The 72,089-nt window shown below is 37.3% G+C and overlaps 3 protein-coding genes across 3 annotated transcripts; 1 reads left to right on the top strand and 2 right to left on the bottom strand.

Annotated features, from left to right (window-relative positions):
- Window positions 1-20,888: 20,888 nt before the first annotated feature.
- On the bottom strand, window positions 20,889-32,307 carry LOC115924034 (succinate--CoA ligase [ADP/GDP-forming] subunit alpha, mitochondrial-like). The gene is made up of 8 exons (XM_030985612.1): window positions 32,186-32,307; window positions 27,574-27,677; window positions 26,297-26,413; window positions 25,068-25,280; window positions 24,296-24,437; window positions 23,574-23,725; window positions 22,520-22,708; window positions 20,889-21,935 (listed from the first exon to the last, which is right to left on the bottom strand). The coding sequence occupies exons 1-8, from the start codon at window positions 32,250-32,252 to the stop codon at window positions 21,909-21,911; spliced, it is 1,011 nt and encodes a 336-aa protein (XP_030841472.1). The 5' UTR covers window positions 32,253-32,307; the 3' UTR covers window positions 20,889-21,908.
- Window positions 32,308-32,505: 198 nt separating this feature from the next.
- LOC115924035 (mediator of RNA polymerase II transcription subunit 28-like) lies at window positions 32,506-36,063 on the top strand. The gene is made up of 4 exons (XM_030985613.1): window positions 32,506-32,692; window positions 34,018-34,084; window positions 34,917-35,029; window positions 35,510-36,063. The coding sequence occupies exons 1-4, from the start codon at window positions 32,627-32,629 to the stop codon at window positions 35,897-35,899; spliced, it is 636 nt and encodes a 211-aa protein (XP_030841473.1). The 5' UTR covers window positions 32,506-32,626; the 3' UTR covers window positions 35,900-36,063.
- A 4,085-nt stretch (window positions 36,064-40,148) lies between these two features.
- LOC115924033 (cytosol aminopeptidase-like) lies at window positions 40,149-50,959 on the bottom strand. Its single transcript, XM_030985611.1, has 13 exons — window positions 50,814-50,959; window positions 50,079-50,194; window positions 49,713-49,767; window positions 48,250-48,424; window positions 47,406-47,511; window positions 46,731-46,898; window positions 45,524-45,679; window positions 44,153-44,366; window positions 43,470-43,575; window positions 42,729-42,808; window positions 42,015-42,127; window positions 40,899-41,032; window positions 40,149-40,525 (listed from the first exon to the last, which is right to left on the bottom strand). Exons 1-13 carry the CDS (start codon window positions 50,919-50,921, stop codon window positions 40,473-40,475), a joined length of 1,584 nt encoding a protein of 527 aa, XP_030841471.1. The 5' UTR covers window positions 50,922-50,959; the 3' UTR covers window positions 40,149-40,472.
- Between the last annotated feature and the right edge of the window lie 21,130 nt (window positions 50,960-72,089).

Here is a 72,089-nt window from a genome sequence, read left to right as displayed (position 1 = left end):
AGATTGGACCTTGTTCTTGAACTTCCATTAATCTCTTTAATATGTATTTTCTCTGAGCGCTAGCGGACCGATCCAAAGTTACCCCCCCCCCCCTCCTTCCATTTTCCATATGTTGTACACTAATTTCACTTAGAGTTAGGAAATGACTGTCTGCAGGAAGACTATTCCGCTATCGAAGAACCATCTAACTTTTGATAAAATAGCATTTTTTCGAAAGATTAGACCTTGTTCTTGAACTTCCATTAATCTCTTTAATACGTATTTTCTCTGAGCACTAGCGGACCGATCCAAAGTTACCCCCCCCCCCCCCCTTCCAATTTTCCATATGTTGTACACTTAGAGTTAGGAAAATGACTGTCTGCAGGAAGACTAGTCCGCTATCGAAGAACCATCTAACTTTTGATAAAATATCATTTTTTCGAAAGATAGACCTTAATCTTGAACTTCCATTAATCTCTTTATACGTATTTTCTCTGAGCACTAGCGGACCGATCCAAATTTACCCCCCCCCCCCTTCCAATTTTCCATATGTTGTACACTAATTTCACTTAAGTTAGGAAATGACTGTCTGCAGGAAGACTAGTCTGCTATCGAAGAACCATCTAACTTTTGATAAAATATCATTTTTTCGAAAGATGAGACCTTAATCTTGAACTTCCATTAATCTCTTTAATACGTATTTTCTCTGAGCGCTAGCGGACCGATCCAAAGTTACCCCCCCCCCTTCCAATTTTCCATATGTTGTACACGTAGAGTTAGGAAAATGACTGTCTGCAGGAAGACTAGTCCGCTATCGAAGAACCATCTAACTTTTGATAAAATAGCATTTTTTCGAAAGATTGACCTTGTTCTTGAACTTCCATTAATCTCTTTAATACGTATTTTCTCTGAGCGCTAGTGGACCGATCCAAAGTTACCCCCCCCTTCCAGTTTTCCATATGTTGTACACTATTTCACTTAGAGTTAGGAAAATGACTGTCTGCAGGAAGACTAGTCCGCTATCGAAGAACCATCTAACTTTTGATAAATGGCATTTTTTCGAAAGATTAGACCTTGTTCTTGAACTTCCATTAATCTCTTTAATACGTATTTTCTCTGAGCACTAGCGGACCGATCCAAAGTTACCCCCCCCCCCCCCTTCCAATTTTCCATATGTTGTACACTTAGAGTTAGGAAAATGATTGTCTGCAGGAAGACTAGTCCGCTATCGAAGAACCATCTAACTTTTGATAAAATATCATTTTTTCGAAAGATGAGACCTTGTTCTTGAACTTCCATTAATCTCTTTAATACGTATTTTCTCTGAGCGCTAGCGGACCGATCCAAAGTTACCCCCCCCCCCTTCCAGTTTTCCATATGTTGTACACTAATTTCACTTAGAGTTAAAATGACTGTCTGCAGGAAGACTAGTCCGCTATCGAAGAACCATCTAACTTTTGATAAAATGGCATTTTTTCGAAAGATGAGACCTTAATCTTGAACTTCCATTAATCTCTTTAATACGTATTTTCTCTGAGCACTAGCGGACCGATCCAAAGTTACCCCCCCCCCCTTCCAATTTTCCATATGTTGTACAATTAGAGTTAGGAAAATGACTGTCTGCAGGAAGACTAGTCCGCTATCGAAGAACCATCTACTTTTGATAAAATAGCATTTTTTCGAAAGATGAGACCTTAATCTTGAACTTCCATTAATCTCTTTAATACGTATTTTCTCTGAGCACTAGCGGACCGATCCAAAGTTACTCCCCCCCCCCCCCCTTCCAGTTTTCCATATGTTGTACACTAATTTCACTTAGAGTTAGGAAATGACTGTCTGCAGGAAGACTAGTCTGCTATCGAAGAACCATCTAACTTTTGATAAAATATCATTTTTTCGAAAGATGAGACCTTAATCTTGAACTTCCATTAATCTCTTTAATACGTATTTTCTCTGAGCGCTAGCGGACCGATCCAAAGTTACCCCCCCCCCTTCCAATTTTCCATATGTTGTACACGTAGAGTTAGGAAATGACTGTCTGCAGGAAGACTAGTCCGCTATCGAAGAACCATCTAACTTTTGATAAAATAGCATTTTTTCGAAAGATTAGACCTTGTTCTTGAACTTCCATTAATCTCTTTAATACGTATTTTCTCTGAGCGCTAGCGGACCGATCCAAAGTTACCCCCCCCCCTCCAATTTTCCATATGTTGTACACTTAGAGTTAGGAAAATGACTGTCTGCAGGAAGACTAGTCCGCTATCGAAGAACCATCTAACTTTTGATAAATATCATTTTTTCGAAAGATGAGACCTTAATCTTGAACTTCCATTAATCTCTTTAATACGTATTTTCTCTGAGCACTAGCGGACCGATCCAAAGTTACCCCCCCCCCCTTCCATTTTCCATATGTTGTACACTAATTTCACTTAGAGTTAGGAAAATGACTGTCTGCAGAAGACTAGTCCGCTATCGAAGAACCATCTAACTTTTGATAAAATATCATTTTTTCGAAAGATGAGACCTTAATCTTGAACTTCCATTAATCTCTTTAATACGTATTTTCTCTGAGCGCTAGCGGACCGATCCAAAGTTACCCCCCCCCCTTCCAATTTTCCATATGTTGTACACGTAGAGTTAGGAAAATGACTGTCTGCAGGAAGACTAGTCCGCTATCGAAGAACCATCTAACTTTTGATAAAATATCATTTTTTCGAAAGATTAGACCTTGTTCTTGAACTTCCATTAATCTCTTTAATACGTATTTTCTCTGAGCGCTAGCGGACCGATCCAAAGTTACCCCCCCCCTTCCAGTTTTCCATATGTTGTACACTAATTTCACTTAGAGTTAGGAAAATGACTGTCTGCAGGAAGACTAGTCCGCTATCGAAGAACCATCTAACTTTTGATAAAATGGCATTTTTTCGAAAGATTAGACCTTGTTCTTGAACTTCCATTAATCTCTTTAATACGTATTTTCTCTGAGCACTAGCGGACCGATCCAAAGTTACTCCCCCCCCCCCCCCCTTCCAATTTTCCATATGTTGTACACTTAGAGTTAGGAAAATGACTGTCTGCAGGAAGACTAGTCCGCTATCGAAGAACCATCTAACTTTTGATAAAATATCATTTTTTCGAAAGATGAGACCTTAATCTTGAACTTCCATTAATCTCTTTAATACGTATTTTCTCTGAGCGCTAGCGGACCGATCCAAAGTTACCCCCCCCCCAGTTTTCCATATGTTGTACACTAATTTCACTTAGAGTTAGGAAAATGACTGTCTGCAGGAAGACTAGTCTGCTATCGAAGAACCATCTAACTTTTGATAAAATATCATTTTTTCGAAAGATGAGACCTTAATCTTGAACTTCCATTAATCTCTTTAATACGTATTTTCTCTGAGCGCTAGCGGACCGATCCAAAGTTACCCCCTCCCCTTCCAATTTTCCATATGTTGTACACGTAGAGTTAGGAAAATGACTGTCTGCAGAAGACTAGTCCGCTATCGAAGAACCATCTAACTTTTGATAAAATAGCATTTTTTCGAAAGATGAGACCTTAATCTTGAACTTCCATTAATCTCTTTAATACGTATTTTCTCTGAGCACTAGCGGACCGATCCAAAGTTACCCCCCCCCCTTCCAATTTTCCATATTTGTACACTAATTTCACTTAGAGTTAGGAAAATGACTGTCTGCAGGAAGACTAGTCCGCTATCGAAGAACCATCTAACTTTTGATAAAATAGCATTTTTTCGAAAGATTAGACCTTGTTCTTGAACTTCCATTAATCTCTTTAATACGTATTTTCTCTGAGCGCTAGCGGACCGATCCAAAGTTACCCCCCCCCCCTCCAATTTTCCATATGTTGTACACTTAGAGTTAGGAAAATGACTGTCTGCAGGAAGACTAGTCCGCTATCGAAGAACCATCTAACTTTTGATAAAATATCATTTTTTCGAAAGATGAGACCTTAATCTTGAACTTCCATTAATCTCTTTAATACGTATTTTCTCTGAGCGCTAGCGGACCGATCCAAAGTTACCCCCCTCCCCTTCCAATTTTCCATATGTTGTACACGTAGAGTTAGGAAAATGACTGTCTGCAGGAAGACTAGTCCGCTATCGAAGAACCATCTAACTTTTGATAAAATATCATTTTTTCGAAAGATTAGACCTTGTTCTTGAACTTCCATTAATCTCTTTAATACGTATTTTCTCTGAGCGCTAGCGGACCGATCCAAAGTTACCCCCCCCCCCTTCCAATTTTCCATATGTTGTACACTAATTTCACTTAGAGTTAGGAAAATGACTGTCTGCAGGAAGACTAGTCCGCTATCGAAGAACCATCTAACTTTTGATAAAATGCATTTTTTCGAAAGATTAGACCTTGTTCTTGAACTTCCATTAATCTCTTTAATACGTATTTTCTCTGAGCACTAGCGGACCGATCCAAAGTTACCCCCCCCCCCTTCCAATTTTCCATATGTTGTACACTTAGAGTTAGGAAAATGACTGTCTGCAGGAAGACTAGTCCGCTATCGAAGAACCATCTAACTTTTGATAAAATATCATTTTTTCGAAAGATGAGACCTTAATCTTGAACTTCCATTAATCTCTTTAATACGTATTTTCTCTGAGCGCTAGCGGACCGATCCAAAGTTACCCCCCCTTCCAGTTTTCCATATGTTGTACACTAATTTCACTTAGAGTTAGGAAAATGACTGTCTGCAGGAAGACTAGTCTGCTATCGAAGAACCATCTAACTTTTGATAAAATATCATTTTTTCGAAAGATGAGACCTTAATCTTGAACTTCCATTAATCTCTTTAATACGTATTTTCTCTGAGCGCTAGCGGACCGATCCAAAGTTACCCCCCCCCTTCCAATTTTCCATATGTTGTACACGTAGAGTTAGGAAAATGACTGTCTGCAGGAAGACTAGTCCGCTATCGAAGAACCATCTAACTTTTGATAAAATAGCATTTTTTCGAAAGATGAGACCTTAATCTTGAACTTCCATTAATCTCTTTAATACGTATTTTCTCTGAGCACTAGCGGACCGATCCAAAGTTACCCCCCCCCCCCCCTTCCAATTTTCCATATGTTGTACACTATTTCACTTAGTTAGGAAAATGACTGTCTGCAGGAAGACTAGTCCGCTATCGAAGAACCATCTAACTTTTGATAAAATAGCATTTTTTCGAAAGATGAGACCTTAATCTTGAACTTCCATTAATCTCTTTAATACGTATTTTCTCTGAGCACTAGCGGACCGATCCAAAGTTACCCCCCCCCCCTTCCAGTTTTCCATATGTTGTACACTAATTTCACTTAGAGTTAGGAAATGACTGTCTGCAGGAAGACTAGTCCGCTATCGAAGAACCATCTAACTTTTGATAAAATAGCATTTTTTCGAAAGATTAGACCTTGTTCTTGAACTTCCATTAATCTCTTTAATACGTATTTTCTCTGAGCGCTAGCGGACCGATCCAAAGTTACCCCCCCCCCCTCCAATTTTCCATAATGTTGTACACTTAGAGTTAGGAAAATGACTGTCTGCAGGAAGACTAGTTCGCTATCGAAGAACCATCTAACTTTTGATAAAATAGCATTTTTTTGAAAGATTGGACCTTGTTCTTGAATTTCCATTAATCTCTTTAATACGTATTTTCTCTGAGCGCTAGCGGACCGATCCAAAGTTACCCCCCCCCTTCCAATTTTCCATATGTTGTACACTAATTTCACTTAGAGTTAGGAAAATGACTGTCTGCAGGAAGACTAGTCCGCTATCGAAGAACCATCTAACTTTTGATAAAATAGCATTTTTTCGAAAGATTAGACCTTGTTCTTGAACTTCCATTAATCTCTTTAATACGTATTTTCTCTGAGCACTAGCGGACCGATCCAAAGTTACCCCCCCCCCCCCCCCCTTCCAATTTTCCATATGTTGTACACTTAGAGTTAGGAAAATGACTGTCTGCAGGAAGACTAGTCCGCTATCGAAGAACCATCTAACTTTTGATAAAATATCATTTTTTCGAAAGATGAGACCTTAATCTTGAACTTCCATTAATCTCTTTAATACGTATTTTCTCTGAGCGCTAGCGGACCGATCCAAAGTTACCCCCCCCCCCTTCCAATTTTCCATATGTTGTACACTAATTTCACTTAGAGTTAGGAAAATGACTGTCTGCAGGAAGACTAGTCTGCTATCGAAGAACCATCTAACTTTTGATAAAATATCATTTTTTCGAAAGATGAGACCTTAATCTTGAACTTCCATTAATCTCTTTAATACGTATTTTCTCTGAGCGCTAGCGGACCGATCCAAAGTTACCCCCCCCCCCTTCCAATTTTCCATATGTTGTACACGTAGAGTTAGGAAAATGACTGTCTGCAGGAAGACTAGTCCGCTATCGAAGAACCATCTAACTTTTGATAAAATATCATTTTTTCGAAAGATGAGACCTTAATCTTGAACTTCCATTAATCTCTTTAATACGTATTTTCTCTGAGCGCTAGCGGACCGATCCAAAGTTACCCCCCCCCCCCCCTTCCAATTTTCCATATGTTGTACACTAATTTCACTTAGAGTTAGGAAAATGACTGTCTGCAGGAAGACTAGTCCGCTATCGAAGAACCATCTAACTTTTGATAAAATATCATTTTTTCGAAAGATGAGACCTTAATCTTGAACTTCCATTAATCTCTTTAATACGTATTTTCTCTGAGCGCTAGCGGACCGATCCAAAGTTACCCCCCCCTCCAATTTTCCATATGTTGTACACTTAGAGTTAGGAAAATGACTGTCTGCAGGAAGACTAGTTCGCTATCGAAGAACCATCTAACTTTTGATAAAATAGCATTTTTTCGAAAGATTGGACCTTGTCTTGAACTTCCATTAATCTCTTTAATACGTATTTTCTCTGAGCGCTAGCGGACCGATCCAAAGTTACCCCCCCCCCCTTCCAGTTTTCCATATGTTGTACACTAATTTCACTTAGAGTTAGGAAAATGACTGTCTGCAGGAAGACTAGTCGCTATCGAAGAACCATCTAACTTTTGATAAAATGGCATTTTTTCGAAAGATTAGACCTTGTTCTTGAACTTCCATTAATCTCTTTAATACGTATTTTCTCTGAGCACTAGCGGACCGATCCAAAGTTACTCCCCCCCCCCCTTCCAATTTTCCATATGTTGTACACTTAGAGTTAGGAAAATGACTGTCTGCAGGAAGACTAGTCCGCTATCGAAGAACCATCTAACTTTTGATAAAATATCATTTTTTCGAAAGATGAGACCTTAATCTTGAACTTCCATTAATCTCTTTAATACGTATTTTCTCTGAGCGCTAGCGGACCGATCCAAAGTTACCCCCCTCCCCTTCCAATTTTCCATATGTTGTACACGTAGAGTTAGGAAAATGACTGTCTGCAGGAAGACTAGTCCGCTATCGAAGAACCATCTAACTTTTGATAAAATATCATTTTTTCGAAAGATGAGACCTTAATCTTGAACTTCCATTAATCTCTTTAATACGTATTTTCTCTGAGCGCTAGCGGACCGATCCAAAGTTACCCCCCCCCCTTCCAGTTTTCCATATGTTGTACACTATTTCACTTAGAGTTAGGAAAATGACTGTCTGCAGGAAGACTAGTCTGCTATCGAAGAACCATCTAACTTTTGATAAAATATCATTTTTTCGAAAGATGAGACCTTAATCTTGAACTTCCATTAATCTCTTTAATACGTATTTTCTCTGAGCGCTAGCGGACCGATCCAAAGTTACCCCCCCCCCCCTCCAATTTTCCACAATGTTGTACACTTAGAGTTAGGAAAATGACTGTCTGCAGGAAGACTAGTTCGCTATCGAAGAACCATCTAACTTTTGATAAAATAGCATTTTTTCGAAGGATTGGACCTTGTTCTTGAACTTCCATTAATCTCTTTAATACGTATTTTCTCTGAGCGCTAGCGGACCGATCCAAAGTTACCCCCCCCCCCCCTTCCAGTTTTCCATATGTTGTACACTAATTTCACTTAGAGTTAGGAAAATGACTGTCTGCAGGAAGACTAGTCCGCTATCGAAGAACCATCTAACTTTTGATAAAATGGCATTTTTTCGAAAGATTAGACCTTGTTCTTGAACTTCCATTAATCTCTTTAATACGTATTTTCTCTGAGCACTAGCGGACCGATCCAAAGTTACTCCCCCCCCCCCCCTTCCAATTTTCCATATGTTGTACACTTAGAGTTAGGAAAATGACTGTCTGCAGGAAGACTAGTCCGCTATCGAAGAACCATCTAACTTTTGATAAAATATCATTTTTTCGAAAGATGAGACCTTAATCTTGAACTTCCATTAATCTCTTTAATACGTATTTTCTCTGAGCGCTAGCGGACCGATCCAAAGTTACCCCCCCCCCTTCCAGTTTTCCATATGTTGTACACTAATTTCACTTAGAGTTAGGAAAATGACTGTCTGCAGGAAGACTAGTCTGCTATCGAAGAACCATCTAACTTTTGATAAAATATCATTTTTTCGAAAGATGAGACCTTAATCTTGAACTTCCATTAATCTCTTTAATACGTATTTTCTCTGAGCGCTAGCGGACCGATCCAAAGTTACCCCCCCCCCCCTCCAATTTTCCATATGTTGTACACTTAGAGTTAGGAAAATGACTGTCTGCAGGAAGACTAGTCCGCTATCGAAGAACCATCTAACTTTTGATAAAATATCATTTTTTCGAAAGATGAGACCTTAATCTTGAACTTCCATTAATCTCTTTAATACGTATTTTCTCTGAGCACTAGCGGACCGATCCAAAGTTACCCCCCCCCCCCCTTCCAGTTTTCCATATGTTGTACACTAATTTCACTTAGAGTTAGGAAAATGACTGTCTGCAGGAAGACTAGTCTGCTATCGAAGAACCATCTAACTTTTGATAAAATATCATTTTTTCGAAAGATGAGACCTTAATCTTGAACTTCCATTAATCTCTTTAATACGTATTTTCTCTGAGCGCTAGCGGACCGATCCAAAGTTACCCCCCCCCCTTCCAATTTTCCATATGTTGTACACGTAGAGTTAGGAAAATGACTGTCTGCAGGAAGACTAGTCCGCTATCGAAGAACCATCTAACTTTTGATAAAATATCATTTTTTCGAAAGATGAGACCTTAATCTTGAACTTCCATTAATCTCTTTAATACGTATTTTCTCTGAGCACTAGCGGACCGATCCAAAGTTACCCCCCCCTTCCAGTTTTCCATATGTTGTACACTAATTTCACTTAGAGTTAGGAAAATGACTGTCTGCAGGAAGACTAGTCCGCTATCGAAGAACCATCTAACTTTTGATAAAATGGCATTTTTTCGAAAGATTAGACCTTAATCTTGAACTTCCATTAATCTCTTTAATACGTATTTTCTCTGAGCGCTAGCGGACCGATCCAAAGTTACCCCCCCCCCTTCCAATTTTCCATATGTTGTACACGTAGAGTTAGGAAAATGACTGTCTGCAGGAAGACTAGTCCGCTATCGAAGAACCATCTAACTTTTGATAAAATATCATTTTTTCGAAAGATGAGACCTTAATCTTGAACTTCCATTAATCTCTTTAATACGTATTTTCTCTGAGCGCTAGCGGACCGATCCAAACTTACCCCCCTCCCCTTCCAATTTTCCATATGTTGTACACGTAGAGTTAGGAAAATGACTGTCTGCAGGAAGACTAGTCCGCTATCGAAGAACCATCTAACTTTTGATAAAATAGCATTTTTTCGAAAGATTAGACCTTGTTCTTGAACTTCCACTAATCTCTTTAATACGTATTTTCTCTGAGCGCTAGCGGACCGATCCAAAGTTACCCCCCCCCCCTCCAATTTTCCACAATGTTGTACACTTAGAGTTAGGAAAATGACTGTCTGCAGGAAGACTAGTTCGCTATCGAAGAACCATCTAACTTTTGATAAAATAGCATTTTTTCGAAGGATTGGACCTTGTTCTTGAATTTGCATTAATCTCTTTAATACGTATTTTCTCTGAGCGCTAGTGGACCGATCCAAAGTTACCCCCCCCCCCTTCCAGTTTTCCATATGTTGTACACTAATTTCACTTAGAGTTAGGAAAATGACTGTCTGCAGGAAGACTAGTCCGCTATCGAAGAACCATCTAACTTTTGATAAAATGGCATTTTGTCGAAAGATTAGACCTTGTTCTTGAACTTCCATTAATCTCTTTAATACGTATTTTCTCTGAGCACTAGCGGACCGATCTAAAGTTACTCCCCCCCCCCCTTCCAATTTTCCATATGTTGTACACTTAGAGTTAGGAAAATGATTGTCTGCAGGAAGACTAGTCCGCTATCGAAGAACCATCTAACTTTTGATAAAATATCATTTTTTCGACAGATGAGACCTTAATCTTGAACTTCCATTAATCTCTTTAATACGTATTTTCTCTGAGCGCTAGCGGACCGATCCAAAGTTACCCCCCCCCCTTCCAGTTTTCCATATGTTGTACACTAATTTCACTTAGAGTTAGGAAAATGACTGTCTGCAGGAAGACTAGTCTGCTATCGAAGAACCATCTAACTTTTGATAAAATATCATTTTTTCGAAAGATGAGACCTTAATCTTGAACTTCCATTAATCTCTTTAATACGTATTTTCTCTGAGCGCTAGCGGACCGATCCAAAGTTACCCCCTCCCCTTCCAATTTTCCATATGTTGTACACGTAGAGTTAGGAAAATAACTGTCTGCAGGAAGACTAGTCCGCTATCGAAGAACCATCTAACTTTTGATAAAATATCATTTTTTCGAAAGATGAGACCTTAATCTTGAACTTCCATTAATCTCTTTAATACGTATTTTCTCTGAGCACTAGCGGACCGATCCAAATTTACCCCCCCTTCCAGTTTTCCATATGTTGTACACTAATTTCACTTAGAGTTAGGAAAATGACTGTCTGCAGGAAGACTAGTCTGCTATCGAAGAACCATCTAACTTTTGATAAAATATCATTTTTTCGAAAGATGAGACCTTAATCTTGAACTTCCATTAATCTCTTTAATACGTATTTTCTCTGAGCGCTAGCGGACCGATCCAAAGTTACCCCCTCCCCTTCCAATTTTCCATATGTTGTACACGTAGAGTTAGGAAAATGACTGTCTGCAGGAAGACTAGTCCGCTATCGAAGAACCATCTAACTTTTGATAAAATATCATTTTTTCGAAAGATGAGACCTTAATCTTGAACTTCCATTAATCTCTTTAATACGTATTTTCTCTGAGCGCTAGCGGACCGATCCAAAGTTACCCCCCTCCCCTTCCAATTTTCCATATGTTGTACACGTAGAGTTAGGAAAATGACTGTCTGCAGGAAGACTAGTCCGCTATCGAAGAACCATCTAACTTTTGATAAAATAGCATTTTTTCGAAAGATTAGACCTTGTTCTTGAACTTCCACTAATCTCTTTAATACGTATTTTCTCTTAGCGCTAGCGGACCGATCCAAAGTTACCCCCCCCCCTCCAATTTTCCACAATGTTGTACACTTAGAGTTAGGAAAATGACTGTCTGCAGGAAGACTAGTTCGCTATCGAAGAACCATCTAACTTTTGATAAAATAGCATTTTTTCGAAGGATTGGACCTTGTTCTTGAATTTGCATTAATCTCTTTAATACGTATTTTCTCTGAGCGCTAGTGGTCCGATCCAAAGTTACCCCCCCCCCCTTCCAGTTTTCCATATGTTGTACACTAATTTCACTTAGAGTTAGGAAAATGACTGTCTGCAGGAAGACTAGTCCGCTATCGAAGAACCATCTAACTTTTGATAAAATGGCATTTTGTCGAAAGATTAGACCTTGTTCTTGAACTTCCATTAATCTCTTTAATACGTATTTTCTCTGAGCACTAGCGGACCGATCTAAAGTTACTCCCCCCCCCCCCCCTTCCAATTTTCCATATGTTGTACACTTAGAGTTAGGAAAATGATTGTCTGCAGGAAGACTAGTCCGCTATCGAAGAACCATCTAACTTTTGATAAAATATCATTTTTTCGACAGATGAGACCTTAATCTTGAACTTCCATTAATCTCTTTAATACGTATTTTCTCTGAGCGCTAGCGGACCGATCCAAAGTTACCCCCCCCCCCCCCCTTCCAGTTTTCCATATGTTGTACACTAATTTCACTTAGAGTTAGGAAAATGACTGTCTGCAGGAAGACTAGTCTGCTATCGAAGAACCATCTAACTTTTGATAAAATATCATTTTTTCGAAAGATGAGACCTTAATCTTGAACTTCCATTAATCTCTTTAATACGTATTTTCTCTGAGCGCTAGCGGACCGATCCAAAGTTACCCCCTCCCCTTCCAATTTTCCATATGTTGTACACGTAGAGTTAGGAAAATAACTGTCTGCAGGAAGACTAGTCCGCTATCGAAGAACCATCTAACTTTTGATAAAATATCATTTTTTCGAAAGATGAGACCTTAATCTTGAACTTCCATTAATCTCTTTAATACGTATTTTCTCTGAGCACTAGCGGACCGATCCAAATTTACCCCCCCTTCCAGTTTTCCATATGTTGTACACTAATTTCACTTAGAGTTAGGAAAATGACTGTCTGCAGGAAGACTAGTCTGCTATCGAAGAACCATCTAACTTTTGATAAAATATCATTTTTTCGAAAGATGAGACCTTAATCTTGAACTTCCATTAATCTCTTTAATACGTATTTTCTCTGAGCGCTAGCGGACCGATCCAAAGTTACCCCCCTCCCCTTCCAATTTTCCATATGTTGTACACGTAGAGTTAGGAAAATGACTGTCTGCAGGAAGACTAGTCCGCTATCGAAGAACCATCTAACTTTTGATAAAATAGCATTTTTTCGAAAGATTAGACCTTAATCTTGAACTTCCATTAATCTCTTTAATACGTATTTTCTCTGAGCGCTAGCGGACCGATCCAAAGTTACCCCCCTCCCCTTCCAATTTTCCATATGTTGTACACGTAGAGTTAGGAAAATGACTGTCTGCAGGAAGACTAGTCCGCTATCGAAGAACCATCTAACTTTTGATAAAATAGCATTTTTTCGAAAGATTAGACCTTGTTCTTGAACTTCCATTAATCTCTTTAATACGTATTTTCTCTGAGCGCTAGCGGACCGATCCAAAGTTACCCCCCCCCCCCCCCCTCCAATTTTCCACAATGTTGTACACTTAGAGTTAGGAAAATGACTGTCTGCAGGAAGACTAGTTCGCTATCGAAGAACCATCTAACTTTTGATAAAATAGCATTTTTTCGAAGGATTGGACCTTGTTCTTGAACTTGCATTAATCTCTTTAATACGTATTTTCTCTGAGCGCTAGCGGACCGATCCAAAGTTACCCCCCCCCCCCCTTCCAGTTTTCCATATGTTGTACACTAATTTCACTTAGAGTTAGGAAAATGACTGTCTGCAGGAAGACTAGTCCGCTATCGAAGAACCATCTAACTTTTGATAAAATGGCATTTTGTCGAAAGATTAGACCTTGTTCTTGAACTTCCATTAATCTCTTTAATACGTATTTTCTCTGAGCACTAGTGGACCGATCTAAAGTTACTCCCCCCCCCCCTTCCAATTTTCCATATGTTGTACACTTAGAGTTAGGAAAATGATTGTCTGCAGGAAGACTAGTCCGCTATCGAAGAACCATCTAACTTTTGATAAAATATCATTTTTTCGAAAGATGAGACCTTAATCTTGAACTTCCATTAATCTCTTTAATACGTATTTTCTCTGAGCGCTAGCGGACCGATCCAAAGTTACCCCCCCCCCCCTTCCAGTTTTCCATATGTTGTACACTAATTTCACTTAGAGTTAGGAAAATGACTGTCTGCAGGAAGACTAGTCTGCTATCGAAGAACCATCTAACTTTTGATAAAATATCATTTTTTCGAAAGATGAGACCTTAATCTTGAACTTCCATTAATCTCTTTAATACGTATTTTCTCTGAGCGCTAGTGGACCGATCCAAAGTTACCCCCTCCCCTTCCAATTTTCCATATGTTGTACACGTAGAGTTAGGAAAATGACTGTCTGCAGGAAGACTAGTCCGCTATCGAAGAACCATCTAACTTTTGATAAAATAGCATTTTTTCGAAAGATTAGACCTTGTTCTTGAACTTCCATTAATCTCTTTAATACGTATTTTCTCTGAGCGCTAGCGGACCGATCCAAAGTTACCCCCCCCCCCCCTCTCCAAATTTTCAATATGTATTACACATAGAGAGTAATAGGAAAATGACCGTCTATTTTAACCTTAATATTTCTAGTTTGATATAAATAATAATATCATTTATTATTTTTGCAAACTATTCGTTTTTGTTTAAAATTAGGTGAATAAATAATTTATTTGGTTGCATTAATTATTTTTTTAATTTTAGACCCTTATACTTTTTACATTCTTCAAATTGGTTTTCCGGCTGGAGTCCGGCCAACTTCCATTCAATTCGACGCTGGTACTGGTTAAATTCAATGCAATATACTGTTACAGAAATTGGATGCTCGAACGATTAAAAAGGGAGGTCTGAATTGGAGACTAGCTTTAATTTGGGTGAGGTTTTTGGGAGTGTGTAAAAGTTTGGAGCTGAGGCCGAGGTAGTTTTGAGACAGACAGTTTTTGGAGAACTTAGAGTTAGGAGCTGGGAGGATGTTGCTCGGGAGCATCATCAATTAGCCAAAGGGCAAGAACTAGTATAAATGTGAGTTGAGTGTAACTGTTATTAGGTTGTGGCAAGTAAATATATTGGATATCACCACCATGTTTCTTGTGAATAAACATCAGTTACTTAAAAATCATTGTTCGATAACTCCTTTCTCTCAGAGACTGTAATTGTATGTGTGTATGACTTGGCCCTGGCCTTGCGTGAGCATTAATTTAGGCTAGACTAAACATCTACCCCTGCAGTCTTTAAATTCCCCATTTTCTTATAAAAGAATTCCCAAAAGTTATTACACTGGTGTCAGAAGTGGGATTTGAAAGGTGGAATTTTAGAAGATTGTTAGGTCTAGTTAGGGAATAAGTCATATTTTGATTGTAAAGTTAAGATAGGTCAATGGCAGTAGCCTACGTTCATTGTCGTTGGCATCGTACACCACTGCACTGCAAAAGCTCTGTGTGTATACGGGGAGCAACGCGTTGTATTGGTGTGTGTGTGTGTGTGTGTGTGTAGTAATGTTTTAGGATCGGTGCAGTGCATGTGCTGAGCAAAGGGAAAGTTGGTAGTCCCGCAGGCTAGATACAGCTAGTCTTGCTTTGCAGACCCGATAAGCTACTTTTGTTTGGGGAAGTTAAGATATAACTTAGTAGTAAATTTAGTCACTTTAGGTAACTTATGGCAATCCTATACTTCAGTGTGTTTTATTATTTTGGGTTTCTAACTTCAGTTTAACCCTAAACCTAACCCTAACCCTAAACCTAACCCTATACCTAAACCTTAACCTAACCCTAACCCTATTAAACCTAACCCTAACCCTACCCTAACCCTAACCCTAACCCTACCCTAACCCTAACCCTACCCTAACCCTAACCCTTACCCTAACCCTAACCCTATGATATGCACGAAGAGCTGTTATTAACTGAAGTTAGAAACCCAAAATAATAAAACACACTAAAGTATAGGATTGCCTAACTTATTTTGATGGGATTGTTTTATTTGCCATTTAACTAATTAAATAATTTTAATCCCCTTTAGGATTATATTTTTCTTCATTGGATTTTATTGTGGAAAAGTTAAAACTATACTGAACCTGACGTGAAATTTGTATAGGGATTTTAAATACAGTAGCCTTATAGTTTCCATTTATAAAACTTCTAAATAAAGCAAGAGTAGGCTCATGAAAGTAACAGGGGTTTAGGGTGATACACAGTTGTTGAAGTGACTATCGACTCTCAACCATGCATCGCTCACGGATCTCGTCACGTACGCGTACAAGAGGGAGGGGTCGCCTTTCGAGTCCTCTAGGAGTTGGCGCCCTCCTACAAGCGTTTGAGAAGTTTGCGGAAAGTGCCGTCAGTAACCAGGCTGAAATTATAGCGCACCTTGACAGATCTTCCACAGCACAGCAGGGTATTGAAAGGCGTCTGCAGGTGCTGGAAGCCAGAGTTGGAGACCAGAGCCCAGTGACATCACCAAGTGTTCAGAGAAAGCAAGTAGAGGCCTCAATGATGGCAGAGGGAAACGGCAACTAGTCGTGTTCGAGGAGCGGAACACGGCTAGAAATGGCAAGGCTCCTGTCATTACATCCCTGGGTGGAGAAGCAGAAGGACTCTTCCTCAGAGGGGTGATGGTTGGCAGGACACTTTTGAATCAGCATACCCAATCTTCACAAGAAGGTAATTGTGTAGGTAAATGTGAGCGAGTTGATGTTGTCATTGATGTTGAATCTCAAGAGGAAAATGTTGGAGAAGCAGGAGAAGTCACAGGCGAGTTCGCTCCGCGTTTAAGGTCGCTGCCTGAAAGAAGCAGCGTAGGATTGTCTGAGGGACAACCAGAAGAAAAGCGGGAGTTGTTACTGAGACGACAAGACCTGTTCTCCAAGGGATCCATGGACTTGGGACAGACAAGCATAGTCGCACACAAGATAGAGACGGGTGATGCTGAACCTAGTTTACCCCTAGCTAAGAGGGAGGAGGCTGTCAGAGCTATTGATGAGATGAAGTCTCAAGGAGTGATAGAGCCAGCATCAGGAGAATGGGGTTCAATGATTGTACTCGTTAAGAAAGATGGCAGTATGCGTTTTTGCGTGGAATATCGATGTTTGAATCGGGTGACAAAGAAAGATTTTTACCTGCTTCCTCGTATTGACGACATCTTAGATGCATTGACGGGCTCCCAGTGGTTTTGCGCCCTTGACCTGTATTCCGGATATTGGCATCCTCGAAGGAAGAAAGGTGTATCACCTAAATTGATGTCGGACTTGTGAGACCCTTACTCTGTTCTAAAGAAGATAAACGATATAGTCTACAGGATCCAGTTGACGAAAAGGAGTAAACCAAGAGTGGTTCACAGAGAACGTCTTTGCAAGTACAAGGGACAGAAGGAGCCCTGGCTCCATGTAAGTGATGATAATTGTTCTTTCATTACCGTAGCAACTAGCAACACAAATTAGTACTGAGGAGCATTCCAAGCTCAGCGAGAGACATCAAGTGTGACAACCTGATGATGCTCTGGATGAAGAACCCTCGAGAGAAAACAGTCACGAGCATCAGCATCGTCAAAGGAAGTCTCCCAATAGATATGGTTGGGATTAGCTGGTAACTTTGACAGCTGTGTATCACGGTTATCACATTGTCTATAATTGTAGTGGATTACATTTACACATAGTTATGGATTATTATTTTAAATCAAGGATATTGTTATGGTTAAGGACTTGGTTTTCATTAAATTCCTTGTTTGTTAGGTTTTAATGGTTATGCTTTTACGACTAGCTGGTTCTTTTCACATTAGCAGAGCTAGAGTGCTTGAAAGTCAGTACCTGTTTCCAGCAGGGATACAGCACAGTTCTGTGTGGGAAGTTTTCAGTGAAGTTGCTGTGTAACTGCTTATAAAACAAATATGGCAGAATTCTTTTTTTTGTATATTGAGATTATAATAAGTTTTTATAATAATATTGCCACAACCTAGTTAGTTGCATTTTCTCTTATTACGGCTATTTATATGAAAGCCAATTTTCTGCATGTGTATACCTAATATACGCATATATGGTTGTACCACTCTGGTACACCTTTTTCTGCAAAAGATGTTATTTTGTTGCAGAAATATCTACTTGGAAGCCAGAATTGGATGGCAGATTTTCTCCATCACGTAGCTGAGGCCTGACGAGCAGATAGTGAGGTACCTTACCGAGGAAGCTTCAAGCCAGGACGCGAGATGCCAGTACCGCAAGACGCCGGGATGCCGTCCCAAAGTATCTTCACGCGTGTTGGATGAGCGAATCTGGTCTCCATGGCAACGTGTGTCGGATGAGCGTATCTGGTCTCTATGGCAACACGTGTCGGATGAGCAAATCTGGTCTCCACGGCAACACGTGTCGGATGAGCGTATCTGGTCTCCATGGCAACGCGGTTCGTGTTTATAATGGTGAACAATTTTGATAATGCCATGCAATTTTATGCAGCCTTACGAAATCCATCAAACTTTGAAAACTTTTATAGTGAACACTTGCATGGACTATAAGTGGAATTTCATCTATTGCATTGATTAGAGGAACAAATAATTGGTGACAGGACTTCATTTAGCTGAAGCAACTTTGGAGACGCAAATGAACTTAAGGAGTCAAACACTTATTCCATTGTGCTGCTGAACTTTTCGAATGAACCAGTCGAACGTAGAACTGAGGGACAAACATTTTGGTGTTATTAGCATTCCTCGATATTGAACTTGTGAAGAGAAACACAAATATTGTTAAGTGTTCTTATAAAGGAGGATTTGTAGGAATCACATTACTATGATGTATCAAAGAGAGTAGAAAGAATGAGAAAACTGAAGTGGCTTTCTCGCATTAGGCGTAATCACAGATGAGCGATTAACTCATCTGAACTCGAAATGTGGAAATTGATTTGTGCCGTTCTGTAATAACAGATAATAGCAAATGGACGCTTTGCCTTTTTTTTCTTTTAATGACTTAAAGTCATTTTGAAATCTATTTGAGATCATGCATGATCATGTTTTTACAAGATCAGGTTATTTTGTAAAAACAATTTTGTTTTGTATAAATTCTACTATATTGGCAGTTGAAATGAGCGTTTCCGCTTTGGCATATAAATTCAGAGTATTGTTATGTTTTTTTTCCAGGGTTGTACTTATGTGTTGTTGGCAACTCTAATTTTGCTAACCAAACCAGTTTAAAATGAACCGAGATATCCCATTTGTTGTTACCAAAGAGGACGAATACCAAACTTGATGGTTATACCAGAATAACCTTTAACTTTTGCCATATTTAAAGGTGATATTGAAAAGAAAAAAAAAAAAAGTGTTTTTGTTTATATCCATTTTTTTTTGTTCTATAGTGATTATTACTTAAGTGTGCAACAGGCTGAACATGTTGACCAGAGTCACCAGACTGATGTGGAACAACAATTATATTCACGTATGATGTATTTTCTTCTGGTATACTGAGAGTTGAAGTCCAGTTTATTGTATTGATATTTGAAATTTACGATCAATGATATCAGGTAAGATGCATATGCTGCATGCTTTGTCTCATTTTGCAAGTGCTTTTATGTATGCATTCGCCACAACCTAAGAATTGTTTTGTGAGGCTGAAACAAAGGTAATTTATGTATGTTTATAAATGACTGTGCCATGCTAATGTGCTACTTTAGAAATTATGATGATTTCTTTCAGGTTTTCCTATTCTGTGTTTTCCATGCTTCACATTTTTAATGATGTTGTTATTTTTTAGATTTAGTATTTTACATTTCTTGTTATCTTTATTGTTGTTTTACTGACAGGTTCCTGTTTTTTTTAAGTTCCTAGTGTTGAACGAGACGTTCAAAGTTAAGGAGGGGGCAGTGTTACAGAAATTGGATGCTCGAACGATTAAAAAGGGAGGTCTGAATTGGAGACTAGCTTTAATTTGGGTGAGGTTTTTGGGAGTGTGTAAAAGTTTGGAGCTGAGGCCGAGGTAGTTTTGAGACAGACAGTTTTTGGAGAACTTAGAGTTAGGAGCTGGGAGGATGTTGCTCGGGAGCATCATCAATTAGCCAAAGGGCAAGAACTAGTATAAATGTGAGTTGAGTGTAACTGTTATTAGGTTGTGGCAAGTAAATATATTGGATATCACCACCATGTTTCTTGTGAATAAACATCAGTTACTTAAAAATCATTGTTCGATAACTCCTTTCTCTCAGAGACTGTAATTGTATGTGTGTATGACTTGGCCCTGGCCTTGCGTGAGCATTAATTTAGGCTAGACTAAACATCTACCCCTGCAGTCTTTAAATTCCCCATTTTCTTATAAAAGAATTCCCAAAAGTTATTACAATACGATAGAGAGACGAGGCCGAGGCAGGCTTGTACTCGGACAAGACGGACACACCCCCTTTTCATGATCTGCGAGCTTGTAAATCAAACTGATAAAGTTAAGAAAGCTTGCCAATGGTAATTACCTAGGCTCAATCATAATTCCTGCCGATATCTTCATGATCTTCAAATCCAATGTTTTCAAAGTAAAATATTTTGTGTGTAATTCATTGATAACCTTGATGAGATAATCCCGAAGCAGTTTTTCTAAGCTATACTGGGCCGGGATGGGATGTGTTGTGACAGCAGGTGATGGTGCACACAACAGAAAGGTGTGAACATCCTTTGATAAAGAAGCTCTTTGTTTCATGTACCGGTTTGTAAAATGCTCAAACTCTCATGGTATGGCGAAATTGCTGATTTTGTCCCCTTTTTTTTCAGCTTTCCATTTCCCACAAGCCTTCATGTCTATATTAAAGAATTAAAGAATACAAGTACTTCTTCAGCAATGCTAAACATGGCATTTACATCCTCCTTTGGTCACAGACAACAACATTTTAAGAACCCCATACTGGTGCATTTCTCTCTTTATATTTCCAACTTGTATCCAATCTTTTCCTGCCATTCTTCCTGTCAGTCTCTCTTCCTTATGCTTTCTCTCTCTATTCCAATATTTCACTTCTCTGCCTTTCTACATCTCTTTTTCTTTCCCTCTATCTCTCTCTACTCCTCTCTCTCTTTTCATCTCTCTCTCTCTGTCTGTCTCTCTTCCTCTCTCCCACTCTCTTCCTCTCTCTCTTCCTCCCTCTCTCTCTCTCTCTCGATAAACTAGAATAATTCTGTATAAACTATTTATAATTATAAATATAACCAGGGCAAAACAAAGTGCAACATTTACATTGGAACAATAAATTTATTCAACCATAAAATGGGAAAATATCTAAATTTTCTGAACTATGTCTCCTCTCCTAGTTGCTGTTTATATGCTTGGAAAAAAAGCAAATTCCTCTGGAGCGCAGTAGTAATATATCCTGTACATCTTTACAGTAACCATCCTAAATTTAAGACTTTGTTGCATTTCAATTTGATTACTGTGGTTAAATTTCAAGTAATGTTAGTACGGTCTTCATTTTCAGAGTATGTAACTTTCAACTGACTTGATTTCTCAACAGAAGGCAATGACTGATATACAGGTAAAACGTCATGGCCTCAATATCACTGATTGCTTTCAGTTAAGCTTTGTGGAATGCTACAGAATGAGTATTTAATTGAAAAGAAAATAAAGTTTCCTCACATCATCATATTAAGATTAATCACATATCATCCCCCTAAAGCTGTGAAAGAGGTGAGACTCAGTTCGTAATCTTGACTGTAAAAGGTAAAATAATATACTAGATTATCAAGAATGAGTTAATTGACAAATTTTTCCTCTTAACGATAGCCTTTTATTGCTGGCAGCTTCACAAGTACAAGCTTTGAATACAATGTCAATGCTTAAAACCCCAAGTTTGCATGAACACAAGTAGCAAACCAGAGAAAATGTTTTAGACCTGCTCCAGATATTGATATAATGAAAAGCCTTCATCCATAGGAACTGACATCAGTAACATTATTGTAACACAATGAATATTATATAGGGTCTATGCTTGAATGCCATTCTGAAAAGCACCCAAATAAATATCATTTTCCATATTGAAGGGGGTAAAGTAATATATATCACTAAATCACACAAAGTATTTCAAATCCACTAGACAAATCTCATATAATCTCTTTTTTTTTCATGGGTGAAAATTTGATAACATTTGGAAAAAAGAAACGGCACAATCTAATTCCCACATGAATATTTTGTTCCTTTTCAATATTAAAACGGTTTTCAGAGGATGGTTCTTAAAACTGCTCCCTGTATACCCTGCTCATGCCTGGCCAATCTTTTCCATTTCCTGGAAGAAAATTTGAAAAAAAGGGGGGGGGGGGGGAAAGAATGATTAGAATCTTTTTACACACGTAAATCACAAAGCAAATGGCTTAATATCTGAAAAATCATTTCCACAAAATTTGACAGTCTTCTAAATCAAAGACATAATCTTATTCAAATGACAAACAGAAAAAATATTTTCTGGACATTGATGCAAAATAAAATGCTAGATTATTATGCCTGTGGACCATATGATATGTTATCGTATCTTTATTACACTCAAAGGTGTGGCCCTTTAATATCAGAAATGAGGCAGAGAAAGAACGAAAGTAAGACAGAGCTACACAGTTCAAAGCGAAAAATACTCCTGGGAGGGTTACAATTTGCAGCACTTATAAACACAATGTACTATTATTAAAATGTTATACAAAATCTGGAAACTCCTGGTGCTTAAATATAATACTTTTTCAGCTATATAATTTTTCTCACAAAGATGTACTCATAAAGAAAGAATCTTTTTAATGTGGTTTGTTTTTTATTGAAATAAGAATCCACACATCCCCAGAGCAATTGAAAGCTTGTCAACAAATGGTAGACTGGTGAACTTACTTTCAGTATTGTTGTTCCCATTTGAGCTGGAGACATAGTAACAACGACACCTGCATCCTTGAGAGCCTGGATCTTCTCTGTAGCTCCACCTTTACCTCCAGAGATGATAGCTCCAGCATGTCCCATCCTCCTGCCTGGTGGGGCAGTCAAACCAGCAATGAAGGCTGCTACTGGCTTAGCATCAGGACCCTGCAGAATCACATCAATTATTTAAGACAGGTATTGTAAAAGTAATCAAGTGGTGTAATATTGAGAATGCAGAGGTAATGGTTTTGAGCTCTTATAATATATCCATAAGCAGGGCATTTTATACACCTTGCTTCTCTTAAAGACCGTCAATACTACTGGGCCAGAAGGGATTAGACCACACAGCAAGGTCACTGACAGGTGGCTATCTCAATAACTCAGCTCTCAACTAACATAAGAAAAAAAGGATCATGGGGGACCAACAGGAACCGATTGGGGAAGTTTTCTATATAGAGGGAGCAAGTAGCTACAAGTAGGACAGTGGGGCTTTAACCCAGGTGCCAAATGGATATCTACAGTCATCTTTGAGTCTTATTTCATCATGGAACTTGTGGTAAAAATAGAAAAGTGACTAAACTACATAAATATCTGTAAATTACATTCTTGTTCATGTAATGTTTCTGCAGTATAAGTTACACTCCTACAAATTTAAGAGGAAGCTCATAAAAGGTGTACGGATGTGTGATCAGTTACAACAAACAAATATTTGGTGAACTTTTTGATGCCTGAACTATTGTTGCCTTAGCCCCATGAACTTGCAGGAAAACGTTACTGACTATAGCCTCTTTTAAATATGAAATGGTAGTTTTCATAAAAGAAAACACAACCTATAATGGCAAAATAATATTACATGGGTGTAGCATGAACCCCAAATATGGATTTTGGATCTGAGTATGTGAAGGGGCCTATGTTGCGGGCAGCTACTCCTACATTTTCTTTTTCATCCACATTTTTCATGCATTCACATGTATAACAGTTTTCTCTTGCATGTTTATCATGTCATATGTGAACTGCACATAGGACTCACTGAATTATGCTGTTTGAGGAACTCTGCTGCCTTCTCCTCAGCTCCTCCTCCAATCTCACCAATAAGAACGATGCCTTCAGTAGCAGGGTCATTGAGGAAGATTTCTAAACAATCTACGAAATTGGTTCCATTGAAAGGATCTCCTCCAATACCTTCATTGGAAGACAAACAGGACAGATAAAATCAGAGTTGGACAATCATCTGTGAGAACAAAGCTAGAACACTATTCCTTAGTACCATGTGGAAATAAACCAAATCTGCTGTTGCTAAGATAAAATACACTTTGTAATATTCCAAAAATAAACTTAATGAAAGAGTTGATATGATAGGACTATTAATTTTGATTTCAAATTATCAACCTAAGTTTCTTGAAACGTTTATCTTAAAATCTGACATGTAAGAGAAATATAATCCATTATGTGTATTTTTGCCTTCAGAGAGAGAGAGAAAGATAGAATGGGAGTGATTGATGATGGAGGGGATATATGGATAGAGGAAGTGTGGAAAATGGAGAGAGCTGAGAAAGGAATAAAACCAGGAGAGGTAGGGGGAGGAGAGAATGACAGCAAGAGTGAGAGAGAAAGAGAAAAAAAGAGAGAGACAGAGAAAGTGAGGAAAAGGGGCAGGGGGAACAAGACAGACCAACTGACATACACAGATTGACATGGAGCAAATGAAAGGAAATATATATATATATATATACGATTGCAAAACAAACTTACCGACACATAGTGTCTGGCCAAGTCCCACTGCTGTTGTCTGGGCAACCGCTTCATATGTGAGTGTTCCTGATCGAGAGACGATGCCTATCTTACCCTCTTTATGAATATGACCAGGCATGATGCCAATCTTACAAGCTCCGGGCTGAAAATTCAAAAACGTAATGGCAGAGATTCATTTTATCATTCCAATATAATACACAATAATTACTGAAAAGTAAGCTTTATGTTCACAAAAGTCCACAAATAAGCCAATTTTGTTACATGTAATCTTGAATTATGGTAACAATGACAATAATATTCACACACAATCCTATTTTTGAATAACAAAGTGAAATTCTGTTTTCACGACTGGAGGCTTTCGGTAAAAGTATAATTAAATGTATACAATTTGCATTTACAGAGTGATAAACAAAGAGAACCAGGAATTTCTAGAGCTGCAGAACCCATGATTGATCAATAATGTCTTGTTCACCTGAAATTTAAGTAAAAGTTTGTCTATTATTATGTTGCTTGTCCTCACGATCAATTCTTGTTCGTTCCATAATCAAACAATTCAGAATTTACTTTTGTACAATAAAAATACTGCTCTAAAATGACTTGTGGATTCTCATAATAATACTTCTTTCATGATTTTGTTTTAGATAACTGTTACAGCCCTATGATTGTTTTGACATCACCAAGTTCACGTAAAATAGGAATCAGGAGTTACTTTTTATACTTTCTACAAATTTTTTTTACACAGAAAAAATAGGAGTAAAAGTGGGTTACTTACGGCAATGATTCCTGGACAGTTGGGTCCCACAAGCCTTGTCTTGCTTTGCCTGGAGAGTCTATGTTTAACTTTGACCATGTCTTGCTGTGGGATACCCTCTGTGATACAGACAACCAGACCAATCTCAGCATCGATGGCTTCCATGATTGCTGGAGCAGCAAAGGGAGCGGGCACATAGATAACCGATGCATCACATCCAGTCTTTGCTTTTGCCTGTGCAGCAGAGTGAGTGAGTGAGTGAGTGAGTGAGTGAGATAGAGAGAGAGAGAGAGAGACAGAGAGAGAGAGGGAGACAAAGAGAAAGAGAGAGACAGAGACAGAGACAGAGAGACAGAGAGACAGAGAGAGAGAGGCAGAGAGAGAGAGGGAGAGAGAGGGAGAGAGAGAAAAGGATAGAGAAATATGTTGGTAAGTACAGTGTATGTCAGCAATTGAAGAAATGCCACAATGGCAACATTTCAGGCAATGTTAAAAGGTCAAATGTTATGGCAGCTTCATTCAGAAAAGTGCATTTTAAGTATGAAACAATGAAAAATAAGTACTTATGAAATTTTCAATGAACATTTGCATGTACATGTATGTTGTAGATTAATAGATTATGAGGTTATCAACCATTCCATTTTTTGTTTAATTCCACACTGGGATAATGTTTGAAGGAGTATCTTATGATTATGACAAACTGTCACAAACATAAATCATGTAGATACATGTCACTTTCAGTAGGTTACACCATAAATACTGAACTGTAGTAGTAGCAGTAGTTCTAAGCCAGCATCTAAGTGCAAGATTCAGTCAGTGATAGTCTCATTAAGATATTTTATTACATTTCTTGTTCCATGTTTATAGTACATCTAAGCCCTATAAATAAGGGCACATGGCTCCATTGCCAATATCTTTGCGATTATCTTCAACAACTAACTAAATTCCTTTCTTCCTCCCTGGATGCCCACTATACCTAACTGTAAACCTTTCCTTAAACCCAACAGCAACCTTTGTCATAAACCCTACATCTTTTATATGAGCAGTGGACATGTCAGACTACCATCAAGTTTGGCCTACTATAAGCAATTTTAAGTTCCAAGAAAAGTCATCTGAGTAAATGTGGTTTCTTTTATGTCTAAAAAAACTATATAAATATTGAACTTAGCCTTCTGTGAGGGTACAACCATACACATGGTCCATTTTAGGTCTATGAACGTTCCAGGAATCATAACGGCTTTAGAGCTTACCTCATGACAGGAATCAAAGACTGGTAGTCCACATGATACCTGGCCACTCTTGCCTGGTGTGACACCTCCTACCATATTAGTGCCATACTCAATGGCTTGGGTTGTATGGAAGGCACCCTGTTGTCAAATCAAACAAATATAATATTATCATTCAAGATGGTGGATGGTGTTGCTATGTAAGCTACTCAATAATATATGTGATAAACCATCCAGAATTTAAGTCACTATTTCCTGAACTTCTGTGCCAAGGGTGGAGAGTCATTTTAATGTTGCTGAATGTTTCTACTAGGGTTCGTTCTTCCTCCTAAAACAATAATACATACCTGTAAAATAAAATAAAATCCCAACTTTAAATATTTGACTCCTTAAAGAAGCTTCTCGGAAACAGTATTGTTCATTACATTGGTAACAACAATGTTATGACGTACGTCATTTGGAGTTGTTGTAGGTGCAATTTTTTTCCAATGTCATTATAATCCAAAATGGCGGCTCGCATGTTTTACCTCTTCTCTTAGATTAATATAATTAATATCAAAGTCATGAAAAGGCACTTAATATCAATTAACATGGTCTACAACCACTCCAAATGACAATAAAATCCCAGCTAGGCATGTTTTTAAAGTATTTGATAGCCCCAAATTTGAAAAATTCCAGGCTTTTTTTTCCTTCTCCAATCTTTTTTCAATTTTTGACATTTAACAGCATGAAAATAGCTTTAAAAATGGCCTACAACAGCTTCAAATGAGAGAATTATCCAAGGTAAGAGGGATTTTAGGTATCGGAGTGCTCAAAATTGTCAAATTTGTGCAATTTTTTTTTTTTGAGGCAGATTTAAAAAAAATTATCAGATTTCCCTCCCAATCTGCAGATATTGGAAGCTAAGCTGATTCGATCATCCAATCCGATCATAGCTCCAACTTACAGGGTTATGTAATGGTCTAGTAGATACATTGCTGGACTGTGAATCATATGATTTGCGGTTCAAGTCAGGCTGCAGCACTAATGTCCTTTGGTAAGAAGATATCTACATTTGCCAATTTTCACCCAGGTGTTAAAAAAAAAATGGTTATTTGTAGGATGAAATTCTTTGAATGCTTGAGTGTCGCTTCATGGTACCTCGGCTAAAGCCTGGGTAATAATCGGATTGCAGGGCCCTCGGGGATAACAGTATTGATACTGATGAGGCTACCCTGGGTAAACAAGACTTATTATTATCATCATCATCATTTTTACTATCATTATCACAATAATATAGTCAGGACTCTTTTGGAACTAACCTGTTTGCCTGTGATTCCCTGGCAGATAACCTTGGTGGTTTTGTTAATCCCTAGATTAGGTCTTGTTTCGGTGTAGCAATTCCTTGTACCAAACCTTGTCAGGGCTGCATGGAATATAATAAACAAGAAAGTAATACAATAAAGGGGGATTCTTAGATATATCATGGGCAACATATCTCTTTATCACGTCCTCCCCTGTAAATAAATCAGTTGCATAATTGCAAGACATAATTACTCAATATTAAATTACATTAAAAGTAAAATATCAACATGACTGAAATTCAATGGTGATCCAAACTTTCCACAACTAGTTAGGGGGAAAGAAAAAGAAGAGGAAGAAGGAAAACAAAATCCGAATAAAAAAATAGGATAATTCTACAGTTTCTGCCCAAATTAGTTCAACTTCGAGAACATCCTAAAAATGCTCTAAAATGATCTCAAAAGATACTACAGCAGCCAAGAAATGGAGGTATCTGGTATTGGCGCTTGTAATGGTATTGTGCAGCAGTTTGGGCACTCATGTGAACTTGCACGACTACATACATACACACGGTTAGAAATAGGATTGCATTGTCCTGAAAAAAACCCTTAAAGTCAAACAAACAAGCTTCAGAGTTGACATTGGACTAGACTAGTTATTCTGCATCAAGAAGGTATTGTTGAACATTTTAGAGCATTTTTAGGATTTTAACAAATTTGGGCAGAAACTGTAGTCACTAAAAATAGAGGCTTTCATCGAAAGGGTGCGGTGCGGCACGGCGCGGTGTGGTGTGCTCAACGCAACCATTCGATAAAAGGCCCCCCCGCTTTTCTCGAAAGGGTGCGTTGAGAGCGGAGTACCGTTTTAACACACCCTTTCGATAAAAGCGGGGGGCTTTTCTCGAAAGGGTGCGTCGACTAGTCTTTCGCATCAGTCGTTTAAAATGAGGATCTGGGACAGAAGGTAATAGTTGCCAATTTAAGTATATCGAAAATGTATTAAATAAAATGGAATGGTCTTGATTACAGAGTGTTCTCTTTCGTCATTACTATGTTGATGGGGAGACAGAGAAGGAAAAAAGGGAAAGGGAAAGGGAAGATAAAAGGAAAGAAATAAGAATAAGAAGAAAAGAGGGAAACGGGGGGGGGGGGGGCGAAGGGCTCTTGGCTCCTCCTCACCCCCCCCCCCCCCCGCCAAAAAATAAATAAGAGAGAGAGAGAAGGGAAAGGGAAAGAAAATATAAAAGGAAAGAAAGAAGAAGAAGAAGGAAAGAGGGAAACGGAGGAAGGGCGAAAGGCTCTTACCTACCCCCCCCCCCCCTCCCGCCAAAAAAATAAATAAGAGAGAGAAGGGAGGGGGAAAGGGAAAGAGAAAGAGAAGATAAAAGGAAAGAAAGAGGAAGAAGAATTTGTGTCCTGCCACTGTCACAAATAAGGTATAAAATTATGCTCATCCGACGTTAATTTTGATGTTTAATAATGAGCTTCTGAGGGCTCCGCCCTGTGAAAAAAATGTGTAAAAACACGTTAATTTTACCGTTTTTGGGAGATAGGCCCCCCCTCCCTGGCGTTCAAGGGGGGGGGGGGGGTGGTACGATTTTTCGAATTTTCGAGGGCCCCCCAAAAAGATTAGTGCTCTCTAGTAATTTCGCGACTACTCCGGAACCGCGGCAGATATAAAGTTTTTCTTTCATGACTTTTTTCTTTCGAGTCTTACGCATCTTTTGAAACATTTTTTTGTTGAAAATTGGACGTATAGTTGCGGAGTTACGTGACCTTTTGTTTTTGCAGGTCAGCCCTAAAATCGCTCATTTTTGTGATTTATGTACCAAACATATGGAAATACCATTTATTCTTTTAAAAAAAGAGAAAACATTGGTTATTTGGTCTTGTTTCAAGTTAATGTGTTTGTTTTGGGGTCAAAATAGTTGAATTGTGCTTAGAAATGAAATAAAACAACATAAACAATATAATACATGATTTATGGGTAAAAATGTGAATTCTCTGATCTTGTTTGCATAAATTACCATAAATATGCAAATGAGTGAATTTTTTCAAAAAAATTGAAATTACCATAGTTTTGTATACACTTCACTTGACATGCATGCACATTTTTCGCGGCGATCGGCTGTAAAACGGCCGAGATCTTAGAGGGGGGACCCCCCCCCCCCCCACCCTCAAGTTTACTCCAATCACATTGAAAAAAAGTATGACTTAAATCATCTCTCTCATCATTATACCGCTATAGTATTCATGTTTTTAATATTATTTATTGTCCTTCCATTAAACAAGTTCATAGAGAAAATACTTATCTCTCTGCAACATTAAAAAAGAATCTTCATTAATATGTCTTAATTTGTATTGATAGCCTTGTGGTTGCCAACAGTGGCGTAGGTGGGGGCGTCTCCAAAGGGGGGTGTGGGGGTTCAACACCCCCCCCCCCCCACCTGTCAGGATATTGTCGGTAAAATTGCGCTGCCGTCGGGAAAAAAGAGAAAAGGGGGAGGGGAAAAAAGAGAGGGAAAGGGAAAGAAAAGAAAAAAAGAAAAAGAAAACAAAGAAAGAGAAAAACGAAATAGAGGGAGAATGGGAAAGAAAGGAAAAAAAGAAAAGAAAGGAGGCAAGAGCCCTTTGCCCCCGTTTCCCTCTTTTCTTCTTCATCCTCTTCTTTCTTTCCTTTTCTCTTTCCCTTTCCTTCTCTCTCTCTCTCTCTTATTTATTTTTTGGCAAGGGGGGGGGGGGAGGAGGCAACAGCCCTTCGCCCCTGTTTCCCTCTTTTCTTCTTATTCTTCTTCCTCTTCTTTCTTTCCTTTTATCTTCTCTTTCCCTTTCCCTTCTCTCTCTATCTCTTATTTATTTTTTGGCGGGGGGTGGGGAGGGAGGAGGCAAGAGCCCTTTGCCCTTCCCACGTTTCCCTCTTTCCTTCTTATTCCTCTTCTTTCTTTCCTTTCATATTTTCTTTCCCTTTCCCTTCTCTCTCTCTCTCTTATTTATTTTGGTGGGGGGAGGGGGAAGGTAAGAGCCCTTCGCCCTTCCCCCGTTTCCCTCTTTCCTTCTTATTCCTCGTCTTTCTTTCCCTTCCCCTTCTCTCTCTTCTTTCCCTTCCCCTTCTCTCTCTTCTTTCCCTTCCCCTTCTCTCTCTTCTTTCCCTTTCTCTTCTCTCTCTCTTATTTATTTTTTTGGCGGGGGGGGGGTGTGGTAAGAGCCTTTCGCCCTTCCCCCGTTTCCCTCTTTCCTTTTTTCTCTTCTTTCTTTCCTTTTATATTTTCTTTCCCTTTCCCTTCTCTCTCTCTCTCTTGTTTATTTTTGGTGGGGGTGGGGGGGAGGGGGTAGGTAAGAGCCCTTCCCCCTTCCCCCGTTTCCCTCTTTCCTTCTTATTCCTCTTCTTTCTTTCCCATTCCCTTCTCTCTCTCTTATTTATTTTTTTGGCGGGGGGAGGGGGGGGGGTAAGAGCCTTTCGCCCTTCCCCAGTTTCCCTCTTTCCTTCTTCCTCTTCTTTCTTTCCTTTTATATTTTCTTTCCCTTTCTCTTTCCTTTTATATTTTCTTTCCCTTTCTCTTTCCTTTCTCTCTCTCTCTTATTTATTTTTTGGCGGGGGGGGGGGGGGGGGGGGGTGAGGAGGAGGCAAGAGCCCTTCACCCCCCCCCCCCCCGTTTCCCTCTTTTCTTCTTATTCTTCTTTCTTTCCTTTTATCTTCCCTTTCCCTTTCCCCTTTTTCCTTCTCTCTGTCTCCCCCAACATAGTAATAACGAAAGAGACCATGCTCTGTAATCAAGACCATACCATTTTATTTAATACATTTTCGATATACTTAAATTGGGCAACTATTACCTTCTGTCCCAGATCCTCATTTTAAACGACTGATGCAAAAGACTAGTCGACGCACCCTTTCGAGAAAAGCCCCCCCGCTTTTATCGAAAGGGTGTGTTAAAACGGTACTCCGTTCTCAACGCACCCTTTCGAGAAAAGCGGGGGGCCTTTTATCGAATGGGTGCGTTGAGCACACCACACCGCGCCGCACCGCACCGCACCCTTTCAATGAAAGCCAAAAATAGAACCCCCACACACAAAAAAAAAAAAAAAACAGACTCCTTCACAAAACAAGCTCAGAATTTCATAAATCTGAAACTGAAAGTCCTATTTTTTTTGCCAATGCCATGGCAATGAATTCAAATTCAATGTTGTTAACTTTAATTTCAAATGACAAGAGAATTAGACTAGACTCTAGACATGCTAGAGTTCTAAATCTAGAGTTAGATTTAGAATTAGAGGTCTAGATCTATAATCTATCCTAGAGTCTACAATACATTCGTAAATACTCTTTACATATTTTGTATTCATCAATCAGTCAAAGTATAAGAATTAAGAACGGTATTATTCTTGGGCGATAATTGATGGTTGTCCAGGGCCAGTCGGACATGTCGATAAATTACAGGAATCACCCTACAGAAAACTGACATTACACAAATCGCCATGGATGGGACCAAATTCATGACCAACAATGTGCGCACATCAAATACGCATATAAATCTTAAATTCGAAGAAATAAAAGTTACTTCATTGAAACCGCAATATAATCATGAGGAATCTAAGGTCATATTCACAGTGATTTGTTTCAATTATTAACACTTACCAAGAGTTCGAGCAAATATTCTGCTAGTGGACGCCATTTTTCTTCCACACACCTCGACGACTAGCATTCAATCACAGACGTTTCGATATAATTATTTTCTAAGAATTAAAATCCTAATATGAATATTGAGCCAAAATAAATTTTGTCTCATTTCTAGATAAAATATATTCTCTCTTTGCCAATTTAAATTGCTAAAACGTAATTTTTGTGACATCAAAATAATTTATTCTGGTTTTGTTTTTATCTTTTATTTCGACGTTCTCAATTGAGGCTATTAACATCCAACTTGAGATTTTATTTTAATTTAGGAGCGGCGTTGCCGGTACCGGTACGTTACCGTGTAGATTAGAACTTAGGCTTTTAATGCTTCGACCTGGAGGAATCATTTGATAAGACTTTATTCTGTCGAATTACTGCTACAAGTATATCATCTTCCAAGAAATGGCTACTCACGTTGGCCCAAGTACAGACCGACACCTAGTAGATGAACTAGAAGCAGCTTTTAAGGTATACAAAAATAGAATAATGATGATTTGTCTCTTTCTTTGTCATTAATGATTGACGAATGTCAAGATGATGAAGAAAAACATCCTTCGTGTCACTGATGAGTGATACCGCTTAAGTGGGATGCTAGATGCCAAGCTTTGTTTTCTACCATTACTTGTGTTCTTGATTTCTATGGTTAGTCCATGATGATCATGAGTTGAGTCAGTCACTTTGCCACTAATTTTGTGAGCATAATTTCAAGTTTAAGATTTAAAAAATTATTTGTTGATGGGCTAAATGAGATTTGTGTTTATTATTTTTCCAGTGTCGACCCTGTTGAATGTATGATGACCAATGTTTGCTGAGATTCAAAACAATATTAGGAATGTGATATTTGATCCAGTTTTTCACATTTATCTAGACCTATTTATAATTTAGTTCAATTATTACCAAATGGACAGCAACATTTTAGACTAAAAATTGGTGCATTTTTCTTCAAAAATTCTGGGGATATCATGTCGATCTCAAAATTCAATGTCAGTTCTGAATTGCACTGCAACTGACAAAAAAAGTTGTAAAAACAAGGTGACCTTAATTTGCGCACCGGCGTTTACAGTTGATTTAATTTTTTTTTAATGATCCATCATTGCAATGCATAAACTATTAACCAATCAGTTAGTGTCATTTTTTACTTACAATTTTGATGAAGATTCTCAGACCCTTGCCTTTAAGTTTATATTTTTTGGAACGGATGCAAAAAAACTGCAAAATTTGCCAATCTTTTGTAAATATTTTCATATGGTCACACTCAATTCTAAAGAAAATTTGATCACTTCGTAATTTTGTGTCCCTCTGTCCATTGCTGATGTCAGACTTCGAAATCTTACCAATTTTTTTTAGAGATAGGGAACTGTCCTCAAATTAAGATCACGCTTGAACCGTGTTTACACCATAATCATGCATACGTGTAGGTCTTAGCTTGTCTTTAAAATGAATAAATTGATAATGCATTTGCAAATTTTGTGCATATATAGGAATTGGAATCTTGTTTTTGTGCTAGGATTTCTTTTACTCATTTGCAATTCTATTTTAGCAGTTAGGTTATGGTTATGCCACTGTAAAATATTATGGGTCTATAGATGAATTGAAGTTTGGTATTTGGTTATAAATCTTTGTTCAACATCGTTGTGCTTAAATTCATTACTATTAGCATCGTGTAAATATTGTTACTATGATCTTTACTATTATTACTATCATAACTTACAAGTTTTCTCACCATACATGTATATGCACTGAAACAGCAGTAATGTTTGAATGTTTGATCCTCTTTTCTCTTCTTTCTGCAGGCATGTTTGTCTCCATTAGTTGCTCAAGAGAATGTACACGTCAGTGATCAGGTAGAACTCAAGACAAGTAAGTCTACACTTTCACAGTTTGTTGCTGACTACTTAAAAAAGATATGACAGAAGATTTGGGGGAAAGAAATACATAGATCTATATAAAGAGTGATAAATGTAACAAAGAAGGGGAATACGTGCAGATAAGATTCTGATATCAGCATGCAGTGTGTCCCGTACGACATATGGCATTTATCCATATATTTGATTTCATCCATGAATGAAAAAATCTCTATCATGAACTTTACTTATAGTAGAGATACCAGAAAGCACTATTATTCAATTGTGATATCAAGAGATTCTTCATTTGTGGATGAAATATGTGGAAAAAACACACCTATATTATATTGCACACATTGCAATGAATTGCATAAATATTAATCACCGTCTTTACAAAATAACAATTATCTTTGAAAAAGACTTATTTGTAGGTGTTTTTCAATCTCCTTGCCTTGGATACTCGGGATTTTTCATAATATTATTGTTTACTTGCAGGGCAGTAGCAGATTTAACTTATAGAGTTAAACCTGGTTTAAGTTTATCCAATAATATATATTTTTTTTAATCCAGTCATGCAATAGAAATGAAAGGAAATTTGATGCTGCAATTTTTTAAATTTTTATAATCATGTTACTATTATTTGCTGTTGTTGCTTATTTAGTTAAGAAATATGGTAATATTTCTGAGATGACAAGGTTGACACTTGGTGCTCCATAAATCGGTAGACTAAAATTATGTATCTATAAAAAACTGAACTGAAGAGAAGTTAGTATGCTTTTATTAACACTAGCCAGAGGGTTTTATACGTCATAAAATGAATGCTCAAAAATCTCTTTCTTAACATACAGGTGTTGACCAGTCCATGCAAAGATACCAAGAACTTGCCAAAGAGACAGAGAATTTCTTTCTTCAACGTCAGATGCTGATGGCTACCACCAAACCAGAGAGCATCATCAAAGAGGTGAGGTCTTAAAACACAATCATCATTTCAACCAGAGTTGATGATGATTGCTGTTTGTACATTTTACAAGTGCCAGCTATTTTGTTTACAGATTTGGAATTGCAGGATAACAATTTAAATTCTGGAAGTTTTTTCCATATATTCTTTATTTTATTTTGTAGTTTGTTATAACAGGCAGAAATTTATTGGATGGGTTTTCAAACTTTTCACCTTTTCACAGGAAGAAAGTAATGGTAAAAGCAGTATTTACTTTTTCATCAAACCACAAAAGTCTACAACTTTATTAATCCATGTCAAAATTTGAATGGAAAACACCTGCAGAAGAACAAATGGTCTGGACAGTTACCCGAATTTATCCCTTGTTTGACATGTGGTTAACTATTACTGAGTCAGAGTGCAAGTATAATTCCAGAATAAAACAATACTTTCAAGATCAAGCTAAAAATGTTCTCTTTTTTTTCCTTTCTATTTCTTGATCAGGAGATAGATGAGTTGAAGGCTGAACTGACGAGGAAAAACGCCCTTCTTCAGAAACAACAAACCAAGGTCAACAATTGGCTTGGGATTCTCCAATCCTTAGAATGTGGAGGACCACCACAACAGCAACCACACGCACAACAACAGCAACTCCACCATGGTCAGATCCAGCAACAGCAGCAACAGCTTGCCAGAGGAACCATGTCTATCCCATCTGGAAACATTCCCCAGCAACAGAGTGGTGGACAGCAGCATCATGGAGTGGTAGGAGCTGCCAGCATTGCTGGTGGTGGAGATGCTACTCCGATTTCAATAGCCACAACTCCACTCTCTGGACCATTAGCCCATTTAGAGCAAGCAACTTCAAATATTGGTGGTTTTGATCGCAGATGATCCACAGACCAAAATGATGGACCCAAGATCTAGGACAGCTGGCTAATTTTGGCCATTATTAATGAGGGATTATGGACCCTTTTACATCAATTTTATGATGACTTTGTACCAAACGAGCTATTGAAATGTACAAACGTTCAAATACAAACCTCTCTATGCCATAAGATGAATGTATCGTTGGCTGAAATTTGATGCTGAGGACAAGTTTACAAGGTTGAACCATTGACATGACTTACAAAATAACAAGGTAGCTTACATGGATAAATTGAGATAAATGGCATTAAACTGCACCCCTTGTTACATTCAGAAAACTTCGTTATTTTTCATTTTAATGGAAAGTATGTTAACCCCTTGTCTACTTTGTTTTTTCAATCTCATGCGTCTTAATACATAAGCCACCCAGTTCCGTAAGCAATGGGTTATTGGAAATTACAAATTCAAATTGCACAGAATAAACATATTGTGTTTGCGCACATGGCTCTCTAAAATATACATTTGGCCTGCCAGCTTTGCGCAGAGATCAACCAATGACTTGCCCTAATTTAGATTTCTTACGACTATTAACATCCCTTTGATAATGTAAAATGTGGCATAGTGTTCAGAAAACTACCCCTACTATTGCAGGAATAGCAGCTAATATCATTTTTGAATCACTAGTTTTGTTGTCGTATGATATTATTGTGGGTGTTCTGTCCTGTTTTGAATAGAATGCTATTGTGCCCATGCTCTTTCAGCTTCTACTCAACCCAACTTGCTATAAAAATTGAAATTTCCCCTTTAATGTTAAAAAATCACATTGGAGTTAAAAGTTGCAACTCCTAAACAAAAAAACATCACAGGCTTTTCTCTCGAGGAGAGATCCAAGGGTCAAAGTTATTACATTCATTATTCCCCTTCCGAGCCCAGATGAGTCAGATCATTGATAATACTAAAATGGCATTATTTGCCAAGAACTTGTACATACCGTAGATCTATGTATACACTGCATTATACAAATCATGTCAATAAACTTCCTTGTATATATATATACATGTACATATATGTGGTGTGCAATTGTGCATGATTTGCTTTGTTTTGAGTAGACACATCTTCAAAGCATTAAACTCTGCAATTGAGCTCTTAAATGTTGAATATACTGGTAGCTACAATTACATGTACAGTGAGTGAAGAATGAGTACTGTAATTATATTTCAGGTGAAGCATTATTTGTCTCGCTTACTGAAGGTCAAGGCAAGGCTAAAGGATTCAAATAGCATCCGGCCGTCTGTCCATCATAAATTTTAAAGACCCTTTCCGATGAAATTACAACTTTATATCATTGGAAAGCTGAATGAACGTAGCAGATATGAAGAAATTAACAAAATTCAATTTCAGTTTTGCACAAAAGCAAATTAAAACTTAATTTCCTGCTCCCACTCAAAATCCTGAGTTGAGAGGGGTTAAATTTGCCACAGTAACAGTGAACCTGATCGGCTCGCCTATGTAGCCGAGGCAATGAGCCATGCTTATTTAATGCAAAGTCATTGAGAATATGCGTACTCCACATAAGATGTTATAAAGCCGATAGCCAGTTTTTAGGTCGACAACTTGATTTTCAAAGCTTTAGATTTTTAGTTGTCAGAGAGCCGTTACTCCTCTGATGGACACTAAAATAGCATATAATTGATATTATTGTAATCTATGGCTTATAAGCTTTCTGTTGATATATAAATCCTCTATTTAATTTGACACTTCCAAAAGGGTCTTTAAAGTTTACCTACCCCTCTCTTGCTTTGGTGAGTTTTGACATCAAATTTTGATAGATTTTTGTATACCAGTAATTCTTCATCAGAGTGTAAACATGTATTGTCCTCATGACCAGTTTTAAAGTACTGTAAACGGGAAAATATTCGCGGTACATTAATTTTCACGGATTTCGCACTAAGAGAGGCAAGCACAAATTTTAGAACTTGCGAAAATATAAGCATGACTTCTTATGCCTGTCTTGAACAGGCTGAATTGCGTGCAATGCAAATTTAAGGACCGCGAATATGTTTTGGGGTCGCTCAGCGCAAAAAATTAACCATGCAAAAATATCAGCGTTTGTAGTAGTCACCCGAAAAAAATTCACAAGTGATAATTATGGATTAATTATATGGAAAGATTTTCTCTTGAAAAACACATAATTTGGTGAAAAAAATCATGGAAAGCGTAAAATGCCTTGTGGCTAGCTATGTCTCGCATGTGACGTCACAAATCTTGACGCTCTACGGAGGACTGCTGAAAATCAGAAAATCTGGATCTCAAAATGAACATTTTTGAGAGATTACTGCGGGCCCAAAACATATTTTGAAGAGGGAAGTTGTTGTATTTGATCAGTAAGGCTTCCCCCTTCGCAATGATACGAAAGTTTCATCTTGCTACAAAGAAAGCATCTATTAGAAATTTAGAATACCCTTTCCAGCATATCTGCAGATTTACATGCCCCAAAATATACCATAAATACATGTATTGGGATTTGGAAAGCTTTGAGTGATAGGAAGCATTAGATGGGAATCACGGTGTTACTAATTATCAATACAAACCATCAACTAATGACAAAACCTGTAGAAATGAATAAACAAGACAATGCAATGGAATAATGTTTTTCAATCTTTATTTATACAAACAAAAAATACATATATTAGAGTGCATGTATGAAAGCCTTAAAGCTTATCTGCACTAGTTTGGCCAGGAGGGATTAGACCTCCCTGCATGGTCACTGACGGGTGGTTACCTCATCAAAAAAGGGGACAATGGGGGACTAATAGTTGAAATACAATATTGATATTTTGCAATTTATAAAGGTATACTGCTGTGAACACGGCCAACATGAACAATTTGAGAAAATTCTGGTATACTGGTAGTTATGCTTTGAAAAGTTGAAATCTGAACTCGTACATATATAATATATTTTAAAATTGGTATCATGATTATACTTCATTTAAAGGATGGGAATTGCATTCCACTGATCACATGGCACAACTCACTGGAGGGGCTGCAACATAAATACATGTAGACAGATATACTGACTGACATGTGAACCTACAAATTACTGACAGGCAAGAAATGATGAATACAATGGACTTGAAATTATTCAAATATTTCCTTTTGAATACTCTTAATACTCTTACAGAACCATTTACAAGCTTCATGAATTAAACAAAAATAATGATAATACATCTCTGCCTGTTTAATAATCAAAGTCCATGTTTCAAAAAGACTTCCATTAGAAAATTGCATTACATTACTTGTACATTTATGAAAAATGTCTATAAAATTTTGTATTGGCAAACATTTCTTTATCACATGATTTATAGATCATACAATCTTACCACTGAATTTCTTGCCTCATAATGTATTTGTTCAATACTCCATGTACAATGGAACATAATTGGTACGTCCTGTCATCCTAAGTATGTCAATCCATACATGATTTTTTTTTTTTTTCCCTCAATTTTTGAAGGCCTAAGAAAAAGTAAAGCAATTCAATATTCATATTAGTTCACACTTTCAAAAATGTCTTTCCTTTCCTGTTCAATTTGTGGTTAACATACCAGTATTCTAAATTGTGGGATTGAAGATATTGGGAAGTTTTCAGCAAATAATTATGGTCAGTGAGTGTATTTGAAGAAACAAAAAGATGTAGCGTTCTTTTTCTTTGGTAAAGCTGCACAGAAATGCAGTATGAAGCTTTGTCAGAGTCATTTACAAATTTCACATTTCAAGGAAATTCACTCCATGGTTGTTACATTTAAATCAACTTAGAACAGGTTTGGTTCATCTTATATTGAATATGTAATAATACCTTTTCTGCCTACATCATGAACTGAACAATTTGATTGCACAGGTTTTAAAAAAGTATTATTACATTTCCATCTACATCACAAATATTACAATTCGATTGGAAAGGTTTTTCCAAATCAAATTGTACATCCATTAAAAACTGCAAACTATTGAAAAGCATTGTGATTGAGCAAGAGCTCACAAAGGGAAAGCTAGATCCTACATCATGAAAATAATATTATGTGAACGTGGGTGCTACTTCAATTTAAACTTGTCTGAATGGTACACCACAAGATTTACTGAGACGTCATCTTCAGATGTTAGGATGTAACAAGATAAGAAAGGATCTAAGTATTTATATACAGTAGGCTTGCGGATGCACCATGTGAGAGAGAGGGATGCCTGAAAAGGACTCTCGGTAATCTTTCTTGAGGGTGTGTAGTCCTGAAAAGGATTGCCAAGTATTGCCAATTTGAGGAGGAAAGATCTAAACCATTCAGTCGTTCATATCAAATCAGTGAAGAACATATCATAGGGTTTTGAACCCCTCACATCAAAGAGTCATTCCGATTCTCCAACAACATTTGATCCATGGTAGAATTCTCTGCAGTACATCACTTACTAATAATTTCATTCTCTTTATATAATCTTTCTGGATGGAACTTGATGAATTTCAGTCGATGCAGAGATGCACAGAATGTCTCAGTTTACAATAATACTGTCATTATAGTTCTATTCAATGATTTTCCAAACGGCCTCATCCATAGGTTCAGACAGACGTGAATCTTGATACAAAGTCTACAAGGGTCCTGACTGGTCGGCCTGCAAACAATAATGAAAAATATGGAGGGAAATGTAATATGCACAAGACAACACTACATTCAAAGCTTGCCATTTGGAGATGAGGCAGTAAACCACTTTTAAAAATTCAGCATCAGCAGTGAAATGAAATGCGTGGGTGTAGTGTCCTTCACATTCCCGCATCATATAGCACAGATCAGAGTGTACACATAGGGGCCATGTTGCATATAGCTGTTTTTATCCCCTTTGCACGTTGAGAACTGTTTGTAATATTTTGTATAAGAATGCAGGGAAACCCTGGTTCAGTGGTCCACCTGCACAGGGTCACAGTAATTCAGTTTGCTTTTCCCACATTAGAGATAGAAATCAACTTGATAAGATTGATCATTCATACCCGACATTCCCTTTCCAAGGTAAGGAATTTCATCTTTGTTCTGCATGACACCTGCTATATCTAGATGGGCCCATTTAGTATTGTCCGTCACGAACTCGCGAAGGAATGCTGCTGCAGTGCAACTCCCACCAGATCTACATGTTGAATCAAGAAAAGTTCATTGGCTAAATTTTAAATTGCTACAACCTCTTTAATCCAATGCACCCCTACAACATCATCACCAAGAACTGAGGTTTAGCCCAGTCCAACATCCAACCACCTTTTCAAAACACCACCCCAACAAGCCCTTATAATAAACTTTGTGCCAACAGGAAGTAAGCTTGCTTCACATTACAAATCTAAGAAATTAACACATTTAAAATAAATTATTAAAAATATTATTTACCGGTAAAAAAAAAATTTAAAAAAAATTTAATTTAAAAAATAAATAAAAATACTGTATTTGCCGGCGATAAGGCCACAGTGCCGCATAGGCCGCACCCCAACTTTGACATTTCAACAACAAAAAAACGGACAAAACTGATACCAAATTCATCCATATTCTTATAATTTACCGTAAGTTTAGCTAAAAAAGTGATCACAGGCAGATTTGGTGTCCGATATATACCCCTACCACAATGTACGGTGTAATGCGAAATTGCATGAAATGGAAAACAAAATGGCGACTTCGGATGGATGCTTCGCGGCAGCTAGCTCCGTTAAATGGTCCCTTCCTTTACTTTTGCAATGCATTGGCACGAACTTAGATCAAGATCTATCAGCAAATGTTGTTTTAGGACGTTTATTTCATCTTCATTTCAACAATGCAAGATAAAATTGTCAGTAAGATGTGTGGAAATGTCCTGTACCATAGTGGTATAGTTATTTTACCGTTCGTAGTCCCATATGTGCAAATTTGTGCTGGTTTTGATTTTTTTTTTTTTTTTTTACTCTTTCGCCGTAAAGGCCGCACCCCGACTTTTTGATATTTCTCTTCCAAAAATACTGCGGCCTTTTACGCCGGCAAATACGGTAAAACAAAAAATTGTTAAAAACTGTCAAGGCGCTCTTAGTTTTGATGATGTGCAGATCACTTCATAGTAGATTGTATGGTACACGAAAGTTTGAGATACCCACCTGCTGTATTTTCCAATATTGCTTACATCAGCTAGATGAGCTTCTGTAACCTGTTTGGTATAGTGATTGAACAATGGCATCCTCCACACACGATCTCCTGTTGATACGCTAGCCTGCAATCGACAAACACAGCAATAATGTTGTTGTTTCAGTAAAATCATATCACACGTTTTAGGTGATTCTAAAACCCTTTCTGCATCCCTGGACAACAACCCCAGAGAACTACCCCTAGAAAACTACCACTTTAGAAAAATATCCCAAGAATGGTACCCCTTTGGAAAACTACCCACTGAACAAGTACTCTCAGAAAACTACCCCTTAGTTAAACTAACACTGAGGACAATTACAACCTGGGGCCGTTTCTCAAAACTGTTTTAAGTCTAACTTCTTAGACATCCCACTGAAACATGTGTCATAGAACCAACACACGTTTCTATGGGATGTCCACAAACTTAGACTTATGATTTCGAGTAACTGGCCCCAGGATAACAACCCCCTAGACATTACCCCCTGGAAAACAACTTCTCAGGACAATTACCCCCATGACAACTGCCCAGACAACCACTTCCAAGGACAATTACCTCCAGAAAAAGCCCCCCTGGACTCAACCGCATCATTCAAGTCATATACAAATATAGAGATTTAAATATTGGCAAATTCCTGGAGAAATTTCAAGCCAGAAATGAATAACTGATATTCATATTTTAGACTCACTTGTTGAAGCATGTCCCATACTTGTTGTGAATTAGTGAAAACACCAGTAGCAGCTGAGCCTAAGGCTACATCAATAGCACCTGCAAAGTAACATAATCAAGGTCAAACCTAATTTAGCAATCACTAGCAGAAAAGAGACCACCTGTATACATACAATCAATATATTTTGTTTTCAAGTGAACAGTGTTTCCTTTTCCTGGTGGGAGTATACATACAATCAATATATTTTGTTTTCAAGTGAACAGTGTTTCCTTTTCAATATTTGCATTCAAGGAAACTGTATGTGAGGACCACTCACCTACAAAGAACATCGTCTTGTACCCCTTGAAAGGTCTTTGTATAAAGGTATCACTTTACCTGAACAAAAGCTGGACACACTGGGATAAATATTACGTCACTGATCGACTTATTAGCCCAGAGGCTCTAATTGTGTGAAGGTATATTGATATATTATTATTGAAAATTTCTCATATTCCATTTTTCAAAGATTTTGATGATGAAACACATTTCAATAATCTGAAACCATGCAGGACAGTACTGTCTTTAAAATCTTGTCTAGTGGGATATTGGCTGCAATGCACAAAATTTGTAGGTGCCTCTAGATCAAACGAAGACTCTCTTGTAAGAATGACTGAAACAGCCTTCTGTCTTCAAGATGGCAAAACCTGTATGTTTTTCACAGCTTATCCCCTACTTGTTGACTAGCATACTTATATGCATATATGACTTAAAGAAACTTACCAGTGAGTGTAGCTAAATCTATGACAACTGTAGGCTTGAAACTAGTGGTTGCATAACATAGCGCATCAGCTAGTAGTAATCTCCCTTCAGCATCAGTGTTGTCAACCTAATGAAACAGGGAACACAGATTACAACAAGGGCTTATCTACTTTTGCAGTATACAGTTAAACAATCCATCGTTTCATAACGTGTAATTAGTTGAGTCTCCATAGACTGATGTAATATTATAAACAATCTCAATGGTCTGTAACTTGAGACTAGCCTTGGTGGAACCATGCACTGAAGTTGACTGCTGCAGGAAGGCTAGATTGGAAGCAATTCATTTTGTCTATCATTTATCAAAAGTGCATGATAAGCAATCTCAAATAACTTGAAGTCAATTTCTCTTAAAATGGAATTTCATTATCAGAACTCTTCATGAGCTTAATTCCATTGATGCAGTGCTCTGACACATGCTTTATCAACACTTGCTCTGAACTTTATCTAACTAAAGATACAGGGTTAGGTTAGCATGGCGAGTGGGTTTTCAGTTAGGTTCAGGAATATGGTTAGGATTAGGCATAGGTTTGAGTCTATGGTTGAATTTTAAAGCTCCCCTAGTTAAAAATTGACTTATTGCCAGAGCACGAGTCATACAATCTAAAACCATTATCATACTTTTTCTGAAGAAACTTGAGTCTTACCTGTATAGTCTTGCCATTCATGGCTGTGACCACATCACCCGGTCTGACTGCTGACCCATTGACCATGTTCTCACACAGCGGTATCAAGCCAACCACATTGACCGGTAGTTCTAGACTAGCCATGGCAAACATGGCCGCTAAGACGTTAGCTGCTCCTCCCATGTCACCTCTCATCAGGTCCATGCCTGCTGCTGGCTTGATTGATATTCCTCCACTGACATACAAATAAAGTACCACAAAGTGCATTGTTTATGAATTAGCTTAGAATGTTTTAGAACAAGAAGATAACAAAGAAGATAACATTCTCAATTTCGATATGAACAACAAGATTTATATATTGATATTTGTACAAATGACCCTGAAATAATAGATATCCTAACCTCAAAAGTGATTTTTAAAGGAAATAAAAACTAAATGTTAGACAAATAAATTAAATGTAATTAATACTTCTTTTGTACTAGAAACACCTACAGAAAGATTTGAAGGTTGGAAGTCATAATTTCTATTAAGTCCTTTAACCAGTTGCAAACTTACAATCTCTTATCTCATTCCCAAAGAACTGTGATTGATATCAATCTCAAGGTAATTTGCATTCAATTATTTTTTTTTTCTCAAAAATCTAAATTTTCTTATTATTTCTAATGTTCTCAAACTTTCATTGAGCTCTTTTTGTAATTCTTCTGCTGTCATCCACACAAGCTTAAGACCAATGGTTGGGCTAACCTTAAAGCCAAGTACAGGTCATCATCATCATTTATTAAAGTCGGCATTTTCCCTCATACGAGGGGTTACTGACTTTCGTGCCATGATGACACTCCCTCCCTCCCCTTATTTGTCTACAGCATCCTCCTCATTACTGTCTTTACATTCCAAGATTATGAACCAAATACTATCACTGTTTTAACACAAGCCTTATAGATATTGCCTTCTATTCTCATCATAAACTTCTACCAGCTAGAAAGGTTTACAATGAGAATGAAATTCAAGATCTATAAGGCTTGAGTTAAAACATAGATCTTGCCTTTTATCCTCATCGTAATAACAACAAATATATTCTTACAGGAACAAACTGACACTGGTTATTCAACACTAAAAATAAATGATATGTACCAAGTAGAAGAGATGAGTTACAAGTAAAGAAAAGAAATGAGGAAATCAAGCTAGTAGGTACCTCGCATTTTGAGCACAAACTCATACGAGTTGTGTTACCTGTGAAATTGATTACAACCAATATTTCATTAGGAAGTTATATCTGATCCACATAACTACCTGATAAAAAAATCAAACTTACATAAAGCTAGGTTCTGGAAATGCAATCCCATCACCACAACTCAAGAAAAGCCTGAATTCATACAGACTACTCCTTCATACCTGTCAAAGGTGACTCCTTTACCGATCAGGACCAGAGGATCCACACCCTGGGGTGCACCATTGTACCTCACATCCATGAATATGGGGGGCTCATCTGACCCCTTGGCCACACTCAGGAAAGCACCCATCTTCTTGTCTGCTGCCCACTTCCTTGAGCTGATCGAACAAAACAATGAATAAAATAATAATATTCCACTTTTAAATAGCGCCTAAAGGTAAAGACCAGTGTTGGAAATGCCCCAATTTCAAAAAATGAAATGGAAGCTCTTATTACCAATCATGTGAAAGAATATGTTTAGACTAATACATGATGATAAAATTTCGCCAGGAAACCGCCTACTAATTGATATATTTGGTAAATTAGTTTATCTATTGGACTGTGAGAGATAAACGCATGTGTCACGCACGTGTGCGTAGTCCCATATACATCTTTCTGTGTACAGTGCTTGTAACTTTACGAAGACTGGGCCAAATTTCTTATCATTTTGATGATTCCAGAACCTTGCAATACACACCAATACTTATATGCTAGATGATCAACCTTTTCTGATCGATTCCACAACGTTTCTTTCACAACGTAATCGCATGACCATAACTGGTCTTTATCTTTAATACAAATGTCTCTAAGCGCTTTACAGATAGATATACTATTACCCCGGTCATTGGATTCAAAACTTGCCCGCACACATTGTTTGCAAAATCTCCACTCCCTGGGGACCATTCCAACCAGGCGTTACTTGACGCTCAAACACTGTTTGACCAACAATGACAGTCGAATCCTACCGGGTACCCATTTAACAACTGGGTGGAGAGTAGCAAGTGCAGGTTAATATCTTGCCAAAGGATATTAGTGCTGGGTCAAGGGATTAATACTGATCAAAGTTAAAGTTTGCATCTTCTAAACTCATTCTTTTGGAGTATACATAAGATGGCAGAGCATAAGGAGCCCAGTTTCAGTTTGCGCACACTGTCTTTATCTTTGCCTAACAGTTCACCCCATAATCCAACTACAACTAAATACGGTTTTAAATGAGATTCCAAATATGTGAAACTTTCCTGAATGACATTTCAAAGAGTGATGGTAGTAGTAAATTTGAGATCAGGGAGTACAGCAACTCATAAAATCAGACTAGTACAGTATGCACCCAAAGGAATCCTTCTTGTTTGCCTAGGAGTATGATTAACGTGTGAAAGCTGTCAGTCTTACTGTGCCTGGATAGTGATAGGTAGATCTGTGCGCTGTCTCTTGTTGTGTGCTATCTCTGAGAATGATGTTGGAGTGAGTTTATTAGCTGGCATCTCCATCAAGGTACGAGCAAAGTTCTGAGCGTTGGCCAGAGTCTCCCCTCTCCTCCAGCCATCATGATACTCAGAACTACAAATCATTCAAAGAAAGAAAAATGGAGAGTTTAAACCCGTTTTAGCAACCACCTGTATAGAAAGATCACCTGCCTATGGGGATATCTTTGTGTCCCTTCAAGAGACTTCAAGACTGCCTATAAAGATCACTTTCCTTGTCTTTCTTGAGAGGTCTTTGCATACAGGTTCAGTGTACATGTATAAGGCAGTTGTTGTATAGGTCATATTATAGCAAGCTTTTAGTTATGTGCATAGGAACCTGTTGTTATCCTGATAAGACATTGCGTGTTGAGAGCCAGAAGGGTCTTGACTCTGTGTTAAATGATATCAACTAATACCCTTCTGGCACTGAACAGATATTGCAATCACATTAGTTACATTTGGTACTAACTGTTCAACTGGCTCAACATAATCTACAGCACTGCAGAGATGCAAACATTACCCAACCCTGGTTCAAAATGATTATTCCTCAAGAGAGCAGTACAACACAATGGCACAACGTAATACTTGTAATAAGACTCACCTGTTATCTTCATTGAGGAGTGATATGTTGACTTTAGGTTTCCTACTGGATTCAGCTTTCAGCTCATCATACTCAAATACTGACAAGAGAGATCCTTCGGCAGCAGCTATGAAGCAAATATCATCAAAATCATATCAGTCATATGAATCAGACTGGCAGTGATATAGCCTGATATAGCAGTCTTAAAAGCGAGAGGTCCTTGAAAGACCCTGATTTAAAAATAATTTGAAGCTTAATGGGCTTACATGTATGTAAAGAATCTATCCATAACTAATTAATCCCTTTGATGGGGCATACACATACAATGTTAAATCCCACAATGACAGGGAGGGGGGGGGGGAATAATTTAGGAAATTCCTTCAAAAAATGTTTGGGACATAAATCAACTAATAAAACAAACACCAAGTAGGGGACACAAATCTCACAACATAACAAACTTAACAGGAAACATTTCCGTCCATTTTTTACTAAAAATTTAAAAGCTAATGGCTAACAATTGTTTTTCACAATTAGGATTACCAAAAGAAATTAGTCTTGAGGTGGAATTCTATGTTGTTAAACAGGGTCTTAGACCTAGGGTGGGGTTTAACTGGATTAGTAAAATACAGATCTTGCAGTTGTTTTGCTCAAGGTAACTTATAGACCATAGTCAAGGAAAAAATACAAGGGAGGCAAACTTTAGTGCAACACACTTTTTGCCTGAAAAGTTCCACCACTTATAAGCTGGTCCAAGCAATTTGAGATAAATTACTGCACAAGTGGACAGTTGCTATTTATTGCTTTAAAAGGCAACATATTACCATTAATTATCATTTGCAACTCAATAATATCGAAAGGCCATTACCTTCAGCGTCACTGCATGGATCTACTATTACTGTCTTGCAACCAGCATCTCGTAACTGTCTAACCCCCGTTGCCACGGCAGTTCGGATATTCTCTCTTCCCTCATCTACTCCCTCCAGGTCATTGACTCCAGCAGACTGCTTGCCAAGGCTTACCACGGCAATCTTGCTCAACTCCTGATCATCATATCAAAATAAAACATATCTTGAGATATGGAGTGAAAACAGAACTCAATTTCAGTAGAAAAATTTCCTATAAATCATTGATTGTTTATCATTCAAAAATGGGTTGTTAGGACAGCATGGTTTTTATGACATTATGATTACTTACTAAAATGGCAAAAACAGAATATGCACAAACATGTGACAACCCATTCAGGGGGGTGTTTCATAAAGCTGTTCGTAAAGTTACGCACGACTTTACGAACGACTTGAATATGAAGTGCCAGATAGGATGGCCAAATTTTTTCTTGATGTTTTAACAAAGTGTGACTATACATTCCAATAACCTCAATTAAATTATGGCAAAAATTATACTTTGCATTAAGAATGTTTGTCATAGTTAGAATTGTTAATCTACGTCTGCACAGTTCAACTTTAGTTAATGCAGTTCAAAATTATTGTGCATCCCATTTGGCTTTTTATACTTAAGTCATTCATAAAGTCATGCATAAATTTACGAACAGCTTTATGAAACACCCCCCTGGACTGAATTAATCAATCCATCAATCTCTTCTGTGTTGTGTCTAAATGCAAGAGTTGCAAACACATGAAATGTTTTGAGTGCAAGCTAAATGTAGCTTCCAAACGTGCATTGCTATGAACATGACCGACAAAGAAAGCGGACAAAATATACAGTTCCTCAGGTAGACAAAGGAACATCCCTTCACTGCTATTATGTAAAAATGTTTAGAACAGGTGTCACATGCATATTCACCTGTTCTACACAGTTTTACATAATAGCAGTGAAGGGATGTTCCTTTGTCTACCTGAGGAACTGTATATTTTGTCCGCTTTCTTTGTCGGTCATATTCATAGTGATTGCTATTTCAGGAAGGTGACAATTATCTGGGTTGATACAAAGAATATTTAAAAGGTGGAGGAGACACAACAATTAAATTGAGCATCTTTAACTTATTGTACATTTTGAGTTTTGGTAATTGAATTTAAAGATATTGGAATTAGAAAGATGGAGAATGCTAATCACCTCATTGAAGTGGCATTTCTCTTCTAACATCATCTCATTTAGAGGAGGATATTTATTATTATTTTATTTGGCAGAAAACACATGATATCAAAATACAGAGTTGAAAATAAACAATTAATAGCAAATCACACACAAAAAAGGAACACTGGGTGCACCCGGCTGTGCTGCCAGGCATTGGGCAAAGTTAACCAAATAACTATAGTCCGCAGACCGCCCTCACCTATATGCAAGCACAATCAAGATGCAATTCAATCTTACCTCATTTAGACCATAGAACACTCTGCCTTTTCCTTTCTTCAAATTTTGACAGTATCTGGAATGAGTAGAGGAAAGTTTGAAAAGGAATGTCATGCGTTGACAAGCCTTTTGTCTGGTTATCACCCTATAATTAACTTATATTAGATACAAAGGAAAATAAACATTTCATTGTTCTTTCACTTGAAATTATCCGGAACTTACAACATACAAGAGACACAAACTAATGGCTTGACCAATGATAATAAAAGATTGATGTTCATGACTAATATCCTTGGAAATGACAAGAAAGAATGAAATACTCATGCATGTGTACAAAATGTATTTGATACGAATGCTTCAATTGAAAAGTACTTAAGTATAACATACCTGTTCACATGTTCTCCTAATTGACCTTGAGTTCGTTCATTGACCTTTGTTGCCTCTGGTGTAAAGATAACGCCATCACTAGCCTCATCTTCATACACACCTACCACTACACCAGACTACAAATGAGAGAGAGAGAGAGAGAGAGAGAGAGAGAGAACCATGCCATCCATTAGGTGTAATTCTCATGCAAATCTTTAGGGTACCCAAAGGTATCCTAGTCTAGTTTTTACACTATACCTTTTTGTTCCTCGTTATAAACCCCAATGGTTCTTCCTTACCAATTCACACTACTCCTGATCCTTATCACGGCATGATGCACACACAGCGATACAAAATGAATGAATCATCGGGTTAGGATGAAGAATCACCCCTTTTTTCCCATCAAAGACTTCTTCAAATTATAAACCAGGACTGGCAGGAGTCGAAATATCTACATTGCAAGTCAAATTGTAACTACTACCTCTTTACATTTCAAAAAAAATGTGACCCAGCCCGCTGTTTGAATCGTTTTTATATGCGGGCCCGGCTCTGGAGTTATGTTTATAGAGACAGCTGAGCCTGTCTGTAACTCCAGGGAGCTCCGATCCCGGGCCGGTGTCGGAGCCCCCTGGACGGCTGTAGTTACTCGGCCAGGCTGAACTCGAGAGTGAGGCGCGCGTCTGCGACTGGTACTGGTTCAACTTCATACAAAAAAAGACACACACATCACCCTTTTCAAGTCCAAACTACCATTACCTCAGCATTTACAATAGAAGAGTAGAACCTCCCCCATCTTTGACCATTTAATGAGTGATATCGGCTGTGTAAGATGAGACGTCGACAGAGTCGCATGGAAGCTGCCATCTTGGATGATGCATTTGCGCATGCGTGAAAAAGAGGATCTATCTAACTAGCTAGCTAGCTAGCTAGCTCGCTAGCTCTATCTAGATCTATATTATGTTGACAAAGTCAGAGAGATAGGAAATCCAACCTTGATAGCAAACTAGTCTACTCTAAAAGAAAGAAAACCAAACCAAAAAATCAGAAAGTAGACTGGTAAAAGTTTCAATTAAATTGGACAAAAGTGAGAAACTATGAATTTTTGACACTTTGTATATATCACAATAAAATATATAGGCTGAGTCGGATGGCCAATTTTTTTCTGTGATATAGTGGCGAACAACTTTCCCATTTTTTGGCCCTCGAAAATTTGCAAAATGCGCTCAAGGAGGGGGGGGGGGGGCCATCTCCTAAAAAAGGTAAAATTCACGTGTTTTTACACGTTTTTTCACAGGAGAGGGGCGGGCCCCCGGCCCCCACCCCCCCCCCGGATCCGCCACTGGAGAAGGCACTTGGGAGAAAAACAGAAATTACTTATATTTGTCTACACAGAGCAAAGTGCTTTGAAAGTTCTTGTATCACTTTCAAAAGGAAAAATTACCTGTAACAGATCCGATGTCTAGAGTTCAGACATTCTCCTCAGACGCGAATTGGTAGACCAATTTATTACAACCATCCTCATAACACTCTTTCATATAATATCCGTGACTATGTCACAATCCACTGACCCGGAAACTACCGATATACGCAGATTCGCATAGTGATCTCATATGTGATACATTCATAACTTTCTGTCCGATATATTTCAAACTTCCTCCATTCTGTTTATCTTATTGCTCTGCTTTCATATTCAAGTGAAATTATTACAGGAGTTGGATTGCCCATTAGCCATATAATATTACAATAAATAATGATCCACTGTACAAGGAGATATTGTTTTACAGCGGCAAAGATTAATATGTGTATTTTCTAGAACTCCGAGCAGACTATACTTTGCTCAATATTTATAAGACAATATTATCTCTATGCTAACAACTTGAACTTTGTTCCTAAAAGTTTTAAATGTGTTTAACTTTTTTCCCCTCTTCTTCTTTTCTTCTTCTTCTTCTTCTTCTCCTTCTTCTTCTTCTTCTTCTTTTCTTCTTCTTCTTCTTCTTCTTCTTCTTCTTCTTCTTTTCTTCTTCTTTCTTCTTCTTCTTCTTCTTCTTCTTCTTCTTCCTTCTTCTTCTTCTTCTTCTTTTTCTTCTTCTTCTTCTTCTTCTTCTTCTTCTTCTTCTTCTTCTTCTTCTTCTTCTTCTTCTTCTTCTTTGTATTATTATTATTGTTATTGTTATTACCATTAAATTAATGGCATCAATAATTATCATTTTCATCATCATCATCGTCTTCATCTTCAGGTGAGTAGGGTGGGGGTAAGGGGTAGAGTTTTTTTTTTTTAATTTTAGTAGGTGTAGGTGGGGTTGTGGGTGGTGTTAGAGTGCGTTGTTTTTTTGTTTTTTGTTTATAAATCTTAGCTTAAAGGTAAAGACCAGTTATGGTCATGCGACTTTGTGAAAGAAACGTTGTGGAATCGATCAGAAAAGGTTGATCATCTAGCATCTAACATCTGCAAGGTTCTGGAATCATCAAAATGATAAGAAATTTGGCCCATTCTTCGTAAAGTTACAAGCACTATATACACAGAAAGATGTATATGGGACTACCCTATATCTCTCACAGACCATGAGAGAAACAAATTTACCAAATATATGAATTAGTAGGCGGTTTCCCGGCAAATTTTTTATCATCATGTATTAGTCAAAACATATTCTTTCACAGTCATGATTGGTAATGAGAGCTTCCATTTCATTTTTTGAAATTGGGGCGTTTCCAATACTGGTCTTTCCCTTAAAAAACTTAAAATTTTCATTATTCGTACGTAGTTCACAAATGTAAATTGTTATGTATATGTAATTTGCTTTCTTTCTGTAATGGAACATCCATGTCCTTTGTAGAGGTAATCCCTTACAAAAAAACCTAATGGTAAATGAATGGTGTTTGAATGGTAGGATCAATGGTAAATGGTATTTCAATGGTGTGCCAATGGTGGATTCTGTATGGTGAATGGTGTTTCAATGGTGGTGTATGACGATGAATGGTGTTTCAATGGTAGAGTCTGTATGGTAAATGGTGTTTCAATGGTGGAATTGTATGGTGAATGGTGTTTCAATGGTGGCGTCTGTATGGTGAATGGTGTTTCAATGGTAGAGTCTGTATGGTCAATGGTGTTTCAATGGTGGAATTGTATGGTGAATGGTGTTTCAATGGTGGCGTCTGTATGGTGAATGGTGTTTCAATGGTAGAGTCTGTATGGTCAATGGTGTTTCATTGGTGGAATTGTATGGTCAATGGTGTTTCAATGGTAGAGTCTGTATGGTGAATGGTGTTTCAATGGTGGAATTGTATGGTCAATGGTGTGCAAGTGGTGGAATTGTATGGTCAATGGTGTTTCAATGGTAGAGTCTGTATGGTGAATGGTGATTCAATGGTGGAATTGTATGGTCAATGGTGTTTCAATGGTGGAATTGTATGGTGAATGGTGTTTCAATGGTGGAATTGTATGGTCAATGGTGTTTCAATGGTAGAGTCTGTATGGTGAATGGCGATTCAATGATGGAATTGTATGGTCAATGGTGTGCCAATGGTGGAATTGTATGGTCAATGGTGTTTCAATGGTGGAATTGTATGGTCAAAACTAGGTGTCCCTTATACTTTGAACTACAATTTGCTCTGTGATTTCGCTTTATTTTTCGCGAATTTTTCTTCATGATTAACGTTTCAAAGCTGACAAACTGCAAGGAATAATACCCTAGTCCTCTGGAACAAGGATGGATCTTTAGTTTTTTCTTCAATTTGGAGCAATTTTGGATCTGATATGTGTCTCTTTGCCGTGAGTAACTGCTGTTTTGTGCCTGTGGTCCCACTCATATGACTCTGTGATGTACATTATTATACATTTGCTTACATGAACATCTGTTATTTTTAATTAAAGCAGCTTATAAATCATTCTATTTTATTACAAAAAATTAAAATATTACAGTATTAGGGGCACACCTTTAGAACTTTTATCAAGTTATTTATCTGATCGTAAACAATTAATCATTAATGAAGCTGCATTGTACGGAACTAGTGCTAATATCAGGCCACCTTTGTCAGGGTAATTCCACCTTGCGCCTAGTGGAGCCTAGTCCCATTACAAGCATTTTGTGTTCACTGGTTTGTCATCATCATGGTTCTTAGCTGTTTTTAAAATCGATGATTAGTTTTGGCACTAAATACCTATGACATTTTTTAGGAATAATGTTGAGCTTATATTACCAAAATTTGAAAAATATTAAACGTTTGATTAATCAAACTAAAAGGGTGTGAATTGAAGTAGCATATTTGTAGGCTAAACCAAAATTTATCTCATGACGAATGAGTATAATCTACTCATCGTTCATTCAATTCTAGTCCATATTGGTAATGGAGATCCTAAATAATCTTTCAGCCTATATCAACTAAATCTAACGAGAAGAAAAGATGATTAATGAAGAGAAATCAATAACTGACACAGTCATCACAATATGCGTGCATACAAAATTTGGTTCAGCCTCCTAAAATTAGAATTTTTGTAAAATATCATTGTAGCTGGATAAATCAATGTTGAATATTTTGACAATTTTTTTCTCATACAAAGATGGTAACATTTCCTAACCTCTAATAATTATTGAGTCAAATCAACCTAATCTATTTAAAAACAATTATTACAAACCATGATGACTATAAACCAGTAAACATTCACAAAATACCCTAATTGGAATAGGCTCTACTAGGCACAACGTCAAACAACACTTGGAGATAACCTTGACAAAGGCTTCTTGCTAGTCCAAGTATAATGTAATCAGAAGTGTAGCTGCTTTTTCATTAGATGTTTCTGTTGCATATTGGAAGCTAGTATTATGTGAGTATTTTTCCAAGAGTAAACAGTCATAACTAGCTCTCCAGGTTGGGTAGAAAATTACAAGCAAATTGTAGATCTAGCTCTGTCAAAAAAAGAATAACGAATCTTTAAAAGTTTTTATGCTTCCACAACGAAGTGGCAAGTCCCTTTAAAAAGGCTGAAATATAATTTCTTTGGGTTATACTTACATACAAAATTTTACATTTGAATTTTGTAACATTGCTAAGGAAAGTCTGAATAATATTATGTTTGAATAGTGTACTATGTTCCAAATGATTGCCTTATTGATGTTCAAGTAAACCCCAAAGTAATGATATTTATATTGATGAAGCAATAGTCTACACACAGATGTTTAACTCAGCCAAATTACCTGTACACTAACTGCCACTTCTAAATTTTCCATTCTTTGGTGTTTCTTAAAATTTTGTTAGAACTCTGAATGAGCACCTGTCATGAGCGACTTGACATGTCTGGGGATGTTTTACTGTGGAAATGCTGACATCTATCTGGTCCCTTGTTTCAATCGAATTGGTCACTGTTTTTGGTGAAGTCAGTAAACAACATTCACAGATTGATCTTAAAATCATCTTTTCTTGCCTCTTGTTGCCAGCTAGTAATGTCTCCACATCTTGCCATGGTACAGTTAAAGGGATGGTTGAGTTCTGTTGCAGAGGGCGCTACACAAAATAATTTCTTTGTGAGATAATGGAAAACTGAGTGTCAAATTAGAAAAAAAATACTATTTAAATGACAAAAATTCATCTTTGTTTGAACAAAATCGGTTCAGAGATGGCTGAAATATCCATAAATATAACGATTTCTAATACTTCTGTACCACCGCAAATATTAGATAATTTAGCGCCATTTACGTTGTATTTCAGCCAATGCCGATGTTGGCTTTTTTGTAGGCATTTTCGTGTTGGTTTGGTACGCACAACCAGCCGGCCCATGTATTGTTATTTTTAATTAAATAATTAATTAACGGTCACCATATTTTTGTTAAAGTGGAGCTGAATTGGTATGATCGTATTGGCTAAATTTCACACGTTTTGGGGTCTAAAATTACCTTCATAGCAAATTTAGGTTCTAATAGGGCACTAGAAATGTCATAGATAACAATAAGAGCAATAACCATGCACTTTGAAGGCATTTGTGTTCTGAAAAACAGAACTCAACTATCCCTTTAATGTAGTACCATTCTTTTTTACAAAACGGAAGTGTAAGAAACAGTTTGGAGAATATATGTTGTAATCATTCAAAAAATATAAATTCCAGTGTTGTATAAAGGTGTGTAAGTTTCACCTTCATTATTCAGAATCATAGATGGTACAGGTAAATCTCAGATGCAGCAAAATGGCCTATAAGTTTTTTACATAGAAAATGTATAACACTCTCCTAAGAGCTACTGCCGAGTCATCTGAAGTTTATTTAAAAAAATTGTTTTACAGACTTCTTGCTCACGTATCAAATGGTTGCTGTTACTCAACATAAATTTTCCCTGTGAAATGATGCATTTTGAGGAAATTACACAGAAGACTTAATAAGATGCACAACATTGTCATGAAATCTTGCATTTCAAACAAGTGTGACAGTGTGTGTAAGAGAGAAAAAAAATTATTGGCCAAATGCACTGTTATTGCAGTGGAAGTAAAAAATCACATTTAATTTTTGAATAAGTTTCAGTTATTTTTGTTGATATTACTTACTGGACAAGGAAAATTGATACTTTTTATAATGCCTAACAAGACTCATTAGTACAATGTGTTTTAACCGCATAAATATAGTTCCTTGCTTAATTATTATATCTACATATTTGTTTTAAATGTACATTAGTCTGATGGTCATGCATCCAAAGTACATGTGTGTGTGTGTGATTTTACTGCATTACTTTGCTACAGATTTTCAGGGAGTACAGTGTGATGCAGTTTGAAATCCCCCGTAAGTGTAGAGCGTGTTTCACTCAATGTTCACTTTTATGGTAATCACAAATTTATGATGCAACTGTTTCCTTAAATTACTTTCTTTTTTTCTTTCTTTATTGACATACATGTATTCTAAAAGTCTTGATTTTCATGATGTGCCAAAGACTTTAATGCTACAGTAATTTGTTATAGATAATGTTGTTAACCTGCATAATAATATCATTTTGACAGAAACTACAAAGAAACCACTCTGCATTGTTGGTCATGTAGAAAAATGAAATCCCTCCAACTTCTTGTTGCTGTAATTTTCATGTTTCATGCAGGAACTATGCGGGTATATATCCGATTTATTCAGTTGCTATTGTTGTCAGAGCAGCAAAGTTAATCACTATTTATTACTGCCAGAATTATAATGCAGCTGTGTTTCTGTTTTCAGTACTCCACTTTTTTATATATATTTATTTTACATATTTCAAAAGACATGTACTTTTATTCATGTACCAAAGACAAGTTACAGTACAGGAATACCATGAACCATGCACACCAATGGAGTCTCTTATTTTGTACAAAATTAAAGAGTTTCATGTTGTTGACTACAAATTTGCACTTTACAGTATTATCTTTTAACAACTATTTGTATCTGGCTTGAAGTCAATTGTTGGATGACTGGAATGTACCAAAGTTCTTAGCAGTTCTTAATTTTTGTTTGAAATTCATTACTCACCATTTACATGTAGGTGCCATTAGCATATATACCATTCACAATCCACATTGTTCTCCCATAGGTATACTGTTATCATTCAATGCAACCACTGGCATAACATAACATTCTCTATCTACCATTTATTGTGACATACCATTGGTAAACCATTCACCAACCACCATTGACCTACAATTGACAAACCATTTACCATCCACCTTTGGTCTTTTCATTGGTATACCATTCACTGTCCACCATTCGTGTGCCATTGGCAGGCCAATGGTGGATGGTGAATGGTAGGCCAATGGTGGGTGGTGAATGGTAGGCCAATGGTGGATGGTGAATGGTAGGCCAATGGTGGATGGTCAATGGTAGACCAATGGTGGATGGTAATGGTAGGCCATTGGTGAATGGTGAATGGTAGGCAATGATGAATGGTGAATGGTAGGCCAATGGTGAATGGTGAATGGTAGGCCAAAGGTGAGTGGTGAATGGTAGGCCAATGGTGAATGGTGAATGGTAGGCCAATGGTGGAGGGTGAATGGTAGGCCAATGGTGGATGGTAAATGGTAGGCCAATGGTGGATGGTCAATGGTAGACCAATGGTGGATGGTAATGGTAGGCCATTGGTGAATGGTGAATGGTAGGCAATGATGAATGGTGAATGGTAGGCCAATGGTGAATGGTGAATGGTAGGCCAAAGGTGAATGGTGAATGGTAGGCCAATGGTGAATGGTGAATGGTAGGCCAATGGTGGAGGGTGAATGGTAGGCCAATAGTGGATGGTAAATGGTAGGCCAATGGTGGATGGTCAATGGTAGACCAATGGTGGATGGTAATGGTAGGCCATTGGTGAATGGTGAATGGTAGGCAATGATGAATGGTGAATGGTAGGCCAATGGTGAATGGTGAATGGTAGGCCAAAGGTGAATGGTGAATGGTAGGCCAATGGTGAATGGTGAATGGTAGGCCAATGGTGGAGGGTGAATGGTAGGCCAATGGTGGATGGTAAATGGTAGGCCAATGGTGAATGGTATGTGACTGGTATGTCAATGGTCAATGGTAGATTAATGGTACAAAATTTGCATATTTCATATTCAAATTTCAATGGTGAATTTGTTCTGTCTATTTGGAGGAATAAAACATGAACCAAAAACAAAACAAAAAAGTGTGTAATTGGGTTTTTACAGTCCTGTATCAATCAGATATGGTTATTTACGTATGGGGACCGACCGAATGACGTAACTCAGTTTCGAACCGGTGTCCTCCTGACTCCTGTGTCGGCGACAGTTTGCATGTAGGCTTACCAAATGAACAATTAAACCACTATAGATCAGCTCACATCTCCCTATATAGTTCTACGTGGTAATGCATGTAACAGTTATCTTCGTGACCTTTTATCTGTTCTTGTATCTGTATTGATGACATTGGTAACTATATGTATCTGTATGTAACAGCAAATTATAGCTCTAGTTTATAGCCTTCTATTCGTTTCTGGTTGACAGAGGCGATTTCTCGTCCTCAGTGTGTTTTTAATTTCGGTTTAGCGCCATCATCGTTCAAAATCATAGTAGAAAGCAACAGTTCACCAGAGAAGGGGGAGGAAGAAAGAGAGGGAAAGGGAGAGAGATAAAGAGTGGATGGGAGAGGGAGATCGAGAGATGGGTGGGGTGCAAAAAACAGAATGAGGAGAGACACCAAAGGGGAAGGGAGAGAGAGAGAGAGGGAAAGAGAGAGAGAGAGAGAGAGAGAGAAAGAGAGAGAGAGAGGGTGTAAGAGTATAGCGATGATCTTCTTCATTCTTGAGAGCCTTTTCATCAGTGCATACGAGTTCCCGACTTTAGTATTTGATTCAAAAAGGTGAGTATAGGGGCGCATCTACGGGGGCGGGGTAGGGGTTTAAATTAGTGCTCACTACCCCCCCCCCCCCCCCCCTAGCAAAAAGCTAGATCCGCCCCTGGTGAGATCATATTGCAATATTGTTAAACAGTTTTGAGCACCGTTAAACAACTTAGCTTGACGTGTCATCTTTCTATCGTTATAGGATGAAGATTTGATAAAAGCCAATTAATTGATATCCACTCGATAAAGATTTGACAAGAATCACAAAATACCGATTTTAAAAAGCGTACAATATTGAAACGCGATCAGTGGTACAGATTTTTTTCTTTTAATCTTAAAAAGATGAAACAATTTGAATCGCCATGCGTATCAAATCTGACAAATTAAGATTTAGTGCTTACCAATGTTGTACACTGATCGATAGATTTATCTTTCACGTCTTACAACTATTTTTTCTAAACTGAACGATTTTCTTGAGCTTCTTTTGACCCGTTTCCACGTTTAATTAGAACGCAAAGCTTATGTCGATTGTCGAATAGTAATTTCGTCAGCATTTATCCCTTTTTTTAAAGAAAAATATTGGTTTATTTCTTTTCTCTCGATATAACTCTATCATAGTTCTTATTGAGACCTGGAAACGTGAAATTAAATAACAGTCGTATCCGAAGAAATAAAATTCTTTAAAGATTCAAGGTTATGTCCTTGTTTTTATTTAGGATGGTTTTTTTTCTCTTAATCGTTAAACCATATAGCTCCGTTTTCGTCTTTCCCGTAGCTTTAACTTTCTTCTTATTTTTGTATCTGCTGTATCTGTTTCAACACTTTTCTTTATCCGCTTCCACTCCCGAGTTCCACTAGTTATATTATTATTATTTTTCATTTTCATTTTCATTTTTTCTTTTTTTTTTTGGGGGGGGGGGGTAGGGTTTCTGTGCCGGAGGTTTCATCGAATTTGTGAACAAAAATTGGAATAACTGTTACTGTAAGAGTGAATCATCGATGGAGAAAGAGATGGTTGCACTTTATCTCAGTCTCGACAATAGATCTGTTTTTAAGAGAGACCTGATAAAATAATATATAATACATTAAATGTATCGTTTTTCCATGAATTAAATGGGTTTTGTGAAAAAAAGGAAAAAAAGGATCTATAACACTTGCTGAAAAAACACCAAATGTGATTTCTCAGTAATGATTAATTCCAAATCGTTTGGTAAACGTAAGATGACTTATTCAGCTTTATTTATTGTAGCCTAAATTGTTTTCTAGTAAATCTGCATTTGAAAAATATTATTTGATAAAAACATTTGGTGACCTTTAAAACTTTAGAATTGATAAGAAAATGATGTTCCAGTAGCCTGTAACCGGTATAGAAGATTAATGCATTCAATGTTACTTGTATAGGAATACTGATGCGTTCTTTTGATTATAATTATGCCCACACGATTTACTAATGTATTCAACGGATTCACATTTTTGTTTACACATGTGTCCCCCCCCCCCCTTCCTTTGAATTAATTATTTTTTTCATAATTAAAGTTCATACTAAGAAGAAGAGAAAATTGGGGATAATAGTCAAATTTTGACTGATTGCCAACGTTGAATACAGCAACAAACTTCGCCCGCGTCGCGATGTTATGTGGCCATGCATGCATCTAACGTTCTATAATGTGCGCGTATATGGGCGGATTATTTCCTTTTATTTCTATTATGTAATATTGACAATACGGCCAATTGCACCTTCAAAAGCAAGTCATGAGAACTCCTTGGTAAGGGTTTATCCTTACCCCTGCTAATCTGGGTGTATCCAGTATTAGGATTGAGAGGGGTGCATAATGGGGTGTATATAGATATATAATTATGCCACCCCATGCAGGAGAAATAATGAAATCAGCGATTATTATAATATGAATTATGATGGGAACGTAATACAAACAAACCAGTAGATTTTTGTCGTAATGTAATCAATTTGAATTGCATATACTGTACATTAGTTGTTGCCATGCAGGTAAAACAGGACCGTAGGTCTATGATAGGACACACATACATTATGGCTTGTCCTTCATAACAACATTATGCAATTCGCACTCTGACTATATTTTATTGAAATACATTATAATACAGGTGAATGAAATAATTCGTAAAGATGCCCTTAAAGCCTCAGATTTTGATATATAACGAAATTGATTTATCGGGAAAGTATAATTTTAATGTTTGAACAATTATTTTATCCAAGTCTTTACGGGCATATTAATGATGTGATTTTCTTTTTCATCAAAACTGTATAGGACTACTTTCCTCACCCTCTTCTCATTATTTCGCTGTCATCTTATCGTCACCATCCTCATCATGCATCATCATCTTCCTTCTCCACCCCCCCCCCTCATCAGCGTCATTAGCATCATCATTATCATCATCATCGTCATCTCATCACAGCATCAGCATCTTTCTCACTTCTCTTCATTCGCGTTTTGCCATCATTCACTGTACATGCCTTTCACTGTATGTTTTACTTTTCATTATAAAATGAATCGAAACCCTCCCCGCCCCTGCTTTCCCCCAATCAATGATTTGGCTTTGAATGTGGCCCGTTGTGTTTACTGAGTCTATTTGTCAACGAACGAACGCTGCATTATAACGGTTAAAAGCCCTAATCATTCAATGGAACCATCCCTCAAAAGAACGCACATCATTACGTAACATTCCATTGCAGCAACTAAACAAAGAAGCTCAAGAGAAAAAAAAAGGAGGGGGGGGGGAGGGTGGACCAATTCCATAGTAAGAATTTATTCTTTAATAATCATCTCCGATTTATTGGTATTCTGCAGGACTGAACACTGAACACAAATAACACTTTCCAATTCTTTTGAATCTTAGCATAATGGCCTATTATATCCCTTTAATGAGGCTGGTACGTCGAGCAGAAGCATGAAAATATAGTGCATGAAAAGGTTTCTCAATTCTTTAGAAGGAAGGGAAGCTTTTGTAAGTAGAGCTCGATGTTCTACGAATAGCATCTATTGATTCCGTATAATGCTACGACCAATGCTCCATTCTTTACATTATCCCGGGTTACGTAATACAGAATGCCTCCTAGAATGTTGGACTTGCATTTGCGATGGATTTGGAGACCGCCTAGCTAGGCGGAAAAAAAGACCGCTGGCGCATCGCCAAATCACAATGTGCTAATCGCTATCTAAACCACGATCGCACGCTCCGCGTCGTGTGTGTTATCAAACCTAATGTGACGTAATGTTGTGATGTACATGTGTGTGCGTATTAAAGCGTATAGGCCAATTACGTAAGTCCCTGATTATCTCTTATGCATAGGGAAAGACATTCTACGAATATTATGTAACATGATTGTGTTATTACGTGTGTCATAATATACGGCAAATAGTCAATCGAAATGTTTTCGTTGTACATTATTCGAATGTTATTATGGAACTGTTTTACTTTGATCACTTGGCTTAACAAAAAAGATATAACCTCAGATAGTAAATTATTATGCTTATACATGTCCATGGGGGTGTTTCACAAAGATTCTAAGTTGAACTTATCTCTAAGTTGGACTTAAAAATTATGGAAAGCCATTTGCATCTTTGAAAATATTTTGTAAAAGTTATTTTGAAAGGCATAAAATGTTGATTCAAATCATTAATATTTTCTATCATCAAGGAGAGTTCATGTCCTGGATGTGGAATTTATAAAAAGTCTAAAATACTTGAATTTCTGCTTTTGAATATATTTTGTTTTAAGGCTCCAATGGCTGTCCATAACTTTTAAGTCCAACTTAGTGTTAAGTTCTACTTAGGATCTTTGTGAAACACCCCCATATATCGAAGGCGTTTCACAAATTAACCATATAAATACCACAGTACCACATGGATAGGCCCTATAATATACCGCCACCAGCTGCTCACAGTCGTTACCACCTATAATGGTACAGTCATGTTGAACTCATTGCCTGAAGAAAATGCATTAATACTTGTATATATCGTAAGCGGGGTTTATAATTACAACTGAAATTTGAGCAGCAGTCGTAATAACATAAAATTAAAATTAATTTTATGACGAAACCACGTATGTTTCAGTACGTGGCGGAACCAGGATGATAATCCAGAAGGGGTGAGGGCACCATAATAAGTAGAAATATTTTTGTATTTTACCAAAGGGCATAGGAATTAAAATGGAATCAATTCTTAAATGAATAAGTTAAAGGATAAGACAAGGATGTATATTATGCTTAAAATAATGGGGCACATACATGACCTCGCGACCCTCCCCCCTCGACCCCCACTGACTAATAATTTCCAAAACACGGATGTGGATGGCTCGATGCAATGGCGGCAATGTTTGGTGATGATGATTTATATACATGTTTCCTGACTGTCCCCGAGAGCTTGACCGTCCAAACATCTTCTCCCTGGCCGCACTTCCGATCTCATTTAGTAATGATGACGTCACCATTGGTCATCTCCCACAGATGGATGGACCGTAGTATGGACATGAGCTGGCTACCAACCAAATGGCGTAATGCCATATACCAAACCCTCTCCTTCTCCGCCGAAAATGTTAAGGGTATATTTTATCCGTATTCATATAGCATGCCTAATATTACAGTCGACAAAATATTGGTCGTTATTTCCTGGTTACTTTGTTTTACTTCTCCTTTTTCAGTTTTCTTCTTCTTTTTCCTCTTCTACTCCTTCTTCTTCTTCTCAAGAGTGAGGGAGAGAGAAAGGTTGGGAGAAATTATAGTTAGATAGTGCATAAACTGGGGGAGAGTGAATAAAATGAAAAGACATAATGGTGAGAGAGAAAATCTTTAAAAAACGACATTGAATGTATATAGAGCCTACATTGTACTCTTACCAAGTCACGACAATGAATATTATAACGCATTAGTGTATGAAGATAACGGTGTAAATAAACAAAAACAATCAATTTCCTGGAGTATAAATAGTTATACTCCAGATCGCTTTCTATGCTTTAATGTTATTTTACAAATACAATACGTTATACAATACAATACAATAACATAGAATAATTAACAAAATACTATAAAAAGGCTGAATGAATACATTCATACAACATTGGAGGCGAGTTGGCTCAGAAAACTCTCAGTCTCTCGGATAGGACGTTAAACGGAGACCCCGTGTACAGGAGAGTCACCACCACTGCACTATTCGTATAAGAATAGGGGAACCCTGGTGAAGTGGTCCACCTGCACACCCCCAATCAGTTTACCGCAAGGAGAGACCCAAGGTTTACAGTGATTCAGTTCGCTTTTCGGCTCTCACTCTCAGGTCCATGTCATGCAGATGACGCCATCCAAATATATAATAAAAATAATAATAATAACTAGATCTATACGGGGTGTTTAAAAAAAAATGCAACGAGACTTCGATTGTCAATATCTTAAAAGCACTAATCATCCTCAGTAAAACATCTCACTGTTGAGAAGTACAGTATTGTGTGTATCACCTTTTAGCTTCGTGCGAATTTCACGTGGCTGTAAGTTCAAACTACAGAGTTATTATAAATTTTTCAAATGTTACTAATAGAGCACGTTGACAATCATTACATACAAAGCGTATACCTTTCGCTTCTCTATTTTTGACAAACTTTCCCAAATGAAGTTATTTTGACTCATACTTTCTTCGTAAAATTGCCACTGACCCATTTTAGATTGATTAAACATTTATAAAATGATATGTACATGTATTCAAAATATATTTTAAGAACAATAAGCATAATTTCAAGAAGGTTCTCAAATAAATTATGAGTTACTTTCTTCTTATATAATACTCATTTGAATTTCAATCATTATGGCAAGCAATCTATACTGTAGAAAACACACAGCCTTGTTTAAAAGAAAATTACAACCTTTTTACTTATTCCATTCTTCAAAATAGTATAGTATTAATGACTGCTTTGAGAGAAATAGTTGTTTTATTACGCTCAAGGGAAGGTTAGAATTGTGCTATTCCCCGAGGCTTGCCGAGGGGAATAGCCCAATTGTAACCTTCCCGAGAGCGTATGAAAACAACTATTTCTCGAATATTAAAGCAGTCATTAATACTTTTATATGCCGAAAAAAAATAGACTAAAAAATAAAAAATAAAAATAATTCACATTTTTGTCGAAGACGGGATTCGAATTCTTGCGTACAACAAGAGGTGTATCGAAAACCAACGCTTAGACCACTCGGCTATCGCGCGCCGTTAACATGCTTTGCAGTTTTCTCCAATATATACATTAAAATGGATTGAAAACGGCTCCGCGTGAGGGATGCTTCGCAAAAGCTCCATGAAACGGACCCTTCTTTTACTTTTGCAATGCATATTGGCACGAACTTAGATCAAGATCTATCGGCAGATGTTGTTTTTTTGTTTTTGAGAGTTAATTTTCGTCTTCATGTCAACAATGCAAGATAAAATTGTCGGTAAGATCGATCGAGATTCAATTGTATTGAAATTGCCGACCAATTTTTCGCACACGTATGGTATCCTCCATCGCTCAAACCATTTTTTAACATGTAAACCTATGGGTTAACCATGGAGACTGACCTATTTTTTTAATAACCATGGTTATTAAAAATATTGAAATGTTTTAAGCATGGTTACCGGGAATTTTACAGGAACAGTTGAAGTTTATGAATGCAATTCGACCAATCAGATGGCTGGATTTCTTAAGTGAGGTATATAATTATCTTTAGTTATGCAACAAATAACACTAAAGATTAATTTTATGATGAATTTTGTTCTCCATGTATTTGCTATATCATTTGTCACGGTCACCATTTCTCTACAGAAAAAATACTAAATTACTAGACACTGAATGTGTGTGTGCGTGTGTGTGTGTGTGTTTACATTATATTCATATCAAGAATCGAAGTTAATTTAAGAGCTTGCGCTTTTCCTTTTAACATTTGGGAAATGCAGCGTTTTACAAAAATGATCATAAATTATTTTGTTGTTTTCGCTTACATCCTGCAAAACTACCTATGAAGGTTAGTTGAGAATGTCTGAGTACTTCCTAAGATGTGGCCAATTAAAATCTCGTTGCTTTTTTTTTGGGGGGGGGGGAGACAACCTGTACAATCAAATTCTTTTCAAGGATTTCCTCCGAAAATTTTGTTTGCGTTCATGCTAGAGCTGCACAATCGTTACTTTATTCAGGTAGGCATACTCTTGATTTTCATATACACAAGTGATATTTTATTATTGTTCTACTGGAAAACCTGGCATTTATTTTATTCACTATTCATGGTCAAAAGGAACAAAATCATTCACCATGACAAAGGACCCTGAACAGATCATACAGATGGTTATAACAATGAAAAGATGACTATTTTCTCCTTTGGCTGAAGCATTTTTTTAATGCCATAATTTATGTATAAAGTTTCATAATTATTGGTGCCCTTGGTCGACAATTTTTAAGGATTTCCAAATTTTGTTTGCGTTTGTGCAAGAGCTGCACAATCGTTACTATATTCAATATACTGGTAGGCCTACTCTTGATTTTCATAATTTTTATACACAAGTGATATTTTATTATTGTTCTACTTGACAACCGGGCATTTATTTTATTCACTATTCACGGTCAAAAAGAACAAAATCATTCACCATGACAAAGGACCCTGAACAGATCATACAGATGGTTATAACAATGAAAAGATGACTATTTTCTTTTTTGACTGAAGCATTTTTTAATGCCAAAATTTATGTATAAAGTTTCATAATTATTGGTGGCCTTGGTCTAAAATTTTTTAAGGATTTCCAAATTTTGTTTGCGTTTGTGCAAGATCTGCACAATCATTACTTTATTCAATATACTGGTAGGAATACTCTTGATTTTCATAATTTTTATACACAAGTGATATTTTGTTATTGTTCTACTTGACAACCGGGCATTTATTTTATTCACTATTCACGGTCAAAAGGAACAAAATCATTCCCCATGACAAAGGACCCTGAACAGATCATACAGATGGTTATAACAATGAAAAGATGACTATTTTCTTCTTAGGCTGAAGCATTTTTTAATGCCATAATTTATGTATAGAGTTTCATAATAATTGGTGCCCTTGGTCGAAAATTTTCAAGGATTACCTCCGAAAATTTTGTTTGCGTTTGTGCAAGAGCTGCACAATCGTTACTTTATTCAATATACTGGTAGGACTATACTCTTGATTTTCATAATATTTATACACAAGTGATATTTTATTATTGTTCTACTTGACAACCGGGCATTTATTTTATTCACTATTCACGGTCGAAAGGAACAAAATCATTCACCATGACAAAGGACCCTGAACAGATCATACAGATGGTTATAACAATGAAAAGATGACTATTTTCTTCTTTGGCTGAAGCATTTTTTAATGCCATAAGTATCATTTTCTGAGTGCTTTTAACACACCTAAGGTGCGAATACCTAAATTACCACAAAATTACATTTTTAAAAGAGAAATGAAATAAACTAGATTCTTTTTCTTAATGTTTCTTGTAGCTAATGTGGTTTGATTAGCAGTGGCGCTTGTAAAATGGCGACTGGTTGGAATGCTCCCCAGGGAGTGAAGAATGTGCATACCTTGTGTGCGGGTAAGCCTGAATCCGATGACCGGGGTAATTATGTTCCGCGCCTATAGAAACAAAGTATTAGGCGCATTATAAATGTGAGCTATTATATCCAAAGTATTTTTATGGCTATTCTATCGCTGGCCTAACATTCTTAAATAGTGCTTAAAAGTGCATAGTAAACTGTTGTTGTTATCGAACAATGGCAAATTTAGGGGTTACGGACCATGGAAGGGCAAGGGGACGGAAAACATAATAGCATTCATACTATGATCCATTATTATGACTTTTCCTATATTGCAATAATCATAAATCAATTCTCTTCCTTTTTGTGTGGATAATATGATTTTGTATGACATTGTTATGGTTATGAAGGCTATAAACATCAAGGGTGTGCTCATTTGATTTTAAAATGACTGATGATGTATACTGATGGTTTTATGACCTTCCTCATACAAAGTAACATCGATCAAATCGGACGTTACTGAAAATAAATGCAAGGTCTAAAATAAATCAGGATGGTAAGATTAGTTTTAGAGAGCATAGATGTGAAGCTATGCAGAGTATAAATTATTTTAGGAAAATGAAAGAAAAATCAATGCTTCCCGTATAGGCCTTCGCTTCCCAATAGAATATGTGTATATTTTCATGTCGCATAATATAGGTTGTTTCAATTTAGCATATAAATACTCCCTTGACACCTTGCACTGACCCATGCGCCCGGACAACTCCTGCTGAGCACATCAACACCCGGACAACTTATATTATATGGTCCGGGCAATCACCCTCGGGTAGTTTGTTCGCCGGCTAATTTTTTAGGGGGTATACTTTTTGTTCGGAAGCCATTTTAAGAGGCTTATTGTGTCTTTGTATATTCGTTCGTGTTTAGTTGTCCAGGAGTAATTGCTATTTGCATAATATTGTACAAAGAGTTTACAAAATAATGTCTATGCCTGTGGATAGGGTTTTAAAACTAACTCATTCATTGCCATATCAGTTCGGGAAATACTTTTACCACACCCCGCCCAAATTCAATATCTGTTAAATGCTATTGTTTATTTCACATTCAACAATGATTTCACAAATAAATGAACAGTACAAAATAACAAAAATTCTGCTGTTAGGAACAGACTCTACACGTTTTGATCAAATAGCGATTGCCTTGAAAATGCAGTGTATTCATAAAATTTAAACCCCTTTTATCCATTAAAACGTTGACATATGGATTTGGGTTTATGCGTGATAAAAAAAAGGACTCTTCCCTATAATAGTAATTTCTTTCTTTGATAAAAATAAAAGACAAATAGCGAATCCCTAGAAATATGTAATTTAGATCACGTCCTACTTCCACAAACTAAAATGTCATATAGACATCATACTATTTCACAGGATTATGTTTAGATATCTTCCAACCTGACTAATTAGCATATAGATAACGTGCCTCAGGTGTTCATGCTTTAAGTTTATCCCAGGGAAGATTCTTTTTTTCAATTAGGGTATAAACAGTAAATTATGAATAACTTATTTGTTCGATTTATCAGTACGACTGATCTAGTTTACGATATCCAACCACCTCATAATATGGAAATAAACACGTTTTAGATGTCAAGTTAGAGTTATTGTTATACCTGACATGTTACTGCCCGTTGTCAATTTGTATTGGTTTTAATTTGTTTTGATCCCTCATATTCTTCACACCGATCTTGCTTTTGGTGTAATATAATATCTTCTTGCATACAATGAGCTTAGATAATAGAACTCAAGATTGAAAAAAAGCAATTTTGGAAAAGAAAAGGGGAGAATATAAGTGAACATTTATGGAAAAGGACAACCATTTTGATTTTTCAAAGGATATTTGCATGCTTATATAAACTATATTATGCGTATATGGGCACAATCTCGCCAGGAGACCGAGTTGTCCAACAGTATCCAAAATATTAAGTTTTAATAACTAGTTTTGAGCGAACAAAACAAGCGAATTTTATGGGACATAATTATTAATATAAAAATAAAACACAACAATTATTTTGTCATTTTTTCATTGAGCAACCAGTGAGTCTCACAATACGAGGAGGTCGAGGGGCAGTTTTCCGGATTTGGGGTCTTTTTTTCATACTAATGCACTTATAGTATTGTTGTCATCGTTGTTTTAACATTGAATATGGTTTTTACAACATTACTGAGGATAGCCTCATGACCTATCCATGATAGAGAGAAAAACATACAGGCATCTTAGAATTTTGTTTTAGCGCCCACACTCGTTGTCCGCGTTCAGCTAGCTAGCTCGACCTCCAATATAAACTTGAGTCCGGTACGGTCGAGTCGTCCGGTGTGAAGATCGGCGGAGAGTGCGAGAAAGAGAAAGAGAGAGGATCAATAAGAAATGTTTGAACGGAACGCATGAAGACAACTGTCGAAGCCGAATCGCATATTTTCTGACCAGCTAGGGCGTTTCATTAAAGGTCAACTTTCGAGGTCAGCGGTCCCACATCATGGCGGGCGATTGGAGGTGGACTTCAAAGGACCCTGGACATGAACGAGAGAATTTGACACATTTTGCGAACTTGATCTAAAAGTAAGTAAGCGGAATTCCGTAAAAGTGTATACACATTTCCTTTTCGTGCGAGAATATAGAAGAAAACTTTGAGATTTATGGATGTGTTTCGCTTCGGATAAGAGTAAGGTCACGGCCGAAACAAAGGACGTACAGTATGGTCTAGATCTAGATCGACAGTGTTCAAAATGGACATTCGGTTTGTATTGCGCATGCATGTTGAGTTTGTAGTGCCTTACTACTGCGTGTGTATATGCGTGTGTTTAATGGGTCGGTAAAGTATCGGGAAGTTGTGGCCATGGCCATGTTCACAGAGAGCTAGCCTGATCTGAGAGCATGCGAACGTGGCTTTGAAGTATGAAGGGGTGACCAAAGTTCGCGGACATTTTAGAACATATTACAAAATGTGATATTCGAACTACGATTTCTCATATTCTACACAAATTTATTGATTTCAATTATTACCAAAGGGACGGCGAAGTTTTTAACTACAGATTAGTTCAACTAAAAAATTTTATCGTCGAAGGATTTCGGAGATATCGCGATCTAAAAATTCGATGTCCGATCGTTCGTGCGCGCTGCATCTGAAAAAGTCATAAAAACAACGAGACCTAACTTCACGCACGGGGGTTTACAGTTGATTTATCAAAAAGTGTGATCCATCAAAAATAAGGTAATATCATAATTTGCAAGGCAAGATATCATACAATCAGTTAGTACCACTGTTTACTTACAATTTTGAGGAAATCTGCTCTCAAATTGAAGATTTTCAGACCCTTATCGGTAAGTTGATCATTTTTCGGAACGGACGCACAATATTGCAAAATTTGCCGATCTTTTGTCAATATTTTCACAATTTCGTACCCAATTCCAAAGAAAATTTCACTTCTGGGTAATTTTATGTTCCTCTTTCGATTGGTGATATGAGATTTTCGTAATCTTACTGATTTTTTGAGATAGCGAACTTAGGTCACGCGCGAACTTTGGTCACACCACCATACACACTATAGTGACTGATCTGACTGAGTGAGAGTACTGTGGGTGAGAATGAAGCTAAGAACAAGGGAGAAAACCCAAATCCATAAATGCTTAGTTACCTCATATCAACAATGTGACATTGTAGACAATTGAATTGTATTTGTAGAGCTATCCACTTGTTGACTGTCATTCAGGAATTGGAACTTAACAGGAAATTTTGTAAGTGTTTCTCAGTCATATCATTCATAGTCTCCATTCATGGTCTTACTCTCTTACTCTTAGATCTATATCTAAGTTAAGCCTACTTTTATTAAGGAAGTGCAAAATGTAAAAATGTTGAACTTCTAATGCTAAATTAGGGTTGAGAAGCAATGAAGTTTATGTCCAATTAGTCACCACTGCTATTCCTCTGTTAAGTTTATACAGTTGTATTGTAACACTAAGTGACTAACAAGAAATGAAATTTGTCAGGAAATTACAAATAGACTCTCTAGATTATCTAGATTAATGTAGGGCTAGTGATGTATTCAATTTAGACTTGGTGGTACTGCAAACGTTTCATTAATAATAATATCAGCAGCATACCCATGATCCTCCTTGAACTTCCTTGAGAGTTAAAGTTAAAAATAAAA

Source organism: Strongylocentrotus purpuratus, unplaced genomic scaffold, assembly GCF_000002235.5.
Source record: "Strongylocentrotus purpuratus isolate Spur 01 unplaced genomic scaffold, Spur_5.0 spur5_scaffold_15, whole genome shotgun sequence".
In the NCBI taxonomy this organism is placed as follows: domain Eukaryota; kingdom Metazoa; phylum Echinodermata; class Echinoidea; order Camarodonta; family Strongylocentrotidae; genus Strongylocentrotus; species Strongylocentrotus purpuratus.
Note: the sequence above shows the minus strand (reverse complement) of the source record. Positions and strands in the feature narration are given on the sequence as shown.

Bases quoted from the DNA above. Each gene is read 5' to 3' on its own strand.
- LOC115924035 (XM_030985613.1), top strand. From the start codon at position 32,627: ATGGCTACTCACGTTGGCCCAAGTACAGACCGACACCTAGTAGATGAA. The intron at 34,085-34,916 runs GTAAGTCTACAC...CTTAACATACAG, and splicing joins TCAGGTAGAACTCAAGACAA to GTGTTGACCAGTCCATGCAA. The intron at 35,030-35,509 runs GTGAGGTCTTAA...TTTCTTGATCAG, and splicing joins CAGAGAGCATCATCAAAGAG to GAGATAGATGAGTTGAAGGC.
- LOC115924033 (XM_030985611.1), bottom strand. From the start codon at position 50,921: ATGGCAGCTTCCATGCGACTCTGTCGACGTCTCATCTTACACAGCCGA. The intron at 49,768-50,078 runs GTATGTTATACT...TACTCATTCCAG, and splicing joins TTAGGAGAACATGTGAACAG to ATACTGTCAAAATTTGAAGA. The intron at 42,809-43,469 runs GTAAGTTTCTTT...GTTACTTTGCAG, and splicing joins AGATTTAGCTACACTCACTG to GTGCTATTGATGTAGCCTTA.
- LOC115924034 (XM_030985612.1), bottom strand. From the start codon at position 32,252: ATGCTAGTCGTCGAGGTGTGTGGAAGAAAAATGGCGTCCACTAGCAGA. The intron at 24,438-25,067 runs GTAAGTAACCCA...TTGAATTTTCAG, and splicing joins ACTGTCCAGGAATCATTGCC to CCCGGAGCTTGTAAGATTGG. The intron at 23,726-24,295 runs GTAAGTTTGTTT...CTTCCAATGAAG, and splicing joins TGGCCAGACACTATGTGTCG to GTATTGGAGGAGATCCTTTC.